The 72089-nt window shown below is 43.0% G+C and overlaps 2 protein-coding genes across 3 annotated transcripts; one reads left to right on the top strand and one right to left on the bottom strand.

The window, feature by feature from the left end:
- Positions 1-9257: 9257 nt before the first annotated feature.
- KCTD12 (potassium channel tetramerization domain containing 12) lies at positions 9258-15606 on the bottom strand. Its single transcript, XM_042459781.1, has one exon. The coding sequence runs from the start codon at positions 15453-15455 to the stop codon at positions 14421-14423; it is 1035 nt and encodes a 344-aa protein (XP_042315715.1). The 5' UTR covers positions 15456-15606; the 3' UTR covers positions 9258-14420.
- Positions 15607-58026: 42420 nt separating this feature from the next.
- Positions 58027-68068, top strand: ACOD1 (aconitate decarboxylase 1). 2 transcript variants are annotated; one of them, XM_042459120.1, is made up of 5 exons: positions 58081-58165; positions 60674-60835; positions 62345-62434; positions 63342-63547; positions 66943-68068. In XM_042459120.1, the coding sequence occupies exons 1-5, from the start codon at positions 58154-58156 to the stop codon at positions 67898-67900; spliced, it is 1428 nt and encodes a 475-aa protein (XP_042315054.1). In that variant the 5' UTR covers positions 58081-58153; the 3' UTR covers positions 67901-68068. The 2 variants fall into 2 exon arrangements, with proteins under 2 accessions (XP_042315055.1, XP_042315054.1); XM_042459121.1 differs by lacking the exon at positions 60674-60835 and having other exon boundaries at positions 58027-58165.
- Positions 68069-72089: the final 4021 nt, after the last annotated feature.

Genomic DNA, 72089 nt, shown 5'->3' with positions numbered 1-72089 from the left:
ATTGTATATCTTTACATTTTAGGATCTTTTCTAGTTCTTTCATAGATGTCCTCCCCATTCTTAACAGGTCTACAGACCACCCCGATATAACGGCATCCCACCGCCCCCTCAGTGCCGGATCGGGGCTCTAAAAGAAATGGCAAAATGCTACTCCTTTTAGAGCCAGCAAAAAGGTACATTTGCCACTGTGGCGACACTTTTTTGTGCTTCTTTTGGCATATGGCATATAAATGCCACACCAAAGGAGCACCATGATGCCACCCTCTGTGCGGTCAGGCAGGTGTTGTGATGGGGTGTGCGGTGTCCAAACGCCATGCCCTCATGCTACTCCCACACTGGCACTTCAAGCTGGTCTGTACAGCCCCTTAGTCTTCTTATGATTTCTTGACATCTACAGCATCTCATATTCATTGGCGGTTTTTTATCCAGACACTAGTCAGGGCTGACCCTGCTTAGCTTCCAAGAGCAAACAGGATCTGGTGACTTTAGGGTGTTTAGATGAGCAACCTTATTAATTAGCTCCTTTTCAGACTGTCTCCAAACCATGTTTCGATGTGTGTGTGTGTGTGTGTGTGTGTGTATACACACACACACACACACACACACACACACACACATATACTGGACACAGACAGGGCGCTATTACTCATTCTTCAATGCTCAGCATTGTCTGATACCATTGACCATAGTAGGTGTCTGAACTCTCTTTCTATTTTAGGATTGGAAAGTACCACTTTGTGGTGTTTCTTTCGTTCTAGAAGCTGGTACTAAATATCTCTTGTTTTTCCTCAAGGTTCAACATGGTCTTTCACAATTTTAAATATTCACTTTAGGAGTGGACAATTTTCAGTGTCAGGCCGCCACCCCTGTATATATATCAAAACGTAGATGTTTATCACACTATGCTTTAAAGAGGTAGTATTCTAGTGTGACTCCTCTAGCTGCCTCCTGTTGCATGCTGGGATTGGCAGTTTTAAGGAGGGGTATTTAGAATTCTCAGGCAGAGAAGTTCAGCTCCTTAAAACTGCCAATCCCAGCATGCAACAGGAGGCTGCTAGAGGAGTCACACTGGAATAGTAGCTCTTTAAGAGCATAGTGTGATAAACATCATAGTTTGGCACAGCTTGTACTGAGGGCCGCATGCATTTGTGTGCATGTTTGCAAGCACGCATGCATGCACAACACTTTTGCTCCCACCACTGAATTTGCTGGCATTTGCAGCAATGTCACCTCATCACTTAAAAAACAAAGGTTCTGCTTCCCATGTACTTTCTTTACAGTAGAATTAATAAAGGCAGCCTCTGTATCTACAGATTATGCACCCACAGATTCAATCATACATGACTTGACTCAAACCAAATTCCAAGAAGGATATTTTCCTCTGGTTATTTTTTAAATTATTTTTTGCCATTTTACTGAAGGGACACCATTACCGCATTTCATATAATTGGACTTGAGCATCCATAGATTTTTGGTATCTATGGGGGGGTCCTGGTACCAAACTCCAGGGAGCCTACTGTAATTCCAGTTCTAAACAAGGGATTCTGGAAGTACATGTGTTGTTTTTAAAAGACCCCCCCCCCCAATTACCACCATGGCAATAAATTGGGCAGTGATGATAATGGGACTTTTCTGATGCACTTGTGAGAGGTGGTCTGGAGTCACCTGACATTCAGGGCCTTTCTCTTTACCATCAGATCCAGGTAGAGCAGCAGCCTCCCTGAAATAATTTAATACACTGGATGAGAACCTGAAAGGATGCCACATTTTCATCCTCTTCACTCTGCCACCCAATCGCTTCTTGATCTATTCACCCTTTTCCCCAGTGGCTCCCATTTAGAACTCCATATTGTGGGCAAGAATCCCCCCAAGTCCCACTCTTTCAACCCCCTCTTCTCCCTTGCCCCATATCTGTTAGGGCTCATTCCCACTTACATTTAAACCAGTTTGTGATTTGCCTTTGCTTCGTGTTGGTAAATCAATTCCAAAAGGTCCTTCGTTCCCACTATGAAAGCAGATCTTTTCATTATCCTGTTGTAATCGCTTCTTTTTTGGCATGATTGTCGTCCCCATTAGTTTGCGCCACTTCAAATGCATGTCAATCATCTGTGCGTCATGAGTGGCAACCCAGGCAGCCTGACTTGGGAACTATATATATATTTGTACAGAAGATATGATTCATTGGTTTTGCAACTACTTGCCTCACTATGAGCTGCCTTTTTAAAAAAAAAGCATGCACCCGTAGGTCACACCACAAGCACAAAGGCAGCACTGGGGTGGGGTGGGATGGTGCGTCTACCCAAAACTGAGGAGGGATGGTAAACGCCTCTCTGCCATTAGTCCCTCCTCTCCAGAATGATGCGATTCAGATCCGTTGTTCTCACTTGTTGAACATGCTTTGGAATTTGATTCTTTTCAAAAGCACTACCAAAGAACTAGTGTCAGGAAATAGCAGAGGTTTGGGGTTTGCCTTGCTTCAGCACAATTGAAACTAATCATTAGGATTGGAACTGGTTTCAAATGGAAACGACAAACATATATAATAACCCAATCAGCAAGTCGCTTGAAATCATAGTGGGAGCGCGGCCTCTGTTTACTTGGCCTTTCAGGAAACACATGGTTTGTGGGCATCAAAAGAATGCTTTATCATGGTCGGATAGCAACAGAACAGATTGTGTTGGCCTTTAATGTAGCCTTCAAGAAGAGCAGATTATGGGTGCTCCATTCCTGCTTGTATCACATCTTCTCCCATCCTTCCTGTTAAGGGTGTCCCATTCTTTCATGGGGGCTTACATTCTTTTGCCCTGTGATAAAAGAACGTGCCTCCTCATGCCATGCAGCAGCTGTGACTCCCTGCTGTGCTTCTCCAGAGGGACTGAATGGGCAGGAACATGCATATTCTATGCACCAGAACCACAAAGATTGTGGTCTTAGCACACTGCTGTGTTTCCCCAGCCAGGGACAGCTTGCTTGTATAAAGGAAATGCCTCATTGATTTGCTGCCACATATAGCTTCTCCTTTCTCAGTTAATGAGCCAAATTAGGAGAGACAGTTTGGACTGTAACAGCAGACAGCAGCACACAAAAGTGACTGCTGAAATTCATCCGCCTTAGAGGATGGCAGTGGGAAACCCCCTCTGAAGAAATGTGCCAAGAAAACCCCATGAATAGGTTCAACGTAGGGTTGCCATAGGTTGGAAATGAAGGCACACAATGACAGCAACAATCATAACTGTAAATTGGGCTGTTGGATATAATGAATATATTCTCAACAGTATTTATTGGATCTATCAGAAATTTTCTTCTTCAAACATTTTCATTACAAAATACCATGGGAGGGGAGAAAATGGCTCTCCAAAGCTCATTCACACTCCAGCTTGTTCATGGTTACTGGTAGCCTAGGTGTTTGCCTTCATTTGCATGATGCTGCCTCATGTTAGTGGCCCTATTCCTTCACTATGTGATCCCACCCACTGCTGTAAGCTGATGGCTGCAGCACTGCATACCTATGACATGACAATGTCCCCAAAGCCATTCAAAAATAATAGAATTTGTCCTTCCTACCCTGTGAATTAGCCTCATAAGAAGCCAGTCTGGCAAAGAGGTTGTTGTTCAAAAATCAATTCAGAGTGAAGGTAGGAAGCATTGTTTTCAATATGTATGGACAGGTGATTTTACTTCTATTAGTGATGACTGCTCCTTAAAAACAATGCTAGAAAAAGGCAACATTTTTACAATGTGAGAGTATGGGAGAAGGGCCATTGCTCAGTATGCAACTGGTTTTATGCAGATCCACACATGGGCATGGTTTGGAACTGTCTCATTTTCATTTCCTCGTTGTTCCATACAGTTTTTCTCACTTTACCATGGAGGAAGCCTTGAAATAATATTCAGGCCTCAGGAACTCCCTTCCACCCAGCATAAATTATATCTACAGCTTGAAAAATATGTTTGATCTTAGCTGATGCAAACTTCTTTTGCACTTTGAACCCATATTGCAGCAAGTGAAGTAAACTAAGCAAAGGGGAGAAAGTGGGAAGAAGAAAGATAAAGCAGGACATTTTAAAAGCGTGTAAAAATGGGACAACAGAGAATTAATCAGGACTGTCCCTTGTAAAATCGTGCAAGTTGGAGGGTATGCTGTATATTTCATAAAGCAACCACATCCCCCCTCCTGGGTCTATATGGATCAGTCTGTATACACCACGGGTGAGATTGGCTCAGACTCTGAAAGGACTACTGTTCCTTTACGAATTGCACAACTAGAAAGGACAGTTCTGTCAGGTGCTTCTTCCACTATACCTAACCAATGGCAAGGAAAACTGTGGCCTCATTCCCACTTACTGCTAAATCAGAATTGTCAGAAACCGGTTCAGCAGAGATCATGCTACCCACTAAGTTTGCACCTGAACGGACGGAGGAGAGGCAGAGGAGAGGCAAGCTGGGGTGGAAGTAGGAAGGCCGGTGGAAGAGAAGGGCCCTCCAGTGCAAGCCCCATTCTTCTGCAATGCAGAAGCTCTGGGTCCAAGGGGCTCAAGGGAAGGCTGTCTGAGTGTGTTCCTCCTCCTCCTCCTGGTATCGGTGCTGGGATCCTTCTGTAGGCCTTGAGGACAGCCAGGTCTGTCTGTCAAATCATCCCCTGCAGCTTCTGGGGTGGAGAGAGGGAGCAATGGGTGGGCACTTGACACCAAGGCCACACCAGGGGCAGGCCCACACCGACAAGGCCTCCGGAAGGACCCCAGTACCAACACCAGGAGGAGGAGGAACGCACTCAGGCAGCCTTTCCTTGGGCACCTTGAACCCAGAGCTCCTGCATGGCAGAAGAAAGGGGCTTGCACTGGAGGGCCCTTCTCTGCCGTCCAGCCTGCCTTCTCCACCACCGGTCTTCTCCATCCCTGTAGTGGCTGGAGCGCTTGAGGCCAGGATCTGGAGGTAGGAGCTGGCGGAAGGAGGCCTGGGGTAGCGAGAAGGCAAGCTGGGTACGAAGAAGGCAGGCAGGGGGTGGATTCGAATCCGCCTAGTTCCCACTTGGGCTGAATCAATTTATTTTGAAAGAAATCGATTCAGCTCAAAAGATCTGGGAAAAAACAGCATCTTTTTGACGTGGGTTAAATGGGTCATAAGCATGACCCCCCTTTCCGAATCGCTTCAGTGATTCAAATTAAGTGGGAATCATGCTCGTTTAAACTGGATCATGATTTGGTTTAAACCATAGAGGGAATGAGGCCTCTAGCTTGCAAACTTCTAATCACTTCTAAAAGATGTAAGATCTTCCTCACCCCTGAACCTGTGAGTCCCATTGAGCAAAGCATGATATCACAATTTATGCTTCGTTTTGTATAAATACAAAGAATATTTTTGCTGTTGTAAAATGAATGCCTTTCTTACCCTTCAGAGAAAGAAGTCATAGACTTCATACACTGAATACAATTGTTTTTCCCCATCAGGGTTAACAGTAGATTTTCCTAATTAATTAAAACTCAAAGCTAACTACCATATTAAATTTATCAAATGTCTTTCTGGGGATGTGAAGAGCTCCTTTATTACCTGAAAAGACTACAAGAAAATCTATTAAATGTTTTGCTCTACTAGGAGGGGAGAAAAAACAAATCTTACTTGCTATTAATGAGCAACCTTCCATAAATCAGAGAACAAAATCTATCACTCCATTATAATGCGCAGAACAAAGACCTCAGCAATAGGTTACTACAAGCTCAGCCTTCCAGTGGTGCAAAACTTCCACATAATGATAAATGATTTTTTTTCCTTTTTCTGTTTTCTTTTCCTTTTTATTATAGAATTTCCAAAGGGAAACAAAACCTCTTTAAGAACCACATAGACAACTTCATTAAAATGACTATGGGAAGGAAAATGATTGTTGGCTTATGTACCTCCATGTGGCTTTCAACATACAACAGTGACTTTAATTAATTCGTATTGAAAAGAAACTTAGCTTAATGGAGGTTTTGCCAATCCTAGGGTGTTATTAGAATCCATGTCCTCATCCACAACTTTCAAGGCTGTCAAGACCATGTAGGACAAAAGCATGGTAGTGTAACTGGACTAAGTGCCAGGCATTTAATCTTTCTCTCTAGTTGTTAACTCCATGTCATCATAACATTAATTAGAAAATCAGTAGGTTGCAAAAGTGCTAACATTTCATATTCAGAACTCTAATATGTCATCCTTCCTAAGAAGAAACCTTTACAAACAAAGGCTTATATGTCAGCTTTCTAGGTGTGGTAGGCCTGGGTTTTTAGTTAGCAGATTAAATCTGAAGACATAATAAATCATATGATAAAATTATACTAGGTCTGCTGCCTCACTTCAGAATGCAGTGAAAGCAGGCAGGAGGAGGTGTCCCATATTGTAATATTGTCTCCTAACTCCAGTCCCTGCATATATCAAACCCAACATAAGCATCATCTAACCCAAACTGAGCACTTCCAAGTCTTTTGGTCACAAAGGTTCCAACAAGACAGCATCAGCCAAGCATCCAGCTATTTTCTTATAACTGCATGCAGTGACAGGAAAACACAAAAACCTTCAGAGGTCTCCTGCAGATGTTGTCATTGCTTTGCAACCAGCTCTAGAAATACAGTTGGATGCTTGCTGGCTGATGCTCCCTCAGCTCTTCACCAACCAGAAAATGACCAGATTTAGGGAGCTGCAGCTGAAAAAAAGGTGGGGTTGGGGGATTTTGGTCACTGCACCATCAGTGAAGAATTCCAACCTCCCAAAGGCTAATACAAAGTCGGTAGTGATGGTGTAAATCCAAATTGCACTTTTGTAGTTCACCAATGGGAGAAAAATCCCAAAGTGCCAAAAATTATTTTTTTAAAAAGTAGGCATGAAAACTCTTTATAATCTCAGCCAGCAGGCAGAATATGTTAGAAATTATTCATTTCTGCCTGCAAGAATGGAATACAAAAGGATTTACATCTCTAATATACATCCCATTGATTTCAATAGATCTACACTAGGCATGACCATGGCCCGTTACAAACGGGCCGTTTTGTGCGTGCGGAGCACGCACTAGGTTAGAAAGGGGTGGTGCTTCCGCACCCCCTAACTCTAGTGCGCGCTCCGCACGCACACAAAATGACGGCGGCCATTCCACCGGCTGCCACCATGAGGACGTCACGACCGCACCGCCTCTATACGGGGCGGCGCAGAAGTGACGTCCTCGCTCCGCGCCAGGGCGCCTAGTGCACCCTTAGCGTGAGCAGGAAGGAGCTCCGTTTCGGAGCTCCTTCCTGGTTTGGTCGCTGGGCGCAGCCTTCAGACGGCTGCGCCCAGCGGACCAAAGAGAAAGGGGCCAAGCGGCCCCTCTCCTCTTCCCCGCCGCCGCAAGGTTTCCTTGGGGCTTGAGAGCCCCAGGGACGCCCTTTTCAGGCTGCGGGGAAGCGGTGTTTTGCCACTTCCCCGCAGCCTGAAAAAGCGGCAAATCGGGGCCTCAGCGGCTGCCGTTCTGACCGCTGAGGCCCCATACACCGGGGAAAGGGGCGGGTACAGCCCGCCCCAAATGGCGGTCTGTAACCCGCCTAAGTCTGTTGCCACATTGCAGAATTAGTGCTACTTGACATGACTTTAAGGCTCATGCTATAGTATCCGGAATTTCTAGTTTGTTGTGGCACCACAGCTCTCTGGCAGGGACAGCTAAATATCTCACAAAAACTACAAATCACAGAATTCTATAAATTGAGCCCTAGCAATTAAAGCACTGTAAAACAGTGTTAATTCTGCATGTAGATGAGCCTTAGTCTGGCTGCTAAGTCCTGTGTCTACCAAATTCTCCACCATAATAAGTCACCCTGACATCCTAGTCCTGAACATGTTTTCTTAGAAATCAGCCCATTCAACTCCAAAAGGCATTTCGTGCTACTCTGCCAGAAAGAGGTTACATTGCATTCATATAGATCCAAGTGGTACCATCTTGGGCATCTCCAACCATCCTGCCCTAAAAGAATGGGAGAAGCACCATCATAAGTTTGGTGAGCTGCTGCTACCATCCTATTCTGAGTGTGACCCAAAGGGCATTTAAGGAACCATGCCATGAGAGGGAGGCAGACATACTCATTTAGAGAAAGGAAAATGAGAAATAGTAGAAGAAAAAGAGGAACAGGCCCGCAAAGAACACCTAAGCAGTAAGAGAAGATATATGCAGTATAAACTAGATACCCTTTTGCACAACACAGGTATAGCCTATGATTCTACTGTAACTGCCAAGGATTCATCCTGCGAACTGCAATTTTGGAAGGGGTCTTTAAAATTCTCAGCCAGAGAGCTCCTACGAAAAGGAAATCATGGCTGTTAAAGTGGAATCGTTGCACTATAATTCTGTAGTGTTAAAGGGCTTCTAAGCACAGTCTGATCCAGAATCAGAGCCCTTCCACACTAAACAATTATAGCACTATGATGCCACTATGCCATAGCTGGATCCTGTGGGATCTGGCGGTGTGTGTTTACTGAGTTTACTGAGGCACTAGAGCTAAGAATTCAACACTGCCCTCCCTAAACTTCAAGTAGAGATTAGAGTAGTGTAGTGGTTTGAGTGCTGGACTATGACTCTGGAGACCAGGGTTCGCATCCCAGCTCAGCCATGGAAACCCACTGGGTGATCTCAGGCTAGTCACTATCTCTCAGCCTCAGAGGATGGCAATGGCAAACCTCCTCTAATGAATCTTGTCAAGAAAACCCCATGATGGGTTCCACTTTGGGGGTCACCATAAGTCGCAAATGACTTGAAGGAACACAACAACAAACTGCAAGTATCAGGATTTCATAGAATGGACACATGCCAATGAAAGTGGAATCATAGTGCTGGAACTATGCCATGTGAAAGATCCCTCATTTGGCATCTGGGCAACTGAATCAGACATCATCATTTTATGTTTTTCCTCACCTCTCTCAATCCTTTTTCTTTCACCATGTGTCTTTTAAGTTGTAAACCTGAGGGCTGGGATTAATTACTAATTTTTATAAGATACTCTGCAAGACCTTATAGTTGTTATTGTTGAAAAGTAGGATAATTTCTTTAAAATACATCCACAAATCAGTAAATAAGTGTGCATAACACCAAAGCCTTAACTGACCTCTCAGATCTGCCCTTTCATACATCAAGCGAATGGTTAAGGAATTGTTATGAATGTCTGGCTAAAGTACTTTACTATCTTTTCTTATTAATTCATCTGCTCACGAAATGCCAATATCGCACAATGCAACCTGAATTAAAACAGAACACAGCCATTACAAGATTAATAGTTAATTCATTTTATTGTACCTATTCGTATTTTAAAAATAATGGGCGCTTTAGGGTAAGCCTGCTATAGCAAATAAACATTCACTAATCAAAATACATGAGCCTTCATTTGAGGGTTGCATTTTAACCACCAGAAGATTAGCTGTTAATTCACATTCAAGCAAGTAAGTGTAGACAAACATACTTCTACAATTTTGCCAATGTTTGTACTCTGGCCTTCCTCTGTATAAAGAGGTACAGCATCACAGATTAATATGAAAGAACTCTGCGTGTCTAGGTACAGCATATGAAAATCTGTATAGCACTAGTAAATGAATAAAAAACTAAATGATCCGTGTAAAATGTTTATACACTTTATGTACACGTTAAGTCACAAATTCAATTTTTAAACCACCTCCATTCATAACTCTTATGACAGACTTAATAAGCTACAGTACAAGATTCATTTAGAAAAAAGAAACCAGGAAGGAAAAAAACAACAACTGAGAGCAAATTTAAGCACTTACTGGAAACTGGATTGTATACAAAATTTTAGAAAACATACTTCAGAGAGCGTTACTCAACAAAAACTAGAAAAAGACCAAATGACTCTCAGGAAAGACATTTTTAATATTTAATTGCAATCAATAGACTGGCATTATAGCTAAAATATGCACAAATGGAATTATTATCGAGTAAGGCATAGGACAACCTGGGTACAATCTCTCCTGGAATCCCAGCTTTCCAATGCTAGCTTATTGCTTGTCCTTATTTGAAAGCATTCTCTCTCTCACTCTCTTTTCTCTCTCTCTCTCTCACTCTCTCTCTGCCTCTCATGCTTCTTTTGGGAAAAATAATATGTCAATTCAAAATTATCTCCCACGGAGCAAAAATACTAGATGTTCTTCTATGGATGCATGACTGGATGAACATGACTGTTATAAAACTTCACAAGAATGTCAGGTTAACAATCTAAATGGCAGCCACACATTCAGCTAGAAAAAGGGGAAGGCTCTCATTTTCATTGTATTCACATGTGACACTACCAAGTCAGCCAAAATGAAGCTCCCAGCATTTTTCAACATTGGCTAGGGCTTATGGGATCTGCAGTTCAGCAACATGTAAAGAGGTGGCCAGCCTCTGTGCTAAACCATCAATCAGGGCTATGTGCATAAGGACAATGGGCTTGAACACTCCCTACCACTTCTTTCCACCTCCTGCACAGCCTGAGGAAGAAGCAAACCATGATTTAGTTTCACTTTGCCCAATCCCTGACTTGTCACTACAGATGAACCAATAAAGTGCATGCGCTAACATGCACTTGTTTAAAAAAATATATCCACCTAAACAAATCCAGATTTGTGGTTGGCTTGTTCAACAATTAACCAGGTTATTTCAAAACACAATTCCCTGTTTGCACATAACTACAAGCCAGGAATCAAGAAAAAAAAATGAATCCTAGTTTATCCTTTCTCCCAGTTGAGTTGGGGAGGATCTGAGGCTTTGCTCAGGTTCCTTTCTGCTCACTCAAGTCGTGCCAAACTATTGTGCTAAATCAGGATTTACTATTACATGTAAACCCTCATTTGTTTTTAACAATCCGAACAAGTGAATGCTGGTCTCTTTTACTCAAATAAGGAAACCGCATCTTTTGAGGAAAAAGCTTGGCAGTATGTGGCCTGTGTTTGTGATTAAAATTTAAAACGCAATAAAAATAGTCTTTGGTTAGAATACAAACATCCATAACTCTGGAGCTCTAAAATCAAGATGTGGCTTTTAAGAAACTAACTCAGAACACATAAAATGTTATGTTTTAATGTACACCATTTGAAAAACATTTGAATGACTGGACTGTGTAAAAAAGGAACCCTGGGGAACTAACAACAGACAACGCCTTTTGGTCAAGAGGGAAAATGTGCTTTTGTATTGAGATCTTCAACTGCTCAGTGGGAAAAATAAAATGCCAGAGAGGGGGAAATAATAATTTGTGCTTCTGTGCTGTGGTACCTTCCTAGACAGAAGGTATCAGCCAAATTTCCTAAAAACATAAGGATTCAAATATCTGGATTATTTAAATGAGAACCCTCCCCAGAGTAAACAAGGAGAATAGCTCATGCTACACCAGAGCTAAATTTGCCATTGCCCCTTTTGAGAGAAAGCCAAAAGGCCACTCAGACTTAATATTTAGCAGAATGGCCTAGCTAACAAATTGATAACCTTCACTTTTTTAAAAATCCAAGGTGAAGCGGGAAACTGACAACAACAGACTCTTCAAACAAGCATTAGACTTTGCCTTGAGGACATCAAACCAGAAAACTTTAAACAGTTGCAGGCAACACTAATGGGATCTGTCCATCTGCGATATTTCTCAGAAGCCAAGATCTCCGCTGGCCTATTCATGCCTTACTTGTGCGAAGAGGGTGTTTTTAGTAGAGCCCCAAGTTGTCCTGCCAAAGTGGCCATAACTCACGAAGTTGGAGCACCTCCTGTACTTGAGCAATGAGTTCTGGGTCACACAAGAGAGCCTACAAACAGGGAACTACAACTCCCAGAATTCCTCCAACCAGATTGGCTTGCTCTCTGGGGATCCTGGGAGCTGCAGTCCCCAAATGCAGCTTTCCCAAACTCTTCATAAGTACAGGAGGCACTCGACTGCAGAGGTTTTACTGGCAGCAATAGCAGGGCAACATGCATTTGGAGAATGGGCGCACAATACCCCACTCACTCACCCCAAAGCAGACACGCTGTTTACAAAACAACACGTGAATATGGTTATGGTCTGAGGAAGCAAACACCTTACCTCCACCTTTAGCAAATCTAGATTCAGGATAAACCATGTGCAATTGACTTTTTAAAAATATATATATGTATATTATAAACACACATAAGTATCAGTAATATGGTTATGTTCATTTAAGGAGTCTTCTTCACTGCCGTCTTCCTTGAGAACTGGGTTAAGGAGAGCACCCTCCATTTCTAAAGGACTGCTGCTTGGTGCTTTTGAAGATCCTGGCTCCTGGATGAAGGGTCCAGTCATTCAGGTGGTTTTAAAAATCCAAAAGCACTGGCTCTGATGGCCGACACCGGCTTCACTGACCCACCCCACCTTATGTTCGTGCAGCTTTCGGAGATCTGAAAGAAAGGGAAGGCTTTGGCACATGGTAGAGGAGGGAGAGAGGATAAAATGGTACACAAAACGGTACACAAAAATCCCCCCTAAAGCATGGCCTCCCTTTTCTCCTGTGTGATGGCGGAGAGGAATAGCGTCAAAATGACCTTGTTGCAAACAGGTGCTCCACTCCATCCGAATCTCTCCCCAAAAACCAATATGGCTGTGAACTCCATGATGCTTGTGTCTCCTTCAAAGCAGGCAGGAGTTTCTGGGGACGGGGAACAACTGCTCAAATACAGCAGGTCTCTCACCATGATGCAGAAAGAAGGTGGAAGCAGGAGCAGAGGAGCCTGGCAAAGAAGAGACCCTTGACAGCCTGTGGCTCTGCAGGTGCTGCTGGACTGCAACACCCATCATCCCTGACTGGGCTGATGGCAGTTATCAGTCCAACATTTGTTAATTTGGATTGTATGGAATTTTTTAACTGTAAGCTGCTCAGATTGTCCTTTGCAGCAGGAGTCTGCAAAGAGGATAGCGCAAAGGATGCCAAAAAATACAGGTGGCCAAAGCAGCAGCTCTAGACAAGGATGCTCAGCCTCTCGCCTTTCAGCTGTTTCGTACTTCAACTCCCAGAAGCCTTGGCCAGCCTGGCCAACGATGACAGATACTGGGAGCGGAAGTCTAGATTTTTAGACTTTAAAATATCTGGAGGACCAAAGGAGGCTGAGATCCGCTGCTTCTATCCAGCCAGGTGCAAGGGAGAGTCTCCTGTCAAAAAGGAGAGAGAGATTCACCATTATACCTGGGGACAGAGATAATAGAGGAGCATCCTTTCCAGCCCAGAAGGCATTCTTTGGATACAAGGGGAAGGAAAGGTGGATGACCCACTGCAGAAAGATAGGAAGAGGAAAACCCAGGCCAGGAGTGTAGAGATGGAGTAACACTCTTTGTAGGCAGAGGAAGGGCAGGGCTGCCAAGCCTAGTGGGCAGCAAAAGTGGCCTCTCTGCCTCCTGGGATCCCTTTCGATACTACAGTTATAGCACTTGGATAGGCAATCCTGGGACTTACAGTTTGGCCAGGCACCAATGGTTGGCCCCTCTTATTAAACCATCCATCCCAGCATTCCCTGGACCTGCTACCCTGAAGGTGGCACCACCCACCTGCTACAACTGTGATGTGTGAAAGACACTTGCAGAGAAGCAGAAGCCACTGGTGGCCATCTATCTCTATGCTGTTCTTGGAAGAGAGCTACAATCCCTGCTGCCACCCCTTTGCAGGCAGAGGTCCAAGTCCTCTGCTCCTCTTTCCATGACTCCCTTTCCAAGAGGGGTCTAAGGAGGCCCCAGGGATGGGCTGGGAATGGGCCACTTTGCCACTGCTTTAACTGCCAGGGATATGGGATCCTGGGATCTGTAGTTTGCTGTAGAGCTCTCTGATGGAGGAGGTGAGCACAAACAGCAGGTCCCAGGATCCCCCAGCATTGAGCCCTGGCAGTTGAAGCCAAGATTATTTGACTTTACTAATAAACTTACTAAACTGGCTTTTAGTAAAATATGTACTAAATACTCAATGTACTAAACTCTTCCCAGGGTGGTGCATCCTCAGAAGACGGGGCTCCCAGACACACACTGCAGAAACAATCCAGCTCAGGATTGCTTTCACTGCCTTGACTCAGTGCCGGGGAATCCTGGGAAGTGTAGTTTATTGTGGTCTGACAGAGGAGGCTCGACGTCTCACAAACACTACAGTCCTCCAAACTCCCTGACATTCATCCAGGGCAGCTAAAGCGGTGGCAAAGTGGGTTATACTTCCTCAGTGTGTCTTGTGTGGGGCACTGTAAACCCCAGCATCCCCTGCCTCCAGCCAGGGATATCACAGCAGTGTCAAAGTGGGTTATACTGCAGTGCAGAGGCCTCATAAAGCCATGGCTAAGAGAGCGTCGTCGAAGTGGGTCATTCCTGCAGCGCGGAGGCTCCATGAAGAAAGCGGTGTCCTCCTCGCCTGGAGCCCTGCCGTCGAAGGGGCCCCATGGGAGTCTCCCTAGTCCCGGCGCCCTGGGTGCCCTCTCACTCCCTGCAGAAGACGTACTCGGTGTAGCTGGCCCAGACCTTGTCGTCGGGGCCGGGGCCGGGCCCGGGCTGCTCGGGGGCGAAGGCGCAGGTGCCGGTGGAGGAGCAGGCGGCCATGCGGAAGCCAGCCTCGGAGAGGCGGTCGAAGGCCTGCTCCAGGAAGTTGAACTTGAGGTAGTATCGGGCGGTGTAGCGCTCGGGGGGGCGGTCGGGGTCTCGGCTCTCGTTGAGGGTCTCCCCGAAGACCTCCTTGGCCAGCGCCGTCTTCCCGCAGACCGTGATCCGCGCCACCCGACGGAACTTGGCGTCGGCCTGCGCCTCCCGGCCCAAGGTATAGGAGCCCCGGTACCCGATGGTGATGTACCCCGAGCGCCGCCCGGAGGAGGGGCCACCGGAGCCCCCTGCTCCTCCTCCGGCGTCGAGGGAGAGCGAGGCGGCCAAGAGCGGGGCCCCCGTCGAGGAGGAGGAGGGGCTGGGAGAGGGGCCCTGCTCCGGAGCCTCCGCGTCCTCCGCGCACAGCGAGGCCTCCCTCAGGAGCCCCGGCAGCCCAGCCCTCGAGGAACTGGAGGAGGAGGAGGGGTTCGTATTGGCGGCCAAGCGTCGGACCAGGTCCGGGAGCTGGAAGTACTCGGCCTCCTTCTGGAGGCGCCCCCTCTCCGGGAACCTCTCCGGCAGCACCAGCTCCTGGTCGCGGAGGTAGTCCAGCACGTAGCGGAAGAGGAAGCCGTCGCGGTCCAGGAAGACGCGGCCCTTGGAGTCCCGGGGGAGGGAAGAGGAGGGCATGGAGGACGCCCCCTCGGAGAACATCCTCCAGAGCAAGGAGCCCCGCACAGACAGCACCGTCCCCCGGCGCGTCACGTACACCTGGCCGCCCACGTTCAGCTCCACGATCTCCGGGGAGGAAGAGGAGGAGGAAGAGATGCTGGCGGGGGTGCCTCCGACGGAGCCTGGCGTGGCCTCCGGGGGCTGGGAGCGGACTCCGCCGCCGCCCCCTCCGTTGGGGAGCCCCCGGGTGCTCTCCGCCAGCGCCATCCCGCCCTCCTTCACCTTCCTTCTCCTTCTCCCTCTCTCTTTCTCCGATCCTCGACGTGCCTTTGCCTAGTCTCCTTCTTTCCCTTCCTCCTCCTCAGAGATGACAGCAAGGCTGCGCTTATGAAGAGAGAGAGAGAGAGGGAGGATGAGGGAAGGCGGGCCCCGCTGACGTCGGAGGGCCCTCCTCCTCCTCCTCCTCCTGTTCCTTCCCTCGCAGAGCAGAGCCCAGCCCTCCCTCCTTCCCTCGGACACAGCAAGCAGAGCCCCAAGCGCCCCAAGCCCCATCCTCACAAGAGAGACCCAGCTGCAGCACCTTTGAGACTCACAGACAGACAGGCCTTGGCAGCAGGAGCCTCCCTGGGCTTCCTCAGTCCACTCCCTCAGATGGCACTACAAGCAGCACCCGTTATTGCAGGAGATGGGCAAGGAAAGGAGGAGGAGGAGGAGGAGGAAGGAGCCCTTGTGGCCAAGGGACAACTCCCTGGGGCAAAACACACACAGGCCCCGTCCCCTGTTATGGCTCTGCCCAGGGGGCATCAAGGGCCACCCTGCTGTCCTGCCCCCTCTCTTGACATGAATGCTAAGTCCATTGCACATGGCATCAGGCGGCGTTGTTGTTGTTGGTGGTGGTGTGTGTCTGTGTGTAGTTCTCTCCTGGTGTTGCCTTGTTGGAGGCTGGGAGGCGGGAAAGCAGCGGGAGGCCTGAGATGCAGAGCAGCTTGCCTCCCTTTCTGCAAATCAGCTTAAGAGGGATGCCTTTTCCCAGGCAGGGCTCTGGAGGAGGAGGAGGAGGAGGTTGGCATCTTCAGAAGGTGCCCTCCCTGGGCTTCATAAGAAGGCAAGGAGGAGGAGGAGGAGAGGGGAGGGCAGCTGGGAGAGCCTGCCATAAGCCAGCCTTGCCTTGCCAGACATCCCTCCCCAAGTGCAAAGCCTCTCCTTTCAGAGGCAGCCACCCTCCTTTGCCCACTTCATAAAGAACCATTGAGAAAGGGACCCTCCTTTTCCAAGTCATAGCCTACCTTTCAGCCATCTGCCCAAGAGGGACTCCACCATCTCCATTTTGACCCCAAAAGAGGACAAGGCACCACAGAAAAGGAGGATGCTCCAGAAAACGGAGGACGCTCCAAAATCAAAGCTCAAAACACTCGTGTGAATATGAATTCAGGCTTCTTAGGCTGTGCCCACATGGCACTAAGTCCACTTTGACACTGCTTATGGAATTAGATTTAGTTTTGTGATCTGCTTATTCCGCCTTCTCTGTCAGAGAGCTCTGGGGCCACAGCAAACTACAGTTCCCAGCATGGAGCCATGGCAGTTAAAGTGGTGTCAAACCAGATTCTTTCTGCCATGTGGACACAGTCTAAGAAGCATGAATATATATATATATATATATATATATATATATATATATATATATTAGTGTTTTGGGCTTCCGTTTTGGAACGTCCTCCATTTTTCTAGAACAGCCTCCATTTTGCGGTGCCTTGTCCTCCTTTGTGGTTAAGACCTCTGGTCACCCTGTGCTTAGCTTACGGTTGTAAACCGCTTAGACACTGCTAGTTCGGTATGAAGCGGTATATAAATGAAGCTGTTTGTTTATTTGTTTGTTTGTTTTGGAAAGATGGAAGGCAGCAGAAAGAGAGGAAGACCACACGCCAGAGGGTTATCCTCAATGAGAGAGGACACAGGCCTGGGCCGGCAGGACCTGAGCAGCAAGATCGAGGACCAGGGGCTCTTGGAGGTGTGTCTCAATCCACAGGGTTGCCATGAGTCAAAAGTCAACATCAACAACAGCATCTGAAGTCAGCATACAGTAGTTAGTTACTGTTGCAGAATAAATGGACTACATCTGACTAGTAGTCAGCAGGAGAAGCAGACCTCAACTGCTCCCTTCCAGCCAACAGAGAAGCTCCCAGTTCCAGGAGAGGACTTTTCTTCTTGACAAAAAGTGGTTGCACAAACAACCGCTGCCAATCTGGCAAAGGGAAGGATACAGAGTTGGGTGCTTTCCTGACCTCCCTAGAGACTTCCCCTTTATATACACACACATATATACCCACAAAGGCTCTCAGAGCAAATTTTAAACATTTATCTCAATAGTGGGGGGTTGTTTGTTGTTGTTGTTGTTATTCCTTACCTTCTTCTTTATCCACATATTTATTTATCAATGGATTCAAGCATCTATGGCTTGAAACTATTCCCAAAAAAAAAAAAAACCATACTAATTCCAAAAAACAAACCTTGATTTCACCATTTTATATCAGGGACAACATTTTACTATCCGTTGTATTTCATAGGACTTGAGCATCCACAGATTTTGGTATCCAAGGAGGGTCCTGGAATCAAATCCCAGCCCATTGGACACAGGTCAGGTTTGTAAAAATGCATTTTAGGACTGCATGGATAGGAGTGGTACAGTGTTATTCTTGCAAGCCCACTGGCGCAAGGAGGGAAACATAACATAACAGTCTTAGGCCCTTCTCTCTCTGCAGCAGGCTTTGGACTGCAAAAGTTTCACTGAGTGCCACAAACAACAATTCCTTAGTCTTGGGGTTTTGCAAGCAAGATTCCTCTGAGGCCAATCCTAAATATGTTTACTCAGAAGTAAATCCCATGAAGTCCAGTGGGTTTTAGTAATCCTAATAAACATGCTTAGGACTGCTGCCTTAATAGGCATGAAAAGTTTAGCTGCGCTATGCAGGAAGTGGGAGCATAGTCTCACTTCCAGTACATGAAAGCATTTTATAAAGAATTATCCACGTCTCTCTTTGCTGTTACAAAATAGGTTTATAGTTTTCTGTGGGTTTTTCAGGCTATGTGGCCATGTTCTAAAAGAGTTTATTCCTGACGTTTCACCAGCATCTGTGGCTGGCATCTTCAGAGAAATCTCTGAAGATGCCAGCCACAGATGCTGGCGAAACATCAGGAATGAACTCTTCTAGAACATGGCTACATAGCCCAAAAAGCCCACACACACACACAAAAAAAAACCCCTGTAGTATTCCAGCCATGAAAGACTTCGACTTCAGAATAGGTTTATGTTTGTATCCACCTCTGATCCACGTATGGCAAGGTGATTACAGGTTTTGAGATAGAAGCAGGGAATGGTACATGAGCTGTTACAGATTTGGTAGGGGCATATGGAAACTGTAACCAAAAACAGATGGAGGGTCAGAGGTTTTCCAACCCACTGTAGCTAACACACATGTCACTCAGGTTGACTGGCAGAAGCAGTCGGACACCACTTTAAGTATAGTTTGACAACACTTTTAAGTGTAGTAGTGCCATCCTGTGGAATCCTGGGGTTTGTAATTTTACAAGGTCTTTAGCCTTCTCTGCCAAAAAGGGCTGTGGTGCCTCAGATACAAATTCCAGGATTCTGTAAGATGGAGCCACGGCAGTTAAAGTGAGGACGAACTGCATTATTTCTGCAATGTAGATGCACTCAAGGTTTCATCTTGTGTACCACCTTCTACTAGGTGTACAACCAACCCTAAACCTGACTCATAAGTGGCACAAATAAAAGCCCCCCTGGCTGTGGCCATATGTGTGTTCATCCTGCTCTTGAAAGAGGCTAGTTTACAGGGGCTGTTTTAATGGTTAATATAGGACCATGTTGGCAAACCTGTGGCATGCGTGGCCTCTCTGACACGCAAAGCTGTCTCAGAGGGCATACGGCGAGGGAGGCCTGGGCCACAGCAAGGAGGGGTGGGGAAGTGCATATGGCTGGCCCAGCTCCTTGCCACAGCCCGGTTCTCCTGTGAAAAACCAATCCGCAACAAGGAGGGACAATGCAGCCCTTCCGGCTGGAAGTGCAACCCACACTGGATGACACCAAACCCCAGGGTGCCATTGCCTGGAGAGCATGTGCCCAACCCTCTCTGGGGACATTTGGAAGGACCCTGCTCCCTGGCCAGCCGTCCTTCCCAGCCTCCCCAGGGCCAGGAGTGTCCTCCTCCTCTTACCCTTCTTCAGGCTCTCCCTCACTGCCAGAGACTTCTCCCAGGAAGGGCAGCAGAAGAGTTGCTCCAAGTCCTGGCCAGGAAAAGTCGCTTCCCTCTGATAAGACACAGGGCTGGGGTTGGGGTTTTGTGCCTTCAATTCCTTTTCGACTTATGGCGACCCTAAGGCGAATGTATCATGGGTTTGTCTTGACAAGTTTCTTCAGAGGGGCTTTCCATTGCCTTCCCTTGGGGCTGAGAGAGTGTGACTTGATCAACTTCTCCCAGTGAGTTTCATGACCAAGCTGAGATTCAAGCCCTGGTCTCCAGTGTCGCATGCTCACATTGCTGGCTCTCTTTGTTCTTGTGCTGTGCCTTCTGTTGTTGTGTGCCTCCAAGTTGTTTCCATCTTATGGGCCTAGAGCACCCTCCCTCTCTTCCAAGTGCCAGTTCCTGGAGACCCTAATGTGAAACTATCATGGGGCAAGCTTCATCAGAGGGAGATTTCTATTGCCATCCTCTGAGGCTGAGAGATCATGACTTGTGTGTGTGTGGTGCCTTCAAGTCATTTCCGACTTATGGCAATCCCATGGTTAAACTATCGTGGAGTTTTCTTGGCATGTTTTCTCACAGGGGGTTGCTATTGCTCGCCTGAGGCTGAGAGAGTGTGCCTTGGGTTCCCCCCCCCAGATATCCCACCTCTGGAAGTGCCACCCTCTGGAGGGCAGAAGTCCCGCCCCAGAAGTCCCACTCCCCAGGAGGCCGAAGTCCTGCCCTCCAGCACCAGGGGACACTCGGTGCGGGAACACCACTGAGTTTGGGCAATCAGTCTCTAAAACGTTCGCTATCGCTGGTATAGAATCATAGAGTTGATAGAGACCACAAAAACCATCCAGTCCAACCCTCTGTCACACATGGATACACAATCAAAGCACTCCTGACAGTGGGCCATTCAGCCTGTGTTTAAAAACCTCCGAAGAAGGAGACTCCAGCACACTCCAAGGCAGTATTCCACTGTCAAACAGTAAGAGTTTGTCTGTCTGCATTTACTGTGTGTATCACACACATACAAAGACTTTTTTCTACATCTCCTGCTATCTGGGGGGACTGAGAGTTGTTGTTCAAAAAGTCACTTCTCTGGGCACGACTGCCAAAGCATATTCATGTCAGAGGCCATGCTGAGTAAAGGATTCTGGGAGCTGGCATCCAAAAATGTTATTTTCTCTCCAGGCACTGCCTTGCTCATGTGCTTTCCAACAGCAGCCTGATGCTCAGAAATGAAAGCAGTATGAGCTGGGTGAGCAAAATTTCACCTGCGAAACGTCTGCAGCTCAGACTGCAATCCTCTTGCTACTTATCTGGGAGTAAGTCTTGTGGAATTCAGGGACACTTGCCTCTGAGCAGGATGGAGAAGCAGTGCAGCACCCACTTTCCTGGAAGTAAGTGTATCTGAGTGAATGGGTTTACTCGTACATAATATTGTACTGTCATTTTACTTTCAGAAAGGTGCAATCTGTGTAAGAAATTTTGAACAGAAGCAAAAATAAAAAGTGCCGACAAAAATGTTCCATTCGGTTAAGTGGGAGGTGCAAGACTGGAGTGATAGTTTCTTGACTGGCAATCAAAGAGAAAATAACAATCATAATGATATTATACTAAGCTGTATTCATGCAGTTAATACCACAGTTTCAGGAAGGGAGAAAAGAGGCTCTCTGTTAATTAATTAACACTTTGTTAGGGATGCTTTTCTGTGCTTTCTTCCCATGATGCTTTATTTAGCGTAATTTATTTATTTGGATATTTTTAGATTGCTTTTCAATCTGAAATAAATTATCAAAGCAGATTAGGGGGAAAAACATTTTACCCAACAAAGATGACTTCAAAACAAAATCAGAACAAGAGCAGAACAAAACAATTAAGACTTCTGTCTTACGCATTTGCCTAGAAGTAGCTCCCATTAAACACAGTACACCCCACAAGCAAGTCACACTCTCTCAGCCTTAGAGAATGACAGTGGCAAACCTCTTCTAAAGAAACATGCCAAACAAACCCCAGTCCAGAGCAGCATGGAGAAGCAAGACATTCTCAAGTGTGGCATCACCAGTAAATAATGCCCAGCAGCCAAGATCCACTCTTGCAGTTCCCTATCTAACTTCTGTGGAATTGGCATTTTCTTCTCATTCTCTCTGGTTCTCTCGTTGCAGATACAACACACAACCATGCAAGAAAATCAATGGGCTCACTGTCCTCTGAAATTAGAGTAGACCAGGGACGCAGGAGGGTTGCCCTTTTGGTGGATGCAGTAGGATCCAGCAGAAATACACCATCAGATTGTAGCCACTTGTCTTGTTGCAGAACAGTGTAGTTCCCAGCTTCTCCAAGGATTCTGTCAGTGCTAGACACTGAAGCACATTACTGCTGTAGCATTAGCTACTCAAGCGTTCTACCCTTTACATCTACATGTGGATTCACACCACCCCCAACATAGCATACGAATAAAAATATTTTGTTTATTTGGTGTGCGTATTTTTATTCATACATTCCTCTATATCCACATTGTAACATTACATAAGGAAATAACATCATTTGAATTAAAATAGTTTTATTTTATTTAATATGTAACTCAACACAAATTTTACACATAAAAAAGTTTGGGAAGAGGAAGCGGGATCATGGCCTCCAGGTCTTGTGGCCTTCTTGAGCAACTGACACCCACACACCCTCCTCGTGATCCCACCCGACAGTTTGGGAGCCACTGGCATAAGCTTTCTTGAAGGTAAATAAAGCAGGAGATGGTCTACAGCAGAAAAGCATTCCAGCCCTTTTGCTGATGTGGTCCAGCACCCCTCACAGCCAATAGGAACACTGGGCCCTGAAAGAAATTCTACCCAGACTTGTCCTTCCAGCTGACAATCAAATCAAATCCTTATCTCTGGACATATAGGGCACCTGGGCTGTCCTCCTAGGCTGAGGCAAATGGATGATGGACTCCAGGGTTATACAATGCAGAAGCAAATAAATCTAAAGTGTGCAAGCCTGATCCATCTCCCCCTTATCAGAATGAGAACTGTTCAAGCAGGTTAGCAAGAGAGAAAAATTCACTCATCCTTTAGTTCTCAGCCTTAATATCTTGTCCCAGTCTCAAACTGCAAAGGCAATGCAAAAAGTATTCAACAAGGTTACCCATACAAGTTAACCTTTTCTTGCCACTGGATAACTGTAAGGTTTGGCCATGGTGCTAACACGGACTCCAGAAGCCATCGGCTCAGTGGCAGAGATCTAGCTCAGTACACCACTGCTGGCAGAAATGAATATGGGAGTGGAAGTATGCACCACACAATAAGTTTTGGACCATCTCAAGTTATGGACTTATACCTTCAAGAGAGTGTCCTCTTTGAGTGGCATTGCCATCACATGAACCAATGCTTCATCTGTGCATAGTTCACTGTCAGGTATGCAGGCCCATGCCCTCAAGGTATGCTGTTATCTCCTTTGTTGGGACAGAAGATTTCATTTTCAGACATCACAGCTGCATTTTGACAGGCACTTCAATACACAGCATGATAACATAGTGTTATTTAAAGTCTGCACTGCATCAGTATGATTAAACAAGTGGGCTGTGCAACAACGTTGGGGCAAAGCATCCATTTTCAAAGAGACCACTGACACAAGATGAGCAGCCTAAATACCCTAAAGGCACCAGATACGGTCTGATCTTGAAAGTTAAGCAAGGCTAGTTATGAATTCAGAGACACAGCTGCGTCAGTCTTAAATATCAATAGGCAAAGAGACCTTGTAGCACCTTTGAGATTAACGTAGTGAATGATGTAGCAGCAGAAGCTTTTGAAGACTATCTACTTCCCCAGATGCATGGAGATCCATGCATATGAGGAAGCAGACCAAATCAATGAAAACATATTCTACAACTTCTTTCACACAGTTAGTCTCAAAGGTGCTACAGGGCCAGCTCTGGTTAGTACTTGGATGGGAAGCAGCCAATGAAAATCAGTTGTATTTCACAAGGAGGAACTGGAAAAGCACCTCTGAGTACTTCTCACCTAAGAAAATCCTGTGAAAATCCTGGGGTCACTTTAAGTCAACAGGAGACCTGAAGGCACACATTCGCACACTCTGACACAGATGACCCTCAGACAAATCCATACAATCTTATCTGGGAAGACATGTATGAAGGAAACTATTTCAAGGAAACCCAGAGTTACCATATTATGCATAGTAGGGTTAGGAGAGGAGGGAAGAATTTCAATGTCCATGATAATGGACAGAGAGAACTCAGTGAATACCTACAATGTAACTATTTGAAGGCATGTAGAGGCCTATGCCAATAAAACAGTTCCACCCTTCATTGCACTTCCCTTTGACAACTGCTTTCGATAATAGTTAACTTGAATTACAGAAATGACAGGCTCACCATGTGAATGGACACCATAAGTAAAACACATACATGGCTTTCCAGTATCCAAGAAATAAATAAAAAAGGCCATGACAATGATCTTTGTGTCTCATATACTATCAGTTTCCACACATAACCAAAAAGTTTACAAGTTTATTAAGGTTTAATATTAGGCTAATGCTGGATATTAAAGTATTCTTTCAGCAGCAATAACTAGAACAACATTTTAGTGAAACACTTGAATGTATATTTATTTAATGAGATGATATGTGGTTCCATATTACACTGTGAGCATTCACAGGCTCAGTATACTTGTGTGTGTACATTTTGCTCACATTTGTCTCCTAATTTCATTGCAACTTTACAGTCATACTAGGAAAATTCTCTCTGTGTCGTGGATATTCATTTGTAAGCCAGAAATGTAACAAATAAAACTCATTTCTCCAAGAAAGTCAGATATGAGGGGGTGAGATCTATGTCAGGAAATGTTCGAGCCTAATTGCTACATGTCTCTATCAAGTCTGACATTTTTAATTCAAGGTGCACAATCTGGTCAAAGATCCTGGTTTAACCTCTCCATGTTGAGATGCAGATCTTAGGCAGATACATAAAGGCAGGTATCCCAGTCCCACGCCACCTAAGGCTTTCAAAGGTTAAGATCTGCTCTTTGAAGGGCTTCCAGGAACAAAGAGTGGAACCATTTCAGTGCTGGGAAGATATGTTTCTGGCAGCCAGAGCTGCCAAACGCATTCTGTATCAATGGGAGTTTCTGATTAGGCTTCAAAGGGATCCCCAGGTACAAAACATAGAAGTACTCTAATCCATTTAATTCATCTGCTTAATTAAGACAGCCTTTTCCTGAGTCTCTCTGTATGTCCCTCTTCCCACGGTGATAAGGGAAACTGATGCAGATGGACCCACTCACCTTTGAGTATCACTACCACTAACTGACTGGTGGATATGCTGTCTAATATATGAGAAGGAGAATTACTTTGCTTTTCTTCCCTATTTCCTTGCTTTAAGAGGAAGTCATACATTTTCTAACTCTAATTCTGCATTTAATTAGCTTTTCAAAAAACACTTAAAGTAGCACTGATGCATTTATTTATTTATTTATTTATTTCACTTATATCCCACCTTTCTCCCAAAATGTTTTCTGATGTTTGGTCACTTGAGATGTGGCCATAGCCCAGAGTCAAACTATACATTGAGAAGAAAGCCGGTTCCCAAGGATTCTGACAATGAGATTTCAAATAAGAAGCTGAGCTTTAAATTATTCAGATATGGAAGAAACCAAAAGCAACATAGCTCCCTCTTTTCTGCCCTCGCTTCTCCATATCTTCAATCTCTCTCTCTCTACAGGCTCCTTCCCGTCGGACTTCAAACATGCTCTCATTTCCCCAATTCTGAAAAAACCTTCTCTTGACCCCTCCTCTCTGTCTAGCTATCGTCCAATTTCTCTTCATCCCTTTCTTTCTAAAGTTTTGGAACGGGCTGTTTATTCTCGCTGTCTTGAATTTCTTGAAGCCAACTCCATCCTCGATCACTTCCAGTCTGGTTTCCACCCAAGGCATTCTACAGAGACAGCTCTCACTAAGATCTCTAATGACCTTTTACAGGCCAAGGCTAATGGCCTTTACTCTGTTCTCATCCTTCTTGATCTGTTTGCAGCCTTTGACACCGTTGATCACTGTCTTCTAGTGGATATACTTTCTGACCTTGGGTTCTCAGACTCTGTTCTCGACTGGTTTCTATCTTATTTGTCTGGCAGATCTTTTGCAGTGGTTGCAGGTGGTCAGACTTCTTCTCCTGTTCCCTTATCTGTTGGAGTTCCCCAGGGCTCTGTTCTGGGTCCCCTTCTGTTTTCTCTCTACACACTGTCCTTAGGAAAACTCATTAGCTCTTTTGGTTTTTCCTACCTTCTCTATGCCGATGACACTCAGTTATATCTTTCCACCCCTGACCTTTCTCCAAGGCTTGAACAGCAAGTCTCGTCTTGCCTCACAGCTGTCTCTCAGTGGATGCGCCATCGGCGTTTGAAGCTCAACATGTCCAAAACGGAGCTTCCTGTCTTTCCTTCTAAGTCCACCCTTCAACACTCCTTTTCTGTCTCTGTGGACAACATTTCTATTCAACCAGTCCAGCAAGCCTGCAGTCTTGGTGTTATCTTTGACTCTTCTCTGTCGGGTATCCCTCAGATCCAGACCACAGCCAAGGCTTGTAGATTCTTTCTATACAATATTGCCAAAATCCGACCATATCTCTCCGCCTCTACTGCCAAGATCCTGGTTCATGCCCTAGTCGTCTCACGACTTGATTACTGTAACGTCTTCCTGGCTGGGCTTCCTCTTTCTCAACTCTGTCCTTTAATTTCTGTCCAGCATTCAGATGCACGCATTATCACATCCGCCCAAAGCTGTGACCATATCTCTCCTGTGTTGGCATCCCTTCACTGGCTCCCCCTCCCTTTCCGTATTCAGTATAAGCTCCTGCTGTTGACGTTCAAAGCCCTCCATGGGCTGGCCCCTCCTTACTTATCAGACCTTATTTCTCCTCACCTTCCCACTCAGGCCCTCCATTCTGGTAGTCAAGGTCTGCTGTCTCAGCCCAGGATTTCCTCTGCCCCATCCCGGATTCGCCCCTTTTCACTTGCTGCCCCTCACTCCTGGAACCTTCTTCCTCCACAAGCAAGAGCCATCACTTCTTTAACCAGCTTCAAAACTGAGTTGAAAACCATCCTGTTCAGAGAAGCCTTCCCAGGCAATGCATAATTGTCGCTTGCTATTTGATGTTTTTTTGGTGCCTGTTTTATTAAATCATTTCCTGTATTGCTATGTATTTTATATGTATCATCCTACTAAAGAGGCCCCTTCCCCACCACCACTCCCTTTGTGTCGTGTCTTTTTAGATTGTAAGCCTGAGGGCAGGGAACCGTCCAATTAAAAAGATTGTATGTACAGCGCTTTATAAATAAAGGTTAATAATAATAATAATACATAATAATAATAATAACAGCCCATTCTTGCTACTTTTCTCATATGACACTGAAGCTGTTGGGAGGGTGGTTTGCTGTCTTAGAGGTGATGATATGATCGAGTCCATTGACCTCTTGATTCTTTAAAATTTGATTATAAAGGGGGAAAAAACCCAAACAGGATTTATAATAAGTAGCAGAGGAAAATGTCAAAAGCATGGAAAATTAGCAGTCAGGTATCAACAAACTGATTCAAACTCAAAGGATGAAGATGATGTAACAGTGATAGCAGGAGTAAAGGTAAAATGGTTACCAGACACTGTAAAAATATGAAAAGATAAAAGAGAGGAAATAAAAGAAACAAAGAAATAATAGACTACCCTTGGCAAAACAAGAATTCCCGAGTAATCTTGCCAGTATATTAAGGATGATAAAGAATGTACTGAAAGTGTTTACTGTGCAAATGAATGAAGTTACAAAAAAACAGAAGAAGCTCTCCAGGTGAGTTTAAAGTGTGAGAAAAACAAAAGGTTATGCAACATGACTGAAAAACTTTTTTTAAAAGAGTATCAGGAAGATACAGATTATTACATGAACATTTGCTTCCACTATTTTCCGGAGGAAAAGAATCAAAACAACCTCCTTTGAACTAATCATCATGTGGGTTTAAGAAGTACAGTGTTTTACTGTCTTTAAATAAATGTGAAGAGGGAATTCATCAATCATTGGGCCCTCAGCCCCAGCAAGACAGGCAATTAGCTGGAATGGCTAACAAACAGAAGCTCCACCAAGATCTGTAACTTTATTTGAGATACATTGCCGTAATGGCATGAATAAAACCATCGGGCAAGGTTCACGAATATGTAGAATATGTCAGAGAAAAATCTTTGGAAAATCCAAGGGTATGAGTCTTGTATGGTAGGTAGATTTAGGTCTAGAAATACTTGTGAAAAGATGGGATATAATTTGTACAACACCCTGTAAATCAATATCTACCCAGGCTAATGAAAATGCATCCAAATTGTCCATGAATGGCTAAACTACATAGATTTAATAAAGATGTGTCAAAGTTTCAGTGGAGAGTTTAGATAAAATATGAAACTGGCAACATGTGTGGCTTACCTTTCCAAAAGTATGTAGTTTCTGGGGAAACCCATTAAATGGGTTAAGCCAAATAGTGCGTTATAGAAGAACTTTATTGTTAATTTTCATAACTGAAAATTAAAAATTGCCAAAGACTTCATAACACTTTTATTAAGGGCTATACCATTAAAAATAACAAAATTGTGAGACACTTTAGCAGGCCTTCTCTATACATAATCCATAATAGAGGAGCCAAATAGAATTAATTTGCATCAATTTTCATAATGAGTAAGATCAATGATTTCCCAAATGTTAATCTACTAATTCCTGTAAGAGTATTCTGTTTTGCTTTGCCAAGAAAAGCATATTTCCTTGAATGTTTATTTCTACTTTGGTGTGGACATATGGTAAATCCTCCTTACCACTTGATAAAGACATTCTTGATACTCTGATTATAACCAGCCACATGCATGGCATGCCATGCCATATCTTTCAACATTTCTCCAGTGCAAAATGAGACTATATGGCCAAGCCATATCAGAGTGCGGTCAAGATGACAAAAGTTATTAACAAGGAAGAACAGACAAACTGCAGCAGTTGTCTTCTGCCTGAACCTACAGGGTAGGATAAGATTCTCCCTGTCCTCTCCATCCTGCTTAATAAATTGAGCACAAAATATTTTTGCATTTTGAATTCACTTTGCAGCAACTGATGTAAGCCAGGGTTATAGGGTAAAGTGGGAGGAGGAAAGAGAAAGTGGGACATCTGGAAAAAATGGAATGACCAGATGATTAATCGTGGCTATTCCTGCCAAATCAGGAGAACAGGACTATGGTGAACATTCACTACATGGCAAATGAGCACTTTGCATTCGTCCCAAATCTGCACCGTATTTGAGCTCCTTTGATTCATAGTAAAAGTCCTAAAACACAGGATGCAATCAGTGATAGCAATCTGTCATCGTTTTTGTCGATCAACATCCGTAGGTGGTACAAAATGCAGATTAAAATGTGAGTTGGGTTTCTGTGTGTATGTGTGTGTTTGTATTTGAAGTGTGAGCTGTGCTGTCTCTCTCTTTTTGTAAGCAAATCAGCAACAGCTTGATATGCTGTTCGTTACTGTCAGGGGCATTGCAAATGACAGACTAGGTGGTCTTTGCTGCAGGCTTTTCGGCTGTGATCCCTGCTTGGGAATTCTCTCCATAAAAGAAGACATCATAATTTTAGACAAGAAGGAATGCTATGTGATACTTTTTTCCCATGCAGTAAGAAATGTTTTAGCAGCACAATTCTGTACACGTCCACTGAAAAACAAGACCCACAGGATACAGGTTTGAAGACTAAATAATATTACCTGTCCCTTTAATGTTTTCATTTCTAAATCGCATCTAAAATATCTTCAAATGTTATGTCTCCAACCATTGAAACCTGTGGAAATAAATAACCATGGAGGAATAAGTGTTTCAGGGTGTTTTACTGTTGCCATACAAATGCCTTCCTCAACTACTCCCATCACTCATGAACATTGGCTGTGCCAGCTGGAGCGCAACATCACCATGCAGATCTGCCACTGTTGCTCTATTGTTGGTCATCCATTAATTGGGATCCAAAACTACTGTAACCACTGTCTTTAATGTGTGTGTGTGTGTGTGTGTGTGTGTACCTTCAAGTCACCTGTCAACTTATGGTGACTCCATTAATTTCTTAGGGCTTCCTAGGTAAAGAATACTCAGAGTTGCCAGTTCCTTCCTCTGAAATATAGCCTATACAGCACCTGGTACAGTATTTGTTAGTGGTTTCCCATCCAAGTACTAACCAGGGCTGATCCTGATTAGCTTCCAAGATCAGATGGGATCTGGTGCCTTTAGGATATTCTTCCAAGTTCTGTGGAAATATTAGCAAGCTGTTTGTGGCATTTCGAATGAGGATGAAAACTTGAAAAAGATACTTTTTGTAGTACAACACCCAGAATATCCCTGCCAGCATGGACACTGATCAGAGAAGAATTAATAAGGCTTTCTTTTGTGTTTTTGGACTGAGAGTGAAACATGAGAGATAAAGAACAAAACAGGAGAGGGAAACACGTAAGAACTGCCAATGCAAGAAAAATAAATGGAAAAGGGAACCAAGGCCACGATCATAGACCCATTTAATTGGGACTAACCCCCATTGAACTCAGCTGGGTTTATTTCTGAGCAGACATTGGACGACTGGGCTATTAGTGAGGCTGAATGCCACAATCACTGAAGATGCTCAGCTTCAAAAAAAAACCCAAGAAGTTAGCAAAAGACGGAAGCAAAAGCAACTGTAATAGATTCAAAAATGGAAAGAGAAAATGTACACAGACACAAAAGGAGCTGCACTTGCACACTAAGAGAGAGCTCTCAAGTCACCTCTCCCTTTTGTTGCCATGGTGGAGATTTTTTTTTAAATCACATCAATATCCCAGCATAGCAATTTATTCTTCACTCTAGTGCATGACAAAAGACATGAGATATTCTGAAGTCTGTTGTTCTGATGTGTTTTCCAAACAATTAATTGTGCTTTCAGCTTTTGATCTACAGTCTGCTACAGTTTTGATCTACAGTTTGGTACAGGTAATGTGATAAGAATGGAAGTGATTGCAACTCATTTGCAGTTTCTGGGATTCTGTACAGGCTTTACAGCACTGTATATACTGCTTCTGTATATTTTGTTCTAAATAAAAAAATTATTAACCCATTGGCTTTGAGAAATAAACCTCAACCACATTTTTCGTTTACAGAATATTCTCAGTCCTTTAGAGACTGTGGGGCTTTACAGATTGACAGGAAGGGACGGCAAGACGCCCCCACTTTCTGCCCCGGAAGTTGGCCGCAGCAACTGCACACTGCAGCCTGCGCACGGAGCAAAAAGCCCTGAAAAGGGGCTTCTTTTTGCACTGTAGAAGGGGCGCCATAACTGCCTCGGTGTGACGTTATGATGCCCCTTGTGCACAGTGCCATGTGGGAGCTGCGCACGAGAGACGTCATCATGGCGCACCCCATGTAAACATCAGTGTTCATCTTTGCAAGTTCGTTTGCTCACACGTGCAAGCATTCCAATAAAGATGGAGTTGTTGATGTGAATGCATTAAGAACACATTCAAGGAATGCAGAGTTTTACCTTGGGTCTATTCAGGTCTATTTGCATTGGTTATTCACTCTAACGATGATGCGTATCTTTTCTAAAAACTCGGGAAGGGGGGGGGACTCAATATCAATTATCCCAGTTTTGGCAACCCCCCCCCCCCAAAAGACCTAATTGGTTGCATTTGGGATGCATGTGAACAATGGAGATTCAACCCGGATTCATCCTGGTTTATTTTCACCATCTGAATAACTCCTTGGGTTTCTGACCTCTGTTGTTCCTGTGTATGATAGTGACAGACATCTTTCACCACTTGGGGTGAAAAGACATGTTCAATGTGTGATCTGGTTTGTCTGTAAGAAACTCCAGTGGCCAGCAGTGGATGAAGGTGACTTTTTCAATGACTCCCCTTTCAAAGCCTCTCTTGAGGATAAGGGGACCTCCTTGTATCTTTTCCCTCCACTGCCCAGCCTAGGCAAGAGGACCCCTTGTCTCAGCAAGAGGCTTGGTGGAGTCGGGGGCAGCCCATCCTTTTCTGGCAGACCCAGATCCCGAGGTTTAATAACAGTTCCACAGGGTTGTTTTAAAAACTTTATAAAGAACTGTGGGGATAATCAGGGCCAATAACCTTTTCCTTGTGCCATCCTCCTAATGAAACTGCTTCCCTTCATCTGTTCTTTGCCACAAGGTAGAAGATGCCATGGGCGCTAGTGGACAGGAAAGGGAAACAATGGCTCTAATTCTTGAGTAATTAGCTTAGGATGAAGAAATGCTATCTGCCCTGTAAGTCTTTGAAAGTAGTGTTTAGCAAAGTTACTTTTTTGGGCTGCATCTCTCTCATCCTGCAGCCAATATGGTCAACAATAACCTTATAATTTTGGCAAACTCTGCAGCATCTTAACTATTACTGCCACTTCATCACATAAAGCGCACACATTCTTTTGTAGAAAGAGTGAGGCATACAATCTCCTTGGCCTGGTATCTCTCCCATTTATTCCAATTATCTTAATCAGGTAAGAATATTCATACATTCAAATGAGCTGTGGCTCCCTGGCCTGCACTACTTTGCTAGAGTTGCCTTCAAAACACTAAAAAAAATGGCCACCTCGGCTAATTTATATTTTCAATATTTTTCCTCCAGAAGAGGAGTTATACAGGAGTCTGGAATTATATTCAAATTGTCTAGAGTATGGCTAGGTTTCAAATAACAAAGATATGGAGAAAGATAGGCAGCTCCTTAATATTTTTTAAATATTTATTTTGTATTTATTTATATTTTGTACTTACTTCAATATATGTCTGTTATGTAGCCACATAGGTTTACATGAGCTTAACTGGAGTTATTGGGGAAGAACATACACTGTGTTTTGCATGCTTCAGCAAACAAGCTAACAAAGTTATGAACACATTGGTATGTCATCTCATTAGAGCCCAACTAGAAATCGTTGCTTATTCACCACATAGTTTGAGACTATTAATAAAACCAGCTGTCTCTTATGCATTTATTTAGTCCCATTTAGTTTCATTGCTGAAATGACTTGAACCTGCACTTTCCATATCCCATCCTGACTTTCTAAGCATGGCACCACACACTGTTTTGCCAAATAATTACTAAATGATGATTAGAACATCTATCTGATTCCATGGACTCTTTTGTCTAGACATCTAGGGCTGAATCTACACCAACAAAATAATCCAGCCACAGTGACAGTAGTCTACCCGGCTTTCATTCTGTTAATGCCACACCTACTGGTAATAAACTGGACTCAAATTGTATTGATAGCCACACATTTCTCCTGCTCAAATTTAAATCAGTACAAAATGATGTTTCTTCCCATGCTTGAATTGGAGTATTTTAGATCACAAAATAGCAGCAGCTGTACTTCCCCCCCCTTCCCAGCATGCATAAACCTATCAACTAATAGCCTTTCTTAATTTTCTGCCAGATTTACCACCCACATTGCTATCCCTTTTAAGAAAAATTTCTAAACCAAGACATCAGATTCTAATAGAATATTGACTGTAATTTGCATTTTAGCATGTATTTTATAAATATGCGAGGCCTTAAATGCATTGATTCAAGGATGGACATCTTGTGGCCTTCCAGACATTGTTGGACTGCAATGCCTATATACCTGACCATAGCCAGTAATGAAGGATGATGGAATGTGCAGCGATGTCTGGGGTTCATAGGTTGCTTTTCAGTGGTTTAACTTAAAGAAGAGGACAGATTGGTGCTGTTGGTTGCCTTCAAGTCATTTCTGACTTAGAAGACCCTAAGACAAACCTATCATGGGATTTTCATCATAGAATTTATTCAGAGGAAGTTTGCCATTGCCTGTCTCTGAGGCTGAGAGGTTGTGACTTGCTCAAGATCAGCCAGGGCAGTGGATTTCCATGGTCAAGTGGGGATTTGAACTTTGGTCTCCCAGTGTCCTAGTCCAACACTCAAACCACTACACTGTGCTGGCTATCTAAGAGGACAAATACTCTACCAGACATGGCCACTGGAAACTGTGGCATCTGGAGATTGTGGCCGCATAGTATGTATGTATGCACATATTTGTGTTTGTTAAAAAAAAAGAGATTCCATATATTTGCGGTTTAGCATATCCTGTACATTCCTATTGTACTCCATACTTAATGGTGCAGAAAAATAAATTCTCATATGAGTTTTAGTTATTTTCAGTCCTTTTATCAGGCTTTTTAGTTGCTTTTTTTGCCAAAGGGCACTCAAAACAGAATCCCATCAGTAATCATGAACAAAAAACAGAAAGTCAATATGATACCAAAATGAAAACCCCATAAAACAAACAAGCAGATAACCAAACAAGCAGATAACCAAACAAAAAAGCACCTGTAAACAGAAGCTTTTAAAAGCATCTCTGAAAAAGAAGATATTCAACTGATGATGAAAACTAAACACATAAATAGAAGGGTGGACAGGCAGTCTTTGAAGGATGGGCCGCTGAGAACTATCAATTCCAAGAATCACTTTAAGTGCTTTTGATCTTGGACATGCAGTCAGGCCCCTTCTGAACCCATGTAGTCAAACTCCTCTTCTTTTGGGAGGTGGGAGTGATTGCCATGAAAACCCATTGACCACCATACAAAAATCCACAAGCATGGCACTGCTTCTGTTCCTGCCTCCCACCTTACAACCCTTATGCAAATAGAGTACTTGCACAAGATGTTAAAAGTACAAAGAGATTACTGGTTGTAATGAATTAATCAGCTCTAAAGCATCACAATTCTAATCTCTTCTATAGGCATTGAATTCAATGGGAGAGTAAGTACCTGCTTAAAAAGCTTTCACTGGAATGCCTCAGATTTAGAGGGATTAGTTGTTTGGCATGATCAAGCCTTTAATTTCCAGGCCTTTTAGGGGCCAAAAGAGATGCCAAATTAAATTCATTTGCATTACAAGCCACAAACAGCAGCCTCTTGTGGGAGGACTGATAATTATCAATTTGAGCTAATGGAGAGAGAGCTTGACCCTTTCCTTCCAAGCTGCAGTCTTCTTGAGCAAAAATCCTCACTGTCTGTAGAGGTTTGTGCCAGTACAAAGAGCAACTTTTAAAGGATATCCTTTTTGTCAAAACCACAGAAAGAAAGAAAATGATGAAACGTCCCCACCTAGACTGCTAGGATCCTGCAGTCGGTTAAACTACCTACTCAAACTATGGTTTGAGAAATTTTGTAGATGATAGAGCATTGGACTAGGATTTGGAATATTCAGATCTGAATCCTGTCTGAACCATAGAACTGGCTGGTTCACCTTAGTCTACTTTCTCTCTCTCTCAAGTCTCTCTCTCAACCTGACCTACCACATGGATTATTTTGAGAATGAAATGGGAAGGAGGAAAGTCATGTATACTGTCCTGATCTCACTGGAGGAAAGGCGAGATACAAACCGAGGAATAAACTAGAAATTGGATAGCCCAATAGGTGCTATTCCATCCACCTCCTAAACAATGCATTAGATACAGTTGGCCCTCCATATCCATGGATTCTTTATCCATGATTTCAAGTATCTACGGCTTGAAAGAATTTTTTTAAAAAATATAAATTCCTAATAGCAAACCTTGATTTTGCCATTAATATAAGGGACGCCTTTTTACTATGCCATTGTATTTAATGGGGCTTGAGCATCCACTGATTTTGGTATCGTGGAACCAAATCTCAGCAGATATCAAGTGTCCACTGTACAGGGTTGCATTTAACTTCACATTTGGTTTTAACTTCACATCATACTAACTGAGGCGGGTTACAAACCGCCATAAAGTACGCGCTCCGCGCGTACTAGGGTTAGGAAGGGCCGTATTAGGGTTAGGAAGGTTCTTACCTTCCTGACGGCCCTTCCTCCCAGTACGTGCGGAGCGCGTACTTTTTTGCGGTGCCCATCCACATGGGCGCCGCCATGTTGACGTACTGGACGCTGTGCGTCCAGACGTGTCGCGGCGGAAGTGACGTCGCGAGGGCGCACTCCACCCCTCGCGGCGCCACTTCCGCGTTCAAAAAAGGAGCAGCATTTCGCTGCTCCTTTTTTGCTGCGCAGGGAAGCCTCGCGGTCTGGCAGCTGGGGCTTCCCTGCGCAGAGAATGGCGGCGGCGGGAAAACGGCCCCTTGAGGGCCGTTTGTATCCCGCCTGAGGTACTCTACTGAGGTACTGAAATGAGAGCCAGCGTGGTGTAGTGGTTTGAGCATTGGACTATGACTCCGAAGACCAGGGTTCAGTTCCCCGCTTGGCCATGAAAGCCACTGGGATGACCTTGGGCAAGTCATACTCTCTCAGCCTCAGAGGTTGGCAATGGGAAAGCTCCTCGGAAAAAATCTTATCAAGAAGACCCCATGATAGCTTCGCCTTGGAGTTGGCATAAGCAGGAAATGACTTGAAGGCACACAACACACACATGATGTGGAAATACTAGTGGCAATATTACATCCAAATAATCTATAAAAAATTAAAGCTGCCCTTACCTCTCTGATCAGGAAATGCAAAAGACTGGGAACACTGAGGTAGCCACTTGTTTTTCTTAAAAAACAACAACATTGTGTTTCATTACCATTAGATGTAATGAAATTACATTAAATTTTAAAGTAATTTTATTAAAATTTAAATTTTATTTCCTGGACTTTATGACTCTCTGTCTCCCAGAACCCACATGGTCAGAAGGAGGAGTGGCCCGCCTTAATGAATATCCCTCTATACTATCCTAAATGTCAACAGCAGCAGGAAGAACAACAACATAGAATCATAGAATCATAGAGTTGGAAGAGACCACAAGGGCCATCCAGTCCAACCCCCTGCCATGCAGGAAATCCAAATCAAAGCATCCCCAACAGATGGCCATCTAGCCTCTGCTTAAAGACCTCCAACATCAACAACTTGACAAAATGCAGGCTTGTGGCTAACTTTTTTTTTCTTTGTCCTTTATAATTTTTTGCCTGATGAAGAAGCCAGTGGAGCTTCAAAAGCTTGCATCATGTATTTTGTGCATTTTTGTTCGTCCAATAAAGTATTACTCTTTTGTGGATGTTGGACATTATTATATTTCGTTATATGGCCAACACAACTATTCCTGGATATACTTTAAATATATTACACTGTTTTCATTTTGCTGTGTTGTTGTTGGTTGGTACTGCTTTGTACTAAGTGTGCTTCCATACATTTTTAGCCTTCCTCACCACAGGAATCCTTCTAGGTCCGTATCAGATCTAAGATGCCTTGCAAGGTCATACAGCCATGACTATCACTTGATTACTGAATACTTGTTGAATAGAAGATAAATGTGAGAACCCATTATATTCAGGCTCATGCTACACATCACTGGGATTAGTGTGCAGACATTGCCAAGGCACATTTCCATGGTAACATGTAGTTGGAGAAACCATGAGGCATGATATGATCCCACTAGCACTTTCCTCTCCTCCCCTGTTTCATTGGCTGCTTGCTGTAGACTATCTAGAAATAGTAACACAAACACATTGTCACACTTTTTTCCAGCTAATTTGTTACTGTGGACATTTTGCCTTGAAAGAAATAGTTTGGACCCGAAAAGGACTTTATTGAGGCCCTTCCCCACACTCCATGGTATTCTAATCATATATCTCAAGCCATAACAGAGAATCTTTTCACTCTGTACAATTATAGCACTATGATTCCATATTAACTGGCATAGCAACAGCCTACAGAATCCATGAATTTGCAGTAGAGGAATCTCAGGCAGAGATCAGCTTTTTGTTGTTAGTTACCTTCAAGTCAACTTCAACTTATAGTGACCCTATGAATGAGAGTCCTCCAAGTCATCCCATCATCAACCCCTCTGCTGAAGTCTTGCAGACTGAGGACCATGCCTTCTTTGGTCAAGTCCATCCATCTGGAATGTGATCTTTCTCTTTTTCTACTTCCCTCCACTTTACCAAGCATTATTGTATTTTCTGGAAAGTCATGTCTTCTCATGGTATGGCCAAGGTATGACGGCCTCAGTTTAATCATCTTGGTGTCTAGAGAGACTTTGGGCCTGATTTGCTCTAGGACCCTTTTTAGAAATCCACAGCATCCACAGAAATCATCTCAACCCAAATGCATGTATTTTCTTTCTTCTTGTCAGGTTTCTTCACTGCCCATCTTTCACAGTCATACATAGGAACGGGGAACACAATGGCATGGACCATCCAAACATTAGCTTTCAGTGACATAGCTTTACATTTTAGGATCTTGTCGAATTTCTTCATAACTGCCCTTTCAAGTCCATATTCTCCATATTTGTTGATAGATTTTAGTTAAAACTAGAGCTGATTGTGTCTTTGTAGACTGAAGCAGCTCTATTGGTGTGATATCTGTTCTTCAAAGTGCTCTAAGTGATGCTTCCACTTCACTTTCATTTTCAAATGGTTCTTCCTTGAATGAGTCTGTCATCCTTTCATCTCTTTTATATAGTTCTTCAATATATGTTTTCCATTGTCTTTTTATTTCCATTTGGTCATGTAATGTGTTCCTTTGCCAGCCACAGAGTGTCTCCACTCTTGTTTTAAATTTCCCTTTGATGTCTCAGATCTTGTTGACAAGGTTTTTGGTTCTTCCTTTTTTGTTCTCAACTTCTGTTTCTTTACATTGATTATTATAGTAGTTCTCCTTATCCCATAGATGTTTCCTTATCCCATAGACATCAACTCTAGTGCCTCCCTAAAGTACAAACCCCAGGATTCCATAGGAGATAGTAGTGGCAATTGAAGTGAAAACATAGTGCTAATGCTTTCAGTGTTGGATTATGACTTTGGGGGCCAGGGTTCAATTCACTGCTTGGCCATGAAATCCACTGGGTGTCCTTAGGCAAGTCATGTGCTCTCAATCTCAAGGGAAAGCAATGGCAAGCCTCCTCCGAACAAATCTTGCCAAGAGAACCCCGTGATAGGTTCATATTAGGGTCGTCATAAGACAGAAATGACTTGAAGGTACATAACACACACACATAAAATTGGGAAGCGTGAAAGGAGCTTTGATGTTAAAGCAGTAATGGACTGAATGAAGAAAAACAGACTGAAGCTGAATCTAGACCAACTGGAGGTACTCACAGTAGGGGCCCTTAAACCAGGTATTGGGTTACAACCTCCATTCCTAGATGGGGTCAAGCTGTCCTCAAAGGACTGTGTTCATAGTCTGGGGATGCTCCTAGATTCGTCACTCCAGATGACAAATCAGGTAAACGCGATGGCCAGGAATGCTTGTTATCAGCTTCGGCTAATACACCAGCTGCACCCTTTCCTTGAACCGGGGGACCTAGAAACTGTGGTACATGCACTGGTAACCTCACAACTCGATTTCTGCAATGCGCTCTACATGGGCTACCCTTGTGCTTAGTCCAGAAACTCCAATTAGTTCAGAATATGGCAGCCAGGTTGGTCACCAGTAAAACCAGGAGTGACTATGTAACACCTGTCTTGAAATCACTTCACTGGCTGCCTATTGATTTCTGGGCACAGTACAAGGTATTGGTTATTATCTTTAAAGCCCTATATGGTTGTGTCCATCCTATCTAAGGGATTGCCTACTTCCATATAATCCACCCCATACGCTCAGATCCTCTGGGAGGAATTTATTGCAACCTATTAAATCCAGATTGACTGCAACCTCCCAGAGGATTTTTTCTGCTGCCGCTCCCAGACTGTGGAACACCCTGCTGGAGGAGATCCGTTGAATGACTAGCTTAGACAACTTTTAAAAGGCTGTCAAGAGATCTCTTCCAGCAGGCCTTTCCTGAATAGAACCACTCAGCCAAAAATGAATTCCCTTCCCATCATGTACTGTATATCACTCAGCTCATTTGGTTATTTGATTATTAATAGTTTATTTTAATTGATAAAATTTTAATTGCAATGTATTTAATTCTTTTTAGCGGGAATGGGGGTATTATATGTACAATGTATTGTATATTGGACTAATTTTAGATGTAAGCCACTTTGTTTGGCAAACAAGTGGAGTATAATAATATAATAATATAAGATTATTATTATTATTATGATTCTCCACTTTTCTGTTGCCAAACAAAGTGGCTTACATCTATTTATTATTATTTATTATTATTATTATTATTATTTAATCAGCAAGTTTAGGGCTGGCATTACCACTAGACAGAGTGAAGCAAGCACCTCTGATGGCAGCTATTGAGTGTGTGTGTGGCAGTGACAGTCCTTCAACAACTCCTTCTGAGTCTCCTGGTGAAGGAAAGAGTTGTGTACACTGTACAATCAGTGCTGCGCCTTTTAAACTAGCTTGCTGCTCCCTAGTGGTTGGGGAGTCAAGGAAACTGCTCTATTGCCAGTAAGATTCAACTGCCAATCTCATTTCCACTGGTATAAAGAATGGGACTTCCCATCTTGTCCTTTGCATCAAAATATTTAGGGCTGACCCTGATCATTTGGTGAATTAGTATGCAGGAATAAGCCAGTTCTCAGCTTAGGACACAACAGTACACCGCTTTGATCTAATTTGGAAAAGCAGTATATAAATAAACATTATTATTATTATTATTATTATTATTATTATTATTATTCCCTATATTTTATTAGCAAGACAAATGAGAAACTATCTACTAAAATGTACCTTTATTACCTTTATATACTGACTTGCCTCTGGGCTGCTCAAAATAGCATTAATAGGGTTCTCTGACATGTGGTTAGGCTCAGCTGAATTTCTGTATCATGTCTCTTCAGGCCATGCCTTCAACCACTTGATGGATTTTGGAAATGTATACCCAGCTCTGTTATTCTGTGAAGAAAATTCAAGTCTCCATGGTCATTTAGATGGAAAACGAATTAATCTCCCAGCCTCCATTTCTGCTACTGTGAAAGAATTTTTAAAAAGGTTTTCCAGAGATAACTGTGAGGCTGAATTGGATTACTAACCTGAATATATTATGATGGAAATTTAGTATGTGAGGCACTGATAGTCTTTACAGCTAGCGTCTTTGTCATAGGAACATGAGAAGACCTTTACTGGAACAGACTAAAGACCTATCTAGTCCTGCACTCTGTTCCCATAGGAGCCAATCTGATGTTCACAGGCACCTCACCATCAGTTTCGTTGTGGTTGTGTTCCTTCAGGTTGTTTCTGACTTATGGTGACCCTAAGGTGACCATCGGGGTTTTATTGGCACAATTTCTTCAAATTAGAATTGCCATTGCCTTTGCCTGAGGTTGTGAACATGTGACTTGCCCAAGGTCACCCAGTGGGTTTCATGGCCAAGCTGGGAATTGAACCCTGGTCTCCAGAGCTGCAGTCCAACACTCAAATCATTATGCCACAATGACTCTCAGTACACAAGTGCAATAGTCTCCTTATGTTCATGTTCCCCAGTAACTAATATAGAGATAAGTAGTGTTTCTGACACCGAAGGTGAGATATAGCCATTCCCATAGATTTGTTTAATCTCCCTTTAAAGCCATCAAGGTTCACAATCACTGCTTCATCTTGGTGTCACAACTTCCACATTTTAACTATACACTGCATCAGTTTATTTGGCCTGAAATCTTGCCATCCAGGTCCATTGAATGACTGCCATGATTTAATAATATGAGAAGAAGAAGAAAGAAACACCTATCTCTATTAATTTATTCAGCACCATACATAAATTTATACAGGTAAGCAGGTATAACTTTATGGAGGTAGGCAAGAGAATAGCTGTGGATACATGCACACAAACCCTAATATTTCTGCAATGTATTTCTGCACTCCATGGCTTGCCATATCATTCGCAGCCTCCAAAAGTAGGTATGTGTGTGTTTAATGGAAGGGGGCAAACAAAAAGAGGCAAAGCTTTCTTTGCTGTGAAAAGTTATGGGATACTATAGTTTTTTGTGGGTTTTTGGGGCTATGTGGCCATGCTCTAGAAGAGTTTATTCTTGACGTTTCACCTGCATCTGTGGCTGGCATCTTCAGAGAATGCATTCTCTGAAGATACCAGCCACAGATGCAGGTGAAACGTCAGGAATAAACTCTTCTAGAACATGGCCACATAGCCCGAAAAAACCACAAAAAATATAGATGCCAGCCATGAAAGCCTTCACATTATGGAATACTGTCACCTTGGAGGCCTAATTGGTGCCAATATTGCAATCATTCTGGTGCCAAGTGAAAATACGATTGTTCATTTGGGGCCTAACTGGTTTTATACAAACCCTCGCATGTACTGTATATGTTTTCAAGTTGTTTTAAACGAATGTAACCAGTTTTAATCTGTATGTTTAACTTGTTAAATTGTTTAATATGTTTCCATCCCAGTTAGAATTATTTCAACTACTGTATTTATGCTGTTTTAATTTAGTCAGGTTGGCTTTATTGTGTGCCACTTGGAGATGTTGCAATAGAAATCTATTGTATTTAATCTATGTACAGACACCTGTGTGAGCATGAAATATATATTTATGGTTATAACCTGTTGAAGGACAGTTGTGTTGAAACATTTTTAAACATGTGAAGAACATAGAAGTTCAGTTTCACCCTCAAATGGGCTATGATTATTATAATGATATAGAAGTAGGATGCCTACTCCCTATGTCATTTGGTTACATAAGGCTGTCGTAATCTCCCCAGCATCTTTTGCTGTCATCTCGATTGACGCAGGAGACTATTAAGTAAAAGAAGATGCGCTGTGCAGAGATGCTGCTTCTGGAACTAAATGGTTTCATCAGAAATAGAGCCTGCTCCCCATGTGAGAACCTATTTATGGTGCAAACTGACAGCTTGGAGATTCATACAAACACTGCTGTGAACTTCCAGCTTGCCATTTCAGAATGAATAACAAATACCTGAAATCAAACAGCCAAATATTTTGTGCATTTCTTTTTGCAGAATCAAAGGACTAGATTGCCCTGAAAGGCATTCCACCCACCCTCTTCGCAAACAACCATATAAGATTGCCTTCTATAAAGTTGCCCTATTTAGAGTTGCTCACCAGTGTATATGACAGCCAGAGTGCTGTAGTAGTTTGAATGTTGGGACTATGAGTCTGAAAACCAGGGTTCGAATCTCCACTTGGCCATGGAAACCCACTGGGTGACCTTGGGTCATTCTCTCAACCTCAGAGAAAGACAAGGGCAAAACTCCTCTGAATAAATCTTGCCAAGAAGGAAAACCTGTGATAGATTTGCCTTAGGGTTGTCATAAGATGAAAATGACTTGAAGGTACACAACAACAACAACCAGTATATAGTTTTCCCTCCATCTGGTCCATTACTTTTTGTTGCTGTTGTTCTAACATGTCTTGGGGGAACCATAAATATAGAATTTGTAAAGTTACTTTTTAAAACTAAGAGTTAGGATTACCATTTGTAAGAGTTACAATTCTGTTTAATTTTTCCTTATTAAAAATAACAAAAATTATTGCTTTTAGTTTTTGTTTTAAAAAAACAACAACCAAAAGCTACAAACTACTTTGATGCAAAATATACTTAGGTTGTAAAGCCATACACACGGCCTATAACTATAAAAGTAATTTAAATAGTTTCAGGCACGTTACAGACGGGTCCAAGAGGCGCTGTCGTCGCGCCGTGATTACGCGCAAGGGGCGGCGCTTCCTGTCGTGCCTTGCCCCTCACGTGTAATGAGTGCGTCAAAATGGCAGCGCCCTATACAGATGGGTGCCGCCATTTTGACGTCACGGACATAGAGCGTCCTGACGTCGCGCCCCGGAAGAGATGCAGCGAGTGCGCGCATTGGCACTTGCGGCGTCTCTTCCGGGTTGCTGGAAGGAGTCGCACGGTTTGGCTGCTGCGACTCCTCTGTGCTGCAACTGGCAGCGGCCCGAGACCGCCCCTTTTGGGCAGTCTGTAACGGGCCTCAGATACTCTACAAAAAATTACATTAATTAAGCAGCAATTGTAATGTAACTTTATTATTTCTTACTTATTGTCAAAAGGAAATTAATTGTAGGCAGCTTGTTATTTGTAACCAATTATTCCCAAGTCATTAATAGAGATGCAACATTATGATAAATTTGCTTATTATGTTATGTGATCAACATCTTTCATCCTCCCTCAAACCTCAGTTTGCAAGCAGAGTGCTTACCTATTTGTTTTCAGATACCACACATGGATGCTATGAATACAGGGATGTATAAATATATTTTCTATTGGAAAACTCTTGGTTTAAGAAGATGATGTGTATTTTGCAAGGAAAGGGGAGCACCTAGTGGATAGAATTTTAATATGCAAGTCTTAAAAAATACTACAAGAAGATAAAGGATAACTGCCATGTTTGTTGAAAGTGCTGAAAGAACAGCTATAACCAAACTCCCATCACTGAGTGTACCTTGCATGTTTACAGGATTCATTACATGACACATGATACACATCACTCTTTCCTCTAATGCTGCACTGTCATCCTCTGCTTGTGCCATCCAAGGCGACACCTTCTCTCTGACTAAAGGAAGGACCAGGCCAAAACAGATATGTAACATTAAAATATGTACCGTATTTTCCGGCGTATAAGACGACTGGGAGTATAAGACAACCCCCAACTTTTCCAGTTAAAATATAGTGTTTGGGATATACTCACCGTATAAGACTACCCCTCTTCCAACGCACACCAAATAAAAATTTTAAAAACATCAGATTTGATTTCAATATGGTAATTTTAATTCAAATGACATGCAGGTACTTAGCAGGAAACCTTGTTGTATACAAAGCCTGCTTGGATTGGTCAGCTCTCCCTGCCTGCCCAGCCCTTCCTGTCTCCAGGACTATCAAAGCAGTAGCTGCTTTCATACGATTGTCGCATATGGTGGGGATGCGGCCGCGGCCGTTTTTGAGCTCCCCCCATCATATGCGGCGAGCGCAGAGTCTCCATTCCAGCTCAGAAGTTTCAACACCTGCCCTATAAGATGGCACCCGGCGTATAAGACGACCCTCGACTTTTGAGAAGATTTTCCTGGGTTAAAAAGCAGTCTTATACGCCAGAAAATACAGTAATGATATATATGCACAACATTTTTTGAAATGAAGGGCCACAGCTTAGTCTCCTAAAAATTACCAGATGATTCACATTAGTTTTGAGGGCCAGCACGGTGTAGTGGTTTGAGTGTTGGTCTAGGATACTCAGAGAACAGATTTCAAATCCCATCTCAGCCATGGAAACCCACTGACCAAGTCTCTCAACCTCCGAGGATGGCAATGACAACCCCCCACTGGAGAAACATGTCATAGGGCTCTATGACAGGTTCACCTTAAGGTTGCCATGAGTCAGAAATGACTTGAAGGTACACAACAACAACAGCAACAACATCAACAGGGACTAGACAAAATTGCATGAACCCATTTTCTGCCAGTTAGTTATCTCTGCATAAAACTTTCCTTCATTACACATGCAAAAATCATGCGTTTTTGTTAGTTTTTATATAAAGTGGAAGAAGAAAAAAATGTCTCATGTGCTTAAGTAAATGGCAGGCAAAAGAAATGCAATATTTGAGAGAACTGGGGATATCGTGATTCTGGGTGTTGAGAAAGCTTGGTATCTTTGGTGTGTTACAGACCGCCGCTTTGCTGCAGTCTGCTGGCGCTGCTAGTTGCTCTGCGAGGGAGCTGCAGCAGCCAAACCGCGCGGCTTCCACGCGGAGCAAAAAAGAAGCTCCAAAATGGAGCTTCTTCCTGCGGTGCAGTTATGATGCCGCGAGGCGCCAATGGCGCACTCACGACGTCATAAGCTCTGCGGGACGTGCGGACGCACAGCGTCCTCTACATCAATATGGCAGCAGCCGTGTGGAACGGCCACCGCCATATTGTATGTATTCACTACGTACTAGTGTTAGGGGGTGCAGAAGCACCGCCCCTTCCTAACCCTAATACGTAGTGAATACGTACAAAATGGCAGTTTGTAACCCGCCTTTCTTTCCCAGTGAAGAAGCGAACAGAGCTTCATTTGGTTCACTGTCCCACAGAGTGGATTTCTACACCTCCGAGGCAAGGATGGAATGAGTGTGGTTAAACTGCTCCTTCAAATTATTTTAATCAGTACCAAACACCTGTAAGTGTGCTTGAAATGATTTTGAAGCAAAATATTTATCATGCACTTAACAGTGGAAAATAGTTTTAGCATAATCATAATTTAATCATAAACAGCTCTTGAGGTTTAAAGAGCTCAAAGATATCTTCCTCTTTATTTCCTGCAGAAAAAGAGGAAATGCAGCAGATTTAGCAATGAGGTTAGAAAAAAACACCAATCTGGTTCTTGATTTTCTTCATTTCTGTACAGAAGCCTGTGCTGATCTGTTGCTGTCACTCCAGCATGGCACAGAAGTCACCACTTTGGTACATGGAATCACATTCATGCCAAGAGAATGTAAAGTTGTGAAGACGTTAGTGCCAACACAATCTGACTGGTCTTTTACATATCCAGAGTACAGCAATGTTCATATTTGATATGTTGCTTGTAGATAAGGGTAGAAAGAATACTTGTAATTATTTTTTCCTAAGTGAACAGCTGGTTTCCTGAAAGCCATGAAAAGTGTCAACAAAAAAATAATAGACCAATGAATTTTGCCATTTTCTTCTGGCATTCAAATATCCTGAAATACTCTAAGGAATGATTTTGCAAAGAATTACATATTTTTGTGCAAAAAACAAAACAAAAAAAACTGTTGTCTGCACAGGAAATGGTGCTTTGAGGTCCATGTGTGTTGGCCAAGAAGTGATCTTGAGACACTTGCAAATACCATGAGTCAATATAAAATATTTGAGTTCTGTTTTAAATTCTAAGGAGATGTCCCACTAGCAAGGCCATCTAATTTTTTTTCATCTCAAACTGTGTTGGTTACGTTGCCAATAATAGCTTAGCTTCTATTATGTCTTCACATTATCACCACAAACACCAGGACATTAAGGGGTCAACTCTTTCAGAGCCATTCTATTCATGGCAGCTCATTGATAATTTAATCTCCAACAATTTCATCTTCAGGGAGACTTACTATCCCAGACAGGTTATTGCCATCTTTAGACTGAATACAATATGGGTAATATGAGAGTAATCTATGCCCACAACATTTTTCACCGCTGTGAGCATCCTCATGTTGCTGCTCATTGCATACGTCATGAGTGCACCAATGGCACACTCGTGATGTATGCAACGTGCAGCAAAAAGAACCTAGAAGAACCAGATTCTTTTTACTGCAGAGGGACGCCACACGGTTTGGTGGATGCAGCGTCCTTCCACAGTTAAAACGGGCAACTCCAGCCTGCCGTTTCGGGGTGGTCTGTACTGCCCCTTTGACAGCCTCATATTTCTCACTCTAACCTGCATATTTCACTCTGAGTGTAGTTAATAATAATAATAATAATAATAATAATAATAATACTGTTTGCATCTAGTTGCATCTACACTGCAGAATTAATGCAGTTTGACACCGCTTTAACTACCATGTCTCAATACTATGGAATTCTGGGATGTGTAATGTGTACTTCCTTTGCCAAGGAGCTCTGGTGCCACAACAGACTATAAATCCCAGGATTCCATAGGAATCATGACAGTTAAAGCAGTGTCAAACTGGATTAATTCTGCAATGCACGTGCAGCCTTTTTTAAAAATCCCTTTGAACAATTAGCCAATCACCAATCACCCCCCCCCATTCCCTTCTCCCAAGAAATCCTTAGTGTATTGCATATATTGCACCTCACATACACTGCCATGTAATACCTTAATTTCTCTAATAAATGCAACAACCTTTTCCCACCAGATGTCCATAACCTCACATATCTCACACCACATCTGGATTCAAGGGTGAAGGGAGGGGGGAGGCTGTGTTGAATCACAGTGTTGGAAATTGGCCCCTGGACCAATGGATCTTGTCTACCTCACCTTAGACCAATATTACTTGTTGCATATATATACAGAGAAGTTATATGAGGAGCCAGCGCATGGCATAGCGGTTTGAGTGTTGGATTACAACTCTGGAGACCAGGATTTGATTCCCAGAGCAGCCATGAAACCTATCTGGGCAAGTCACATGCTCTCAGCCTCTGAGGAAGGCAATAGCAAATCTCTTCCAAACAAATCTTGCCAAGAAAAAAACATGATGGCTCTGAAATGTCTTGAAGGCACACAATACACACACACACACACATGTTATATGGGTATACACCACAAGAGTCTAGTTTCCATTTTAATTATCCACAAAGTGATGTTATGTCAGAGGTGTTATGGTGCCCGGTACTGCTAAGGAAATGAAGACACTGGAGCTGGTGTCAGCCATGAGCCCTGGTGGGTACTGAGGGCCAGGAAGCTGCTCAAAAATGCCAGGTGTTGATACCATCCTGGTTGCAGGTAACACTGCAGAACTTCTCTTGATAGAAATTAATCCTTGAGCAGTAAAGGAATGAACACTGTGTTGTCCAAGAAAGATTAATTTTGACCTCCACTTGATAGCTATCTATTAACGTATCGGTAGGATTTTTCTTTCTACAGTGTAAAAGAAAATTCTAGCCCTTGTGATTGTGGGTTTGAAATGAGGAAAGCAACTGTCGAGCCAGAGAAATAAAAAGACATGCCCATTTCTATTAAGACTAAAGGAGATAATTAAAGGTTTTCGATTCAAAGATTATAATAGGGTAACTTACAATGCAATCATTTTATCCCATCCTAATAGGAATGCAAGTTGTCCAGTAGTGGGAGCTGAGCATTCATCGCCTTAATGAAAAGGATATGCAAATTAGGCTTATACCTTGTAACTAGATAAGAGGCTCATGGTGTATTTTACATATGGCTGAAGTATTTATAAATTGGTTCTTCCTGTTGTTGTTGTGGTTGTTGTGTGCCTTCAAGTTGTTTCCAACTTATAGTGAGCCTAAGGCAAACCCATCACACGGTTTTCTTGGCAAGATATGTTCAGCGGGGGTTGCTTTTGCCTTCCTCTGAGGCTGAGAGACTGTCACCCAGTGGGCTTCCATGACCAATCTGGGATTCAAACCCTGATCTCCAGAGTCAGGGACATCATTGGGGGGTGCAGGGGGTTCAGATCATACTGGGTGACACCTCCCACCCCTGTCTTTGCTGCATGGGTGGAGGGAGGCAACCAAGACCTTCCCTCTGCCAGCAGCTCCCACTCATTGGAGCTGTAGGATGGCTGCCGGCCCAGAAGTGACATCATGAGTTACTGCACCAGGGTAACACCAACCCTAGTATTGCCACTGTCCAGATTTGTAGTCCAGTGTTCAAACCATGACACCATGCTGGCTCTCATTAATGAATTATAGGACTATATATAATGAAAAGATGACATCAAGCAATTCTAAATTATTCATCACCCTTACTCTTCAGTTTGAACATTGTTTTTTCTCTCTCAGCATAGCCCTCCTTGGCAGAGTTGTAAAAGAAGAGCTGGACCTCATACCTGCATTTTGAAGCAAGTTTTTTATGAAGCTCATTTTCCAACAGGATTGCTGAAAATGAAAGACGGCTGGATCTAACAGTGGGTACTAATCTAGTTCACAGCACTGATTCAGTGTGCCCCACTTCAGTCTTGGCATCAGTTTCGACCATTTTCTGTGCTTCTTGCTCTTCATTTCCACAGCTTCACCTTCCACACCTATCTCAGCCACCTCACTTCTAGCAACTTCGTTGCCTTAGAGGGAGGGCAGCCAACCATCATTTTGATTTTTTGAATTTTGGCAGAAATTGTTGTTTTGATTTGAGGGAGGGTTATTTGTGGTGAGCATCTGCTTAGCTTATCAGGAGCACAGAATAGTATATACAGTATTGGATTTTTTTTTCAACTGCACACCTACAGACTTTTTAAATTGAGTTTAGATATTTTATTTTAAATATCCAACATAAGCAGCCATACAATCACTCATGGAATTGAAGGTTCTTGGCAATTTATGATATTTGCTGTGACAGAGCATTCATTTCCCTCCTCCTCAAATATATATATTTGGAAGTTAGACCAAGCACCATTTGTTGGCAGCACAGAGTGCAAACTGAATCACTTTTTAAAAACCTAAGCAAAGCAGAGGGCTTGCCAAATTTTAATGTCCCTACATGACATTACTAAAACTATAGTTGTTGTATGTATTCAAGTTGTTTCCAACTTATGGAGACAGAAAGGTGTGCCTATGATGGAGTTTTCTTGGAAAGCTTCTTCAGAGGGGTTTGCTATTGAAATCCTCTGAGGCTGAGAGAGTGTAACTTGCTCAAGGCCACCCAGTGGGTTTCCATGGCTGAGACAGGATTTGAACTCTGGTTTCCAGAACCGGGTTATTTCCGGGTAGTTTTCAGGGGGGGGGGGGGGTAAAAAAAAAAACCCCACTTAACCTGGTACCTTTGAATCTGGGGCTTTCACAACATCTTTTAGAAAAAAACAATCTTTTTTTAAAGAGCCACAAATGAGAATGCGCTGTCAATTCCATTTGGAGCACTTAGGAAGGGAGGAGTTATGTGCAGAGGGGAGGAACATACACATCCCACTGGTCTTGCCCTGCTGGCAAAATGACATTGTTTTTCCCTCTCAGCATTCAGTTACAGGACTGAAGAAACCAGCTCCATAAATGCAGTGGGTTCAAACATCCCGCTCTTCAGAAAGTGGTCCCTTTAAAACACCATCTGGCTTTTTTTCTCTTCTGCTAGTGAATTGGTCCCCTTATCTGACATGACGGCTGATTCCCGGAGCTCACAAAAGTCGGGAAGGGGGTCCTCTTGGGAACATGATGAGACGGTGGACTTTTCTTATTTAATAAAATTTGACAGCTTATGCGCATGGTTGCTTTTGCATTGTTGCCATTCTCTGTCATTATGAAAGTATCTTAAATACTGATGTAAGAGGTATGGTGAAGATGCACATCATTTGACTGACATTTTTTTAACAACCAAGAACTATCAAACACTTTTGAAATGGAGGCTTTCTGTTAAATCACTACTACAGTAATGTGAACATAAATAGGATTAAAATGCCACAGAGATATTCGATCTGGTAAATGTAGTGGGAATTTCGATTTGGTATTGCATCATTGAATCTTCCCGGATCTCCTCAGTACAAAAATGTGAGTGTGAATGACTCCTGAGAGAAGTCTGTGGAGGAGGGAACAGCAGTAGTCTTTCCCCTAGCAGAGCAGAGTCTGATGTCTATAACTAGAGATGCACACATAGGCCTGAGATGCTTTAACTCCTTCTGGAGCATTGTGCTTCTTAGAGATTAGTTTTAAACCGTGTGACACTCTGAGTTTGCCTATGGTTTCCTGCCCTCTGTCAGAATTCTTATGAATTGGTAGATTTTGGTTTACGTTGAATGTTTATGTTTAAAAGTTATAGTTAATGTTTAATAGTTTTTAATATAATGTTCTAGGGAATATATACATAAGAGCCAACATGGCATAGTGGTCTGAATGTTGGATTATAGAATCAGGAGACCAGAGTTTGATTCTTTGTTCGGCCATCAAACCTACTGGATGACCTTGGGCATATCACATGCTCTCATCCTCAAAGGAAGGCAATGACAAATCTCTTCTGAAGACATCTTGCCAAGGTCACCTTAGGGTCAGAATGATTTTAAGAAATGATTTGAAGGCACACAACAACAACAACAACAACAACAACAACAATGGTGGTCTTGAAACAGAAGATGTTTAAAGACCTCTTGGAGGTCTTTAAACAGAGGCCTGATGGCCATCTGTCAGGGATGCTTTGATTGAGAGTTCCTGCATGGCAGTGGTTTGTACTGGATGGCCCTTGGGGTCTCTGCCAACTCTATGATTCTACGCTATATGTGTGTGTCTGAATGATGGGAGGTGGAGTGATGGAGAAACCCAGGCACTGGCTGGATCCTTGTGTTAAAGAAAATTGGCTTATTAAGGAATGTGTGGGAAATGCTGTTTTCCACATGAAAGTACCACAGCATATAAAGTGAAAGTACAGTGCCATCTATGGCCATCCATGGGCTTGCCATCCACAGAGTATCCATGGACAGCAAGCCCCATTGTCCCAAATGGTGGTGTGTGCACATGGCCACACTGTGTGCATGTCACACCACCATTACAGACAACAGCACTTGAGGTCCTGCTTTTTTTTGTATCCATTGAAAGGGGGGTCTGGAACAAATTCCCTCAAATATGAAGGTCTGACTATAGTAATGGGAGGGTGGGCAATTTGGATTGAAAGGGCTGATTCATCGACAAATTGTTAAAAATGCCCACCAAACTGTAGGGCATGGTAAAGAGTATACTGGACTGGTGTATGGGAATGATAACAGTTCTATCTTCAGATATCTTCCTGGTAACACTTATGGTTACAGTTTTACTGTTTGAACACATAATACTGGTTCACTGAATTGTGTGTGGGTGTGGGAGAGCAGTTCTTGACACCCTCCTAGTTAAGCAACTCCTACATTAACATTCTATCCTGTTCTAATAGGGTGCACCCTGGTTGTTTCCTCTTTCCAGTAAATGTGGGTGTTGGTGGGATGGAGGCACTGGGCACAATTCTTCCCCTTCCTCTTTCAATTGACAAGGAACTGCCAAAAGAAAACACAAGTAGAAACGTGAGCTATGCACTTAAATATATATCCACCTTTCCATCAATGTCTGTGAGATTCTTTTCTCCCAAGCTCTTGCCATTGGTCTCCTCAAACCCATCACGTCCTGCACCTGTGAAATAAAAGACATACATTCAAGGGTTCAGGCACACGCCTTTGCTGTCCACATGATATCTAGTCAGGCTCTGATGGTATGAGCGGAAAGCTTAAGAAGCAGAATAAGCAGAGCTTTCCCAAGCAGTGGGTGGTGACAGCCGATTAAAAAACCAAATGACACTTGCAGGAGGAGCTACTGGTGCAGTACTAAAAAGGGAAGAGGAAAGGCTTCAGATCTTCCTTCAGCTTAGGTACATAAAAATGATACCTAGCAGCACTGGAAGGAAAGGTGTTTTCTTAAGGATGTTCAGTGCCCTTTTGATACAGTGATTCTGTCAACTGGGAAACAAATAACTTTTTTAATGTTTAGATCCACTCAGTAGTTGGACAAGTGAGCAAAACTAACATTTACATTTAGATATGGCTTTAAAAAGTAAAACCCGAGCAGCTGCCCCATAACACTTGGCAGGCTGCCGAATGTTTGGGAGGATTTTTGAAGGATATAATCCAGTCTTGTCAAACATCACCAAGCCTCCCAATGGACTCCTGTGATCTGAAACCATGACTTGAAGGACAGGCAGTGCTCCCCATGGGTGCATGTTGCAAGGGAAGACTACTTTAGTACCTTGTTGTCACAGTGGGAAACACCTGACAGGTTTCCAAGCAATGTCAGCTAGTGGCTTTGATATCACTGGGGCAGAGAATCCATTCTAGGTATTAACCTGAATGTTAAAGGAGCTATACAAGGTGCTAAACTTATTTTGGGGGTAGAATTCAGCATCTTGCATGGCTTCTTTGATGATGATGATGATGATGATGATGATACAATTTATTTGTATTTCCCGCCTCTCCAAATGGAATGAATTACAGATTAAAATTTAAATTACAGATTAAAACCTGAAGCACGTTCATTGGCTCACTGATATCAAAGCCTCTGGCCACCATTTTCCAAGGTGGTAGCCTTGCTCTGTCATGTGCCCTAGCGCACCTTCTGCTGGTTGAAGGCATGTCTTGAATCAGCCTTCTGTCTCAAGATGCCCTCTTTATGAAGAAAATGAAGAACCTGGAGCCCTCTAGATGTTTTTGGGCTCCTGTAAACCCTAACCAGCAAGGCCAATGGTCAGGGATAAAGGTTCTTGCAGTTCAACAAGAGCTGGAAGGCCACACACAACCTGATTGAAAGGTCTTTTCAAGGCATGTCTGAATCTGATTTAAAGAGGAAAAACCCAAAAAAGGGAGAGACTTGAAAGGGACTTGAAGTTGCCCATCAGCACTTAGCACCTAAATAGCCCTTAGCACCTAACGTTAACACCTACAAAGCAGGCAGACAGAGCACCTGGTCAGAGTCTTTGTTATTAAGATGACATTATTTATATCTCTATTTAAATTATAGAAATTCTTTTTATATTGACATCTACTATAAAAAGGAGCACAGTTAAGAAGGTTACTTTTTAAGAAGTATTATCATAATGCCAAGCTAAAACCATCCATAATGCACTAGTTGTAGAATGATGCTCTGAGGTCTCAAAGCATCATCCAGCTACTGCTCAGATATGGATGGCTTCAACATGTCATTACTTTAAAAACAATTTGCCAAGCTCTGAAGAGAGCCAAAAAAACAAAAAACAAAACCCAGTGGCGGGGATACCAAACTTGTCACACTTTCTTGGCTTAAGAGGAAGGCAATGGCAAACCTCCTCTGAAAAAATCTTGTCAAGAAAAGCCTAGGCTAGGGTCACCACACGTTGGAGCTCACTTGAAGGCATATATCAACAAGAAGTTATGAAAATGTACATGTTCTTTTTGGAAATTTACATGGAACCCTGCCTTTTGGGTTTTTTTAAGCTACTGATGGAACAAAATAACCTGTACAAAATGTACCACTTTCCTACAAGTGCCAGCCTGCTTGGAGAGAATGAGATTTGGAGTTGATCTAAATGACCTTTCATGGAACTCTTCCATCTCTGTGATTTATGTTCTCAGAGCTATCCATGTGGGTTCCCCAGAGACAATATAACTTGAGATTGGGAGGGAGAGAAGATCTGGTCATAGCTCATAATATTTTGGTAATGACTCTCGGTGAGAGCTAAGACAGTCCAAAAAGGCACAAATGATAGAAGATGGCTCATTATTATTCCACTAACCTTCTGGAAAGGTAGTTTGTCAAACAATTTTGCTGTGAAGAAGCTGGCAGGTTTTAGAAAGAGAGACAAAAAAAAAAACAACAACTGAGGGATTCTTTTGAAGAGTCCGTTGATGCTGGCAAATCTACCAGAAATCAAATTATTTTTAAAGGTATTAATGTAATGACATGCTAAAGCCATCCATATCTGAGCATAGTAGATGATGGAGTTGTAATGCTATGAGCGTCTATTTATTCTGAACTTGTGTATATATGTAAAAAATATATCTGAAATGCAGTCGGTCTCTAAGAATCTCTTACCAACTAACTATTCTCTGAGTAAAAACACTTATACCTTGGAGTTCTTACCACTCATACAATAAGTGTGTAAGGTCATTAGATAGAAGTACATAATATCTATTTTCCAAAGAAGGGAAGGAAGCTGGTTGTGAGAAAGGCTGCATGAGTTTGTTGTCATAGAGGAAAGAGGCAACACTATCTCCCGGAGCCTGCCTGCTTAGGCTTCCTGGGTTGTGTTCAACATGTGTTTTGAAGAAGTTGAAAATGAAAGGGGAAGCTCAGATAGTAAGGATGACCCGTGTTCTTAGATTGCACAATCTTAAATCGTAGCATCACAAAGCACATGCAAAGGAAATTTTGCTAGCGGATGGAGTTTCCCAAATTTAAACATTTACAAAAGTCACCACTCAGACTTTTTCTTTCAATCCATCTACTTGTTGTGCAGCTAGGTTGGAAAAAGAATGATAGAAAATGGGAGAAGGAGAGAAATGTATTGTTGTTGTTAACTGCCTTCAAAGTTGCCCTTGACTCAGGGCACTGCAGAAATAATCCAGTTTGACACCACTTTAACTGCCATGGTTCAGTGCATGGAATTCTGGGAACTGTAATTTGTTCTGGCACCAGAGCTCTCTAACAGAGAAGGCTAAATATATCACAAATCTACAATTCCCAGAATTCAATGGCATTGAGCCATGGCAGTTAAAACGGTGTCAAGCTGTATTAATTCTGCAGTGCAGATGCAGCCATGGTGACTCTATGAATGAGAGATTTCCAAATCTCCCTATCTTCAGTCATCCTGCTCAGGCCTTGCAGACTCAGAGTTATGGCTTCCTTGATGGAGTCTATCCATCTGTATTGTGATCTTCCTCTTTTCCTACTGCCATCTACCTAACCAAGCATTACTGTCTTTTCTAGTGAATAATGTCTTCTCATGATGTGACCAAAGTACAACAGTCTCATTTTAGTCATCTTGGCTTCTAGGAAGAGTTCAAGCCTGATTTGCTGTATGGCCCAATTTTCTTTTTAGCAGTCCAAGTATCTGCAAAACACTTCTCCAGCACCACATTTGAAATGAGTAGATTTTCTTCCTATAAACTTTCTTCTCAGTCCAGCTCTCATATCCATACATGGAGACAGAAACATGGCACGGACAATCCTAACTTTAATATCCCATTATATATATTTACACCTCAGAGCCCCCCACAAAATCAAGATGCATCGAGATGCACCCTAATCCTCTTAAAATAACAATTCTGAGGTTATAGGCAGGCTATACAAAGGAAACACTGGCCTGTTACAGACTGCCAAAATAAAGCTGCTTCGGGTCTCTTTGGAAGTATGCTATTTTATTGATGCATGGGTCCCAAGAGTCCAGAGTTCGCGCCAAAGCCACACTCCATTCCTAAGCACCGGAGTGCAGCTTTTGGTGCAGCTTCCGGATTCTTCGGATGCATGCATCATTTAAACAGCATACCTCCAAAGAGACCCGAAGCAGCTTTATTTTGGCAGTCTGTAACAGGCCACTATTTCACCCAGCAGTTAATTCTTGGGCAGAGGCCTCTTAAAGTACATTATTGCCTCTACTCTCAAATGAGAAGCTTGAGGCAACCAGGCTATATGATTAGCTAAATCATATGATTCAGTCCTCTCTTGCTGGAGTACATTACTACAGGTAGGATAGCACATGTTCTATCTTTTTTGTTACATTAAAAACCACTGCATCCTTAATACAGAAAACTACAAGTTCAAGACACAAGCTTGGCTAGAACTTCATGTGAACATTAAATGGTGGGAAGGGGGGACAAACTGTAATTTTAATATGCAACCCCAGCAAAGGAGTGAAGTGGTACGGTGCAAACAAGCACTGCATCACATTATTGTGTTAATCACAGAGACTAATGGGGTCTACTCACTCCCCCTCAGCCTGGCCTACCTGACACGATTGTTGTGAGAAGAAAGATATGATAGAGAAGGAGAGCCATGGGTTCATTGGTGGATGGATGGAATACAAGAGTAACTTATAAACCTCCTCTGAGCTTTGAGTCTCCTTGGGCTTAAAGGAGTAGGGTTGCCAGGTCAGGACTATCCCATGTCTTGAACTTCAGGGCCAAAATCTGAAACCTAGGGATGAGCCACTGTGATGTCACAGAAGATGGGCCCTGGTGATGCTACAAGGGCAATATGACAAATGTGGTGTCATAAAGCCCCTGGTGGTGTTATAAAGCATGAGACATTAAGCATCAACCATAGTTGTATGAAGTATGCCATACAAATTTCAATGGGAAATATACACATTTTTCAGGCAGCACTGTCACCCTGAGATTCTTCTTCCTTGCTATGAGGACTAGAGAAGAAGGGCCAGAGATTTGAGAACGCTATACAGGAGCCTTGAGTTATAGTTGGCCCACCATATTCACAGATTCTTTATCCATGGTTTGAAAATTTTAAAAATATATAAATTCCAAAAAGCAAACTTTGATTTTGCTATTTTACATAAGACACACCATTTTACTTTGCCATTGTTTTCCATGGAACTTGAGCATCCATAGATTTTGGTATCCACAAGGGATCCTGGAACCAACTCCCAGTGGATACCAAAGGCCCAGTGTATTTGCAGTACACTGGAAGTCCTTACACAGGACATTAATAATAAATAATAATAAAATTTATTTATAGTTTCCTGTCTCTCAGATGGATCGAGGTGGGATTGGTGTGCTCTATCTGAGGGGTAATTCACACACTGATTTTTACCACTACAATATGAATCATCTTACCCACACATTCCGAGTTATTCACACTATGGAACCACATCGACCTCAACTCCGGGATGCATATGAACATGTGGAACTCCTTTTTATGGGGTGATGAAAATAATCCAGGATGCATTCAGGATGAATCTTTGTTGTTCACATGCATCCTGAATACACACTATTATGTTGGAAGGGTGGGGGGGTTGCCAAAAATCCTACTTACCCCAGGATAATCAATATTGGTCTTTTTCCTGAGTTTTTACGAATGATTTGCATCATTAGCTGTGTGAACAATGATGTGAATAGACCCAAATAGACTCAGGATAAAACTCATCATGCCTTTAATGGGTTTCAAATGTATTTGCATCATCAACAGTCCATGTGGTTGAGAAAACATCACTCCTTCCCCAGATTAAGGGGGGGGGGGTTGGCAGACCTCCCTCCAAAACTTAATCAGGTGCATTTGGGATGTGTGTGAACAATGGAGATTTAACTCGGATTCATCCTGGATTATTTTCACAATGTGAATAACCCTTGAAGAGTATAGCCTGAGGATTACTAGCTTCCCAGCTCTGTTTATGTTTTGCCTCTACTTAAAAATCTGAAATGCTTTCTGTCTTTTTTGTACATGACACAAATTTGACTCATGCACTGCTGCAATTCAGGATCCACGGTAGTCTGCAGCCAGTGTGAACTTAATCAGGGGAAAGTTGGAAATGTTGAAAAGGGGAAACTTCTGGGCAGAGGCAGGGCCAAGATGGGAACTCACACTCCACACAGCAGTTCTTCCCATCATATAAAAAGGAAGGGGGCCTTTTGCCTTTCTCAGGAAAGCTGATCACTTCCAAGGTTGCTCCTGGGACCTGATTTGAGAATCAAAAAGAAGGTGCCACTCACTGCAGGATGTGGGCAAAGGTATTCTTTTCATTTATTACTCTCAAGAGGGAGAAGCAGGGTATGTGGAGGCTCTAAAATCCTTGCCGAATCAAACAGCTGGAGAAAGAGGAAGATCAGGCCAGGGCACTTTCACATACCAGAGTGATAAAATTTGCTGGCATCCTATTAGTAGCATGTGCAGGCATATATCCACTTTATGCCTGTGTATGCCTTTTTGAGGGACCACTGCTGAGGTTAGTATTCTCTTCCATCCTCTGCAATGATCAGATGGATCTCCCTGGATTCACTGAAGCCTCTCCATGGATAACGGGGATGGAGGATTGGAGAAACATCTGGCTATGCTCCAGGTGCAGATAATTAGGAATAGCAATAGCATGTACATTTCTATAGCACTTATCAGTGAACCCAGCACTCTCTAAGCAGTTTACAGTCTGTAAGCTAATTGCTCCCAACAAGATGGGTACTCATTTTACCAAGTTACAAAAAGATGGAAGGCTGAGTCAACCTTGGAGCCCCTGGGATCGAACTCACAACCTTGTGGCTACACTACCTAATCTATTGAGACTTCCAGGAGATCCCAATGGATCCTGATGGACAATGTAATCAGTCTGTGTCTGACTACAGGGACATAGTCAGACACTTCTCCAATCCCTCAGCCCACTCTCCACAAAACCACAGAATACAGTGGTGCCTCGGGTTACGAAATTAATTCGTTCCGCGGCCGCTTTCGTAACCCGAAAAGCCTTCGTAAGCCGAATTGCCATAGGCGCTAATGGGGAAAAGCCGCGTTTCATGCGAAAAAGCGCCGAAAAGCACCAAAAATTTTCTTCGTAACCCGAAAAAACATTCGTAACCCGGAACAATGATTTCCAATGGGATTTTTTCGTATCCCGAAAATTTCGTAACCTGGGTATTTCGTATCCCGAGGTACCACTGTAGCTGCAGGGAGGGGTGTGTGCTGCAGCAGCTAAACGACAAATCTGGGTGGTGTTGAATGGCCAGCTGTACAGTATTTCCACATGCAAAACCAGGGCATTGTGTATCTGCTGGGATTGAAGGGATCAGGTAACAAGTGCTAGGAAAGGATTTAGTCTGAGAACCTGCAGGTGAGGCACTGCGAGAGCACAGAAGATACTGGGCTAGGCATAAGGCCAGCCCAAGAGATTTTAATGCCTAGGGTAGTGCAACAAGTGGTGCCACTCACCCAACCAAGTGAAGAGGCAGAGTACCTGAATTCAGAAATGGGTATTCTTACTTTTTGGACTACTACGCCCAGTATTGTGGGAACTAAAATCCAAAGAGTAACATTTCTAAGCTCTCCCTAAATCCTGCAAAGTTGTTATTGTTGTTGTTGTTGTTGTTGTTGTTCTTATTGGTGGTAGTATTTTGGCTTCCTGGCAATAAATATATATAATATAACACATTAAATCATTATCTGGTGCCTTTTCTTGTTGCCCCCAAACTGTTGCCTGTTAAATGTGGAAGCAGTCTAAGGAAAGGGTCCTTAGGACAAGGAATTTGGATGAATATGAGGCAGCTTCTTATATTCCAAAGAACAAGACAACGTGGAAAATTTAATGTATTTGGACAGAGCTTTTAAGGGAACTGCAGGTGGCTTGTTGCAAGTATTTGTTCCCGTGGTGTGGAAAAGGTCTAACCCAAATAACACAAAGAGGTAGCAGTCAAAATCAAACCAAACCCAACCAAACTGATATACTTAAAAAGCACACAACTGCAAAGCTTATAACATAAATCAATATAATTGCAAAAACATAATTATAGAAAGAAAACATTTTCTCTCTATAGCCGTCTGTTTGCAAGTACATTGATTTGTTTAATATGATTTGCACTTGTGATCTTTTGAAGCATTTTGTTTTTGTGTAGAGAAGGTTTGCATAAGTAGAAAGCTGGCAAGGAAAATGCAGTCCAGCTCTATGGATGAAATCTACTAGGAACTGGATAGCCCTCCCCTATGTTTGTTGGGGCCAGGCTAGCAATTGGATTTGAAAAATAGACTTGGGATTAGATATGTTGGTCAGTCACTTGCTGTGCAAGCCTGGTCTATACATTCTCTTCTCTTTGTGACCAAACTTATTTTGCAGATTTTGAGACTGTAGAAGACACCTAGAGCAATGGTTATGCTTATACTAATGCCACCCTGTTGGTTAAATGTCAATTAGAGGACACCCATTCAATCTATTACTGTAGTAGATATATCTAATGGATGCGGTGTATTTAGGCCACTGTTTCCAGCCCAAATTGTTGAACACTGAACAGTGGTGGCAGATGTATATGAAACTGCTTGTACTATGGCCCTCCAACAGAGTTTGGAAGTGTTCCTTCTTTGGACCATCTGAATCATCCAGGCAGCTTTTTAGAGCTATAGTCCTAAAACAAAACAAAACATTTACCCAATTCAGATCTGTGGAAGGAGTTTAGAAAATACAGTAGCAGCTATGGGGACAGGAGTGACACTGAGAATACTAAACATTGATAACTAAGAAAGATTGTTCGTTTGTTTGTTAGAATATTACTGGAAATTTTGCTAACATAATCCATGGGTTGAAACCAAGCCACCTGACAGATGTGGTGGTCCAGAGGAGCAAACGGATGATTCTGGACACCCTAGGAGTTGGGCTGCTGGGCACCAGGACGGATGTTTTTCAGAAAATGATACAATACAGTAAGGTATGATTCTCACAATATCCGTAATGTGAACAATTATTCTTAAAAGCAAGTACAGATTGAGTTTCTCTTATCTGAAATGCTTGGGACCAGAAGTGTTTGGGATTTTTTCGTATTTTGGAATGTGATATCTTGGAGGTGAGACCCAAGTCTAAACATGAATTTCATTAATGTTTCATATACATCTTATACACATAACCTCAAGGTAATTTTATACGAATTGTTTTTAATAATGTTGCAATAATTTTATCTATAAATACTATGACATTGCACAATGTATTCTAATTTTATTTATTTATTTATTATGCCACCTGTTTCCCAGGATGGGACCCAAGGTGGCTATACTCTGTGTGTGTGTGTGTGTGTGTGTGTATTGCTAAAAAGTATGTGTAGCAAAGAGCACTGGCCTCAACACCAGCAGAAATTTTACTGTCCATCTGCACTTACAAACAGACTGTGACATCGTATATTTCATGGCATATTGTTCATGGACTTGAGAAGAAAGAAAAAGAGTACATGCAAAAGGTTCCAGGGCCAGTCCTTGGCATCTCCATTGAAGTGAGGTGAGAAACCTCTCCTGACTATGATTTCATCTACACTGTAGAAATAATGCAGTTTGACACTGCTTTAACTGCCATAGCTCCATCCTACACAATCCTGGGATTTGGGAGGTTTTGAGCACCAGCACTCTTTGGCAGAGAAAGCTAAAGACCTTATAAAACTCAGGATTCCATACACTTAAAGTGTTGTCAAACAGCATTATTTCTACAATGTAGATGCCCCATGAGACTCTGGAGAGCTGCCACTTTTCAGCATAAACCACTGCTTTTCAAACCATTGGATAGGGTGGACCAACATTCCCACCCCGCAAAATGCCAGGGATCAGCCTCATGTTTGTGCCACATTATGCTCATATTTGCATGAGGACCGCCACCACTTTGAGTAGCACTAGTGTAAAAAACAGTGGGCTGAGGGACCAACAGTCTAACTTTGCAAAAAGCAATTTCTGCTATTCTAAATTCAAGGCTACAAGGGAGCTCTCTGCAGATTTGTCAGATGCAGTGTGAACCTGAGCTTCCTCATGGTATTGCAGCGGTAATGTCCAACAGTGAGTAAGAACAAACCAGGCACAGGCTGTTAGTACTCTCACTTCTCCTGTGATTTAGGCAGGAAGTCTCCCTTATCTTTGATCCAGGCAGATTTTTTATTTTTAAAAAAAGCTTCCTGCATGCGTTAATCTATGGTGTTTACTGACCCTATGAGAATTTTAGTGTATTGCAAGCAATAAAATGTCCATGATCATAGAGGTATTTGTGGGGAATGCAAATTCTGTATTTTCAGAACACCCTTCTTTCTTCAAGTGGTTTCTGTGTAATACATGGAGGCAAAAACTAGCTTTATTTTAGTGGTATGAATTGGGGTGTTCGTCCTGCAAAATAATGAACTTAAAATGACATGTCTTTATATGCCTTGTGCCCGAACTGTATATTAAACTGTGTCCTGTGATTTCAGATCTACAGCTCTGATACGTCAAGTTCTGTCTGGGGTCACTCAGATCTCAAGCTTCCTGCCCTGTATGCAGCTTTTGTGAATGGAGTGGCGGTAAGGAATGCTACAAACACACTTCTAGATGGCGCATGCTTTGCAGGCTATTTCAGTGTACTGCTAGACTGGGCGTTTAGTGAGAAACCACTGTGCTTGACATACAGTGCAATCCTATTCATGTTTATTCAGAAAGAATTCCCATGAATTCATAGAACTTACTCCCAAGTAAGTGCTGCACTGCAACCTTACTTGCATCCTATGAGGCATTTTACATGCTATATTCCTGCAATTTCTCTTTTCTGCACATCTGTCTTTTTCAGATCAAAGAAAAATCCATGTTATTGTTGCTCATGAGATAGCAATGTAGTTTCTAGTGTTATGTAGCCCAGAACCTATGGGAAAAATACTTTTTTGGACCACAATCTAGAATCCCTATGCCACCATGATGGCTTGAGGATACTGGGTGCTACACTCCCCCCCCCCAAAAAAAAAGAAAGAAAGAAAGAAAGAGATAATATTTCCAAGCTTTCATGTAGTTTGAGCACTATTTTTCCACTTTAATAAAAGGTCTTGTCATATACAATGATGTCTTGGGCAAGTGAACCAATCACCAGTCTGCAGCCGGTTGCTATTTCTACATTAGTGTTATAATATTGAGCCAGCAGTGTCGTGGTTTGAACTTTGGACTAAGACACAGGGAGACAAGGTTTCAAATCTCCACTCAGCCATGGAAATCTACTGGGTAACCATTCGCAAGTCATACTCTCTCAGCCTCAGAGAACGCCAAAGGTAAACCCCCTCTGAACAAATCTTGCCAAGAAAACAGGGTCGCATTAAGTCAGAAATGATTTGAAAGTCAACAACAGCAATATTTTAATAGGAAGTCTTGAGATCAGCATTTTTATTTTTATAATATATACAAATCTTTGATTTAAAATTAGGATATCTTTCTTTCTTTCAAAAGACTCACTCCATGGATTTTGATGACACTTGGCATCCAACCACACACCCCTCTGGAGCTGTATTGCCGGCTCTCCTTGCTGTCTCTGAAGCTGTGTCTGAAAAGCAAAGGATTTCTGGTCAGGACCTGCTTTTGGCTTTCAACATAGGCATCGAAGTACAAGGTAGACTGATGCATTTTTCCAAGGAGGCCAGCAATGTTCCAAAAAGGTATGTTAAGTATATAACTTCAGTATAGTAGAGTGAAGCCGAGTATAGTGTAGTTCTTATAAAAGGTGTTCACTGAGACAAAGCATAGATGGACCTTTGGACTTTGAAAGGTTTGGGATGCAACTTGTGTTTCACTTGACAAATTTCTCCCAGGCATATCTCGGTTTTCTGAGCTCAGGGCAATGAAACACTTGTATAGACAACTAGAATGATGGTAGAGAAAGACAGGATGAACCTGACTAAGTATGAGTTCTAGCTCATTTTAGAGCATGTTTTGCAGCAGTGAAGGCAGCAAAGAAACAATTCTCTGCTGCCTCTGTCACATCAGCTAAATCTCATCCAGCACCGCTGTTCCAGGAAGATAAAGGTCAGATTCGTTCTGACTGAGACAAGTACTTGTCCAGTTTTGATGGATGAGTTTCACGTTATTATTATTATTATTATTATTATTATTATTATTATATTTACTTTTATCCTGCCTGTCTCCCACTACAGGGATTCAAGGCAGTGAGCAGGAAGTTTAAAACAATACAATTTAAAAACTATACGAAAGCATTAAAATGTATAAATATAAATATATTTATATTTATATATTTATATAAATATAAATTGTAAAAACAATTAAACCATTTCAACAGTTAAAACAGCTATGCTTTAAATTCTAAAATGTGTTAAAAGCTCTGTACAAACCTTAAAATCTAAAATGCTTTTAAAGCCCAACCCTTATCAGTTTGAAAAAGCCTGATGGCACAAAAGTGTTTGTATCTGTCAGTGGAAGGAGGACAAGGACAGGACTGTCCTGGCATCTCTAGAAAGGGAGTTTCAAAGTCTGGGAGCAGTCACCAAGAAGGCCCTCTCTTTTTCCCACCAAATGAGCCTAAGGTGGTGGTGGGACAGAACATCACCATGGCCAGATGCAACTTCTCCAGGAATGGGTGCAGTTGGCACGCTAGCTTTAACTGTGCAAACGCACTCCTGGTTACCATTGAAACCTTGGCCTCCAGGCTCAGCACTGAATCCGGACATACCCCCAAATGATGAAACTGAATTTTCAGGGGGAGTGTAACCTCATTACAGCTGTCAGGTACTGGTTTAGTACATAAACAGCTTCCATTGGATTAGATGGTAAGAGGTGCTAGAGCTGAGTGTCATCAGCATATAGGTGACACCTCACCCAAAACTCTGGATAACTTCTCCTAGCAGTTTCATGTAGATGTTGAAAAGCATAGGGGACAAGGCTGAACGCTGAGAGACCCCATAGGCCGATGGCCAAGGAATCAAACTGGAATCCCCCAGCACCATCTTCTGAAAACTCCTCTCCAAGAACAAATTGGGCCACTAAAGAACTGTACCTCCAAGCCCCATCCCAGAGGGGCAACTCAGAAAGATACCATGGTTGATGGCATCAAAAGGAGCTGAAAGGTCCACTAGAACCAACAGGGACACACTCCCCCTATCCAGTTCCCTACATATGTCATCTACCAAGGTGACCAAAGCAGTCTCTTTCTCCTAACCAAGCCTGAAATGAGACTGACATGGATTTAGATAATCCGTTTCATCCAGGAACTCCTGGAGTTTAGAAGCCACCACACTCTCCAGTACCTTGCCCAAAAATGAAAGGTTTGAGACTGGCCTATACAGTGGGCTCTCCCCATATGTGGGGGATCCATTCCAGACCCCCCCCCTTGCGCATATGGGGAAAACATGTATGCTCAAAACCATTTGTTTTAACGGGGAAGCATTCCCATGTGCGCTGTGGTGCGTGTGCCATTATATTCCAAGTGGCTTAACCTTCCACGTAAGTGTAAAGCCACGTATAGCGCACCAGCATTTGGAGTGGGCACACTATAGTTATTTAATATAGTATGATCCAGGGAAAGCTTTTTCAGAAGAGGTCTCACCACAGTTCAACATGATGATGTGGACAAGTGCTTGGGAAAGTGAGGCTACTACTTGTATGTTAGACCCAATGGCCAATTAAAGCTGCCAGAGGAGGACTGGCCACTTGGGTTGTGAAGGTTGTAAATCTTTTGTTGGAAAAGGACTATATTCCAGTCTCTCTCAAAGAAGCAACTATAAAAGCTTTGTTGAAAAAGTCTTCATTGAATCCCACCTCTCTAGGTAACTATTGGCCAGTCTTTAGTCTCCCCTTTCTAAGTAAGATCCTAAAGAGAGTGGTATCAGCACAATTCCAGACATTCTTGGTTGAAACGGAATACCTGGACCCATTCCAATCTGCGGTCAGGCCTGGCTGTGGGAAATAGCCTTGATCACCTTAGTGGATGACCAACACTGGGAGTTGGACAGGGGGCATTGTGTCCTTGTTGATCCTCCTGGATCTTTCAGTGGCATTTGATATCATCATCCATGGTTTCTTTCTGGATTGTTTGGCTGATATCGGACTTGGAAGCAATGCTTTCTAGTAGTTCTAGTCTTTCTTGGTGTAACATTCCCACAGGGTGGTGCTGGGAGACTGTTGTTCAACCTTTAGGCCATCTGTCTGTGGTGTTCCATGTGGGTCAATACACTATGCTTTTTAATTTCTACGTGAAGCTGCTGGGAGAGGTCACCCAGACCTTTGGAGTAAGCTGTCATCAGTATGCTGACATTACCCTGCATTTTCTCTCTTTTACACCTGATGTCAAGGAGCCTGTGGTAGCACTGAATCATTGTCCGGATGCAGGTGAATAGACTGAAGTTTAATCCAGACAAGAGAGTAGGAAAACTAACCTTGGTTTGGGATTGCAGCCTGTTCTAGATGATCTCCCGCTGAAAGATTAGGTTTGTTCCTTCAGGGTGCTCTTGGACCCAATGCTGCTCCTGGAAAGTGTCCAAGAGCACCTTTGCCCAGCTTTGGCTGGTGTGCAAGCTGCACCTCTTTTTGGGAGAGCAGGTCTAGCCACAGTGGTTCATGCCTTAGTTACACCCCAATTATAGAGGCATCCTAACACCCATTTTGATTAACTGATACTAGCTTTATTCTCAATCTCTCTCTCTCTCAATCTCTCTCTCTCTCTCACACACACACACACAAACACACTACCCAAAACTGCTTTAGTTACATTAATTTGTTTATGTATCTTCTCCTGTATTTTAATGGCATTGCCAAATATTACCAAAACATTATTGTAACAGACAAGTTATCTTTTTATCACAGAGACACAAGAATTATCTGGGGTCAGGTTAGTGGGAAAGCTATTGGGACAGAGAGGATGGTCCAATTCTTTCGCTTGCACTTCAGGTGGATATTGTGAAGAAAGAAACGTTGGTAACAGGAGACAAGCAACTATACATGGAAATATAAGGAATCATGTGTTGCTTTATGGGAAAATCAGTGGTTTCAACAGTGTAACATGAGTTACACGGCAACTAAAGCTGTTTCGGTCCTTTCACAGGTTTCACCCACCATCCATACTTGGCACCATGGGAAGTGCTGCAGCCACCGCTAAACTCCTGGGTCTTGATCAGTTTAAATGTAAGGAAGCCTTAGCTATTGCTGCCTCTTATGCTGGTGCCCCATTGGCCAACGCAGCCACCCAAACGAAACCTCTCCATATGGGCAACGCAAGTCGGCATGGCTTGGAAGCAGCCATCTTAGCATCCTTGGGTCTCCAGGGAAACAAACTGATCCTGGATCTAGAGTCAGGCTTTGGGGCCTTCTACACAGACTACTTGCCTCAGACTCTGCCAAGCTTGTCATCCTATTCTTGGCTGCTGGATCAACAAGATGTTGCAATCAAGAGCTTCCCAGCACACCTGGGGACACACTGGATGGCAGAGGCAGCCCTAGCAGTAAGGAGGCACCTCGCAAAGAATGGAGAGTCCCTTCCCAGTGGTCTAATCAAGACAATCGTGCTTAAAGTCCCAGATATGCAATACGTTAATAGGCCGTTCCCTTCCTCTGAACATGAAGCTAGGCATTCTTTCCAATTCGCTGCATGCTCTGCACTGCTAGATGGATGCATCTCTGTTGAATCATTCAAGGAGGAGAACATCTCCCGCCGAGAACTAAATGAGCTACTCAGCAAGACACACTTAGAACAGTCTCCCAACAACCATCCCAGTTTCAATACCCTTTACTGTGAAGTTGTCATCACCCTCCAGGATGGATACACCTTGTCAGAGCGTTGTGACACCTTCTATGGGCACTGGAGGAAGCCACTGAGCAGGGTGGACCTGGTGAAAAAATTCCATGCCAATGTCACCTCTGTTCTTTCACTGGAAGGTACTGAAAGCATAATTGAAACAGTTGATCATTTAGAAAAACTAGAAGATTGCAGGGTGTTGACCTCAATTCTCCAAGAGTCAACAAAAGGTCAGCCTAAACTTAGCTGCTCTGAAAGAGGCTTTTAAGATCATGCTTTGTTCTGGAAATATTTAGATGTCCTTGAATGTTTAAGAATGTGACTAGTATTCTCAAAAACCTCTTAGTTTGGACCAGGTGAACTTCTGCAAAGTGAATCCAAAATCTGTATGACACATAATGTATTTTATGTGCAGATCCTATAACTAAGAGCTAAACTAAGAGCTAAAACAAAATGGACACTGCATGTATATATAGGAGGGAGGGAGGGAGGATAGTGCTGTTATTGGAAGAAAATCCTCTATCAAAAGGAGGTCGAGATAAACCGCCCCAGGCTTTAGCATAGCAAGACCAGCTCTTCAGAGCACAATGACACTTGCATTTGCAGAGGTATATATTCTTCAGAGTCCCTTCCTCACACCACTTTTTTCAAATATGGGTTGTTGTCCAAAACGTAACATTCCAAGCTCGACCAGGATTGATTCAACGCGTGTGCACAATCCAACTTTCTTGCACAACACATAAAGCTACAGAAACCCCAAGTCCAACAGTTGGGGAATCTCTGCTTTTATATTATTTTTTAAAAAGCAAGTTTGTTACCCCTTAGAAGTGGTAATTGAGTCTTTTGGTGTAGTTTCTGATATTCTGTAGCTAGGCATACATCAAGAGTCTCCAGCAATGGGGAGAGATTCAGTGCACTGCACAAGTGGACCCCTAGAGGACTAGGAAGGTGAATGGAATCATGCCAAATAAGAAAATGTTAGGAACGAGCTAATTTGCCTGAAAAGGGTAGGGCTTTTTTTTTTTTGTCCAGATTGTCATACTGGCTACAACAAGATTACCACAGTGCCAAAATCTGTAGTTTTTTTCTTTGTAAAATCAATATTCTCATACCTACAAAAGGGGCCGGTTGCCTCCCAAGGCAGGGACAGCTTGAATCTCAGGGGAATACTTTTCTGTTGCTAATAGAGCTGACATTTGATTACCTGGATATACTTAGAATCAGAATCATAGAGTTGGAGAGACCACTCAGGGCCATCCAGTCCAACCCCTGCACATGCAGGAAATCCAAATCAAAGATTCCTGACAGATGGCCATCCAGCTTGTTTAAAGACCTCCAAGGAGGGACTCCACACCACTCCAGGTTCCACTGTCGAACAGCCCTACTGTCAGGAGTTCCTCTAATGTTCAGGTGAATCTCTTTCCTGCAGCTTGCATCCATGTTCCGGGTCCTGTCTCTGTGAGAAGCAGAAAACAAGCTTGCTCCTCTTCAATATGAACACCCTTCAAATATTTAAACAGGGCGATCATATCACCTCTTACCTTCTTTTCTCCAGGCTAAACACACCCAGCTCCCTAAGTCGTTCCTCATAGGGCATGGTTTCCAACCATTCACCATTTTTGTCGCCCTCCTTTGGACACGCTCCAGTTTCTCAATGTCCTTTCTGAATTGTGGCACCCAGAACTGGACACAATATTTAGGTGGGGCTGAACCAGAGCAGAATACAGTGGCACTATTACTTCTCTTGATCTAGCCACATACTTCTATTGATGCAGCCTAAAATAGCATTGGCCTTTTTAGCTGCCGCACACACGTTTCCTCATGTTCACTTGTGGTCTACTTGACTCCTCAATCCCTTTCACACGTACAGTTCATTCACCAGGTGTCACCCATCCTATATCTGTGCATTTATTTTTCCGCCCTAAGTGCAATACCTACATTTCTCTGTGTTGAATTTCATTTTTTTAGCTTGGCCCAGCTTTCTAGTCTATTCAGGTCATTTTGAATCTTGATCCTGTCCTCTGGGGTATTACTATTCCCCCTAATTGGTATCATCTGCAAATTTGATAAGTATGCCCCATTCTGGTCATCCAGGTCATTGATAAAGATGTTGTTTCCAGTCCCACATGGCCAAAATGGGAGTTCCTCTGCTACCACTCATGATCCTCTGAGCATCTTAACTGACAACAGATGAACACCTAAACAAAATATATGCTTATGCTCTAACATTGTCATTCCCTTCTTCTGTATGATTTTTAACACCTTTGCCTGATGAAGAAGCATGGAGCTTGAAAGCCTGCCGATCACTATTTTGTGCTTTTTTATTTGTCCCAATAAAGGTATTGTGTTGTGGATCTTGTTATATTTGCTGTATGGCAACAAAGTTGCTACCCGCGACATGTACAATAAGTAGCTGAAACTTTCAGTAATGCTGTATGCTGATGCAGAGGTATAATATCTCTTGGGAGATGGGGGACTCATGCAGTTCATAATCCCTAGACCTAGGAAGACTATACTGTACTGTAGATCCACCTATATATAAATCCTGCATCTGTAGGATGATACTTAAAGGGCAGTGTGGTGTGTAATGGTTTGAGCATTGGACTAGGCCACTGGGAGGACCGGGTTCAAATTCCAATACAGCCCATGGAAAACCAATGGCGAACCTTCGAAAAGTCACATTCCCTCACCCTGGGGATGGCAATTGGCAAAACCCGCTCTGAAGAAACTTGCTAAGAAAACCCCATGACAGGCTTGCTTCAGAGTTGCTATAAGTTGGAAACGACTTGAGGCATACAACAATAACCACAAGAAATAATTGTCACCTCAGTGCAAGTAGAAATAAAAGTTCTGATGTATTTCATGACTAGGAGAAGACAACAAACCTAACTAATAAAGATTAAAATAATTTAAAAAACCACAAAACAATGTTTGTAGGACTGTTGTTAAAATGTTTTTTTTATTAATTACACTGATCACCTAAGTTCCATTGTTAAACATAATTACCAGCAGCCACCAAGTGCTACCTTAGTCTAGTGTCCCCATCATGCATTTTTCAGAAACCTCATCAACCAGGGTTCCAAACCCCCAGTCAAAAAATCTCATGCAAGGGCTTTGCACATGAACACAAGTGGTGACTATCTGTTGCAGATAAACATGGGCTTCACTCACATCTTTACAAACGTGCTTGGCATCCAAGTTCTTTATTGCAGCCGCTGTGTTCCGAATCAGAAAATCTGCAAGAAAGAAGGAGAAGGGGCTGTCCCTACCACAAAGTTAAAGCCAGGCCTTGTGGGATAGCAAATTCTCATAAGTCCTTTTCAGCATAGCAAGTGGCAGATGAGTATGAGCTGAGTTAACAACACCTAGAGACAGACTAGTATTGAGGAAGGGTTAAAACAGATTTCCAGTCATGAATGAACCATTTCATTGCACTAGCAACAAGCTGTAAAGCTCAATTTATATTTCCTCCATTGCCACAGCATAACAGAGACAGCCAGCGTGGCTAGTGGTTTGAGCGTTGGACTCTGACTGGTGGAAAAGGATTCAAATACTAGTCGACAAGTAAACCCAGTGAGTGACCTTGAGCAAGTCTCACTCTCTCAGCCTCAGGGAAGGCAACGGCAAAAAGCCTGAAGAAACTTGCCAAGAAAAAGGTATATCTGCCAGTGTGAAAGGAGGAAGCTGAGCATGCCCTGGTTGTGAGCATGCTTGGGAATGCTGTGAGGACTGGCCAAGAGGGAGAAAGGATGCAAAACTCAAGATTGTCTCTGAGAAGGCAGGGGGGAAATGATGGTATACAGATAAGGAAGTACTGTAAAAGAGATAGGATAAGTCGCCTGAGCGAAGATCTGAACAGGGTTTTAAAATAGTTCAGGGTTTATGTTTGATCTCAATTGTTTTTAATAAAACTTTCACTTTTTTATTCTTTTCTATAAATTGCCTGACTGTTCCTGTTAAGTTTTGGTAGCATCTGGTCATCACACTTACCACGTGAACCCATTGAAAACATATTCCACTGGTCGGATCTGATCTGGGGGGGGGGGGGAGGGGGATTGTTAGTGGAAAAGGACCAAAGTGAATGACAGGCCTAAGGGTTAGAACACAGCTTGGGTCCAACTATTTGAGAGACTGTGGCCTGTTACAGACAGCCAAAATCAAGGGCTTCGAGTCACAGTGGAGTATGGTGATTCAATTATTGCATGCGTCCTAAGAGTCCCAAACCCACCCAAAAAGCCATGCTCCCATCCTTAGGGTGAGCCGTGGCTTTGGTGCGACTTCTGGACTCTTAGGACGCATGCATCACTGAAAACACTATACCTCCACTGTGACTCGAAGCAGCTTATTTTGGCTGTCTGTACAGGCCTGAAGGCCCAACAGACAGGCCAAAATAAAGCTGCTTCCAGGTCACTTTGGAGGTATGCTGTTTAACATGCTGCAAGTGTCCTAAGAGGCCA

The sequence above is a fragment of the Sceloporus undulatus genome, chromosome 3, assembly GCF_019175285.1.
Source record: "Sceloporus undulatus isolate JIND9_A2432 ecotype Alabama chromosome 3, SceUnd_v1.1, whole genome shotgun sequence".
Classification (NCBI taxonomy): Eukaryota; Metazoa; Chordata; class Lepidosauria; order Squamata; family Phrynosomatidae; genus Sceloporus; species Sceloporus undulatus.
The sequence above is the reverse complement of the archived record's forward strand: the minus strand, read 5'-3'. Positions and strand labels throughout refer to the sequence as shown.

What these genes read in the sequence shown, in the direction of transcription:
- KCTD12 (XM_042459781.1), bottom strand. Translation starts at nt 15,455, where the DNA reads ATGGCGCTGGCGGAGAGCACCCGGGGGCTCCCCAACGGAGGGGGCGGC.
- ACOD1 (XM_042459120.1), top strand. An exon ending in AAATGATACAATACAGTAAG is followed by an intron (nt 60,836 to 62,344) that starts GTATGATTCTCA and finishes CTGTGATTTCAG; the next exon opens with ATCTACAGCTCTGATACGTC. An exon ending in CTTTTGTGAATGGAGTGGCG is followed by an intron (nt 62,435 to 63,341) that starts GTAAGGAATGCT and finishes TTCTTTCAAAAG; the next exon opens with ACTCACTCCATGGATTTTGA.